The 60,948-nt window shown below is 45.5% G+C and overlaps 6 protein-coding genes across 7 annotated transcripts in view; 4 read left to right on the top strand and 2 right to left on the bottom strand.

The window, feature by feature from the left end:
• Positions 1-1,349: 1,349 nt before the first annotated feature.
• LOC139321891 (testis-specific serine/threonine-protein kinase 1-like) lies at positions 1,350-2,201 on the top strand. The gene has a single exon (XM_070950818.1). The coding sequence runs from the start codon at positions 1,356-1,358 to the stop codon at positions 2,199-2,201; it is 846 nt and encodes a 281-aa protein (XP_070806919.1). The 5' UTR covers positions 1,350-1,355.
• A 7,070-nt stretch (positions 2,202-9,271) lies between these two features.
• LOC139321899 (testis-specific serine/threonine-protein kinase 1-like) lies at positions 9,272-10,288 on the top strand. Its single transcript, XM_070950829.1, has one exon. It carries the CDS (start codon positions 9,272-9,274, stop codon positions 10,286-10,288), a length of 1,017 nt encoding a protein of 338 aa, XP_070806930.1.
• A 5,960-nt stretch (positions 10,289-16,248) lies between these two features.
• TSSK2 (testis specific serine kinase 2) lies at positions 16,249-17,344 on the top strand. The gene has a single exon (XM_070950796.1). The coding sequence runs from the start codon at positions 16,264-16,266 to the stop codon at positions 17,329-17,331; it is 1,068 nt and encodes a 355-aa protein (XP_070806897.1). The 5' UTR covers positions 16,249-16,263; the 3' UTR covers positions 17,332-17,344.
• A 2,588-nt stretch (positions 17,345-19,932) lies between these two features.
• ESS2 (ess-2 splicing factor homolog) lies at positions 19,933-37,537 on the bottom strand. 2 transcript variants are annotated; one of them, XR_011600808.1, is made up of 11 exons: positions 37,352-37,537; positions 35,272-35,440; positions 33,449-33,544; positions 32,779-32,948; positions 31,345-31,465; positions 29,690-29,823; positions 28,294-28,396; positions 26,044-26,153; positions 24,383-24,498; positions 22,282-22,968; positions 19,933-20,239 (listed from the first exon to the last, which is right to left on the bottom strand). XR_011600808.1 is itself a non-coding variant. In XM_070950413.1 (10 exons), exons 1-10 carry the CDS (start codon positions 37,505-37,507, stop codon positions 22,683-22,685), a joined length of 1,461 nt encoding a protein of 486 aa, XP_070806514.1. In that variant the 5' UTR covers positions 37,508-37,537; the 3' UTR covers positions 22,274-22,682. The 2 variants fall into 2 exon arrangements, 1 of the variants encoding a protein (XP_070806514.1); XM_070950413.1 differs by lacking the exon at positions 19,933-20,239 and having other exon boundaries at positions 22,274-22,968.
• A 2,818-nt stretch (positions 37,538-40,355) lies between these two features.
• Positions 40,356-47,256, bottom strand: GSC2 (goosecoid homeobox 2). The gene is made up of 3 exons (XM_070951132.1): positions 46,956-47,256; positions 41,994-42,244; positions 40,356-40,916 (listed from the first exon to the last, which is right to left on the bottom strand). The coding sequence occupies exons 1-3, from the start codon at positions 47,254-47,256 to the stop codon at positions 40,812-40,814; spliced, it is 657 nt and encodes a 218-aa protein (XP_070807233.1). The 3' UTR covers positions 40,356-40,811.
• Positions 47,257-53,593: 6,337 nt separating this feature from the next.
• The window catches only part of LOC139321975 (tRNA (32-2'-O)-methyltransferase regulator THADA-like), a 42,400-nt gene continuing 35,045 nt past the window's right edge, over positions 53,594-60,948 (top strand). The window contains exons 1-5 of the mRNA XM_070950931.1: positions 53,594-53,709; positions 55,957-56,137; positions 57,530-57,616; positions 58,298-58,325; positions 59,917-60,065. Of these exons, the coding sequence (XP_070807032.1) occupies positions 53,594-53,709; positions 55,957-56,137; positions 57,530-57,616; positions 58,298-58,325; positions 59,917-60,065 (561 nt within the window). The remainder of the gene's footprint in view (positions 53,710-55,956; positions 56,138-57,529; positions 57,617-58,297; positions 58,326-59,916; positions 60,066-60,948) is intronic.

Here is a 60,948-nt window from a genome sequence, read left to right as displayed (position 1 = left end):
TTTTCACTGAATTCCTCTTCCTAACGTATTTCTTATTTGATGGAATTGGGTTTGGGGAATGCCTTCTTTTTCTCTAGTAAGAAAACATGATATATATTAACTCCTTTGGAAAAAACCCAAAAACTAACAGAAATGCCACTGTTTTCCCACCTGTTTTTACAATGTATTTCTCTCTCTAGTGTTTTAAAGCAATTCACTAAGTTTCCAGAACTCTGGATTAATAAGTGTGAAACAAATCATGCCACAGCTTGAAATTTTATTCCTCTTTCTCACGAAATATTTTGTTTCGCTATATCCTTGTTAAAACAAATTTCGTTTTCAGTCATTCGCATTTTCAGGTCTCTGTTTCTCTTCCGCTGCAGAGATTCTAACTCATTCTAACAATAAAATCACCTTGAGGGCCGATAGAAGAGAATATGTACAGCTCCGGGTTGAACTACGAGATCCTCGGTGCTCTCTGAGCTTGGCGGTTTTCTTGCAGACGTTTCATGACCCGAGTTGGAAGGGACCTTGGAGGTCTTCTAGTCCAACCCTCTGCTCGAACAGGGGACACACTATATCATCCCGGAGAAATGGCTGTCCAATCTCTTTGGAGAATAGGTTGTCCAACTCTCCTTTGGAGAGCAGCTCACTATAATTATAATCAGTGTCTTATCTCTGGTTAAATGTAGAGTGAGCAGTCAAAAACAGCAAACCCACTTCTGGCACTCAGTTGCAGGAATATTACGGGAACATAGGTTCAATCAATCAGAATAGAGCTGGAAGGGACCTTGGAGGTCTTCTAGTCTGACCCCGTTTAAGCAGGAGACCCTATACCAGCGCCTGTCCAATCTTTTCTTAAAAACCTCCAGTGTTGGAGCACCCACAACTTCTGGTGGCAAGTTGTTCCACTGGTTAATTGTCCTCGCAGTTAGGAAGTTTCTCCAGGTTGCTTCTCTCCTTTGGTTAGTCTCCATCCATTGCTTCTTGTCCTTGCCTTCTGGGGCCTTCTTCTTTGGGGCAGCCTCTCAAATACTGGGAGACGATTATCCTGTCTCCCGCCCAGTCCTTCTTTTCATTAAACTAGACATACCCAATTCCAGCAACCGTTCTACTCGCAAGGCTGTGGGTTCCACTTGTTTCGTGGAGGGCCACGTGCCATCCTTGTGTGTCTCCCTCTCCAAGCCCCTTAATAACATCCTTCCAGTGTTGCTCTTATGATGTCACCTGATGACCTCAGCTCTTTCAAAACACTGCAGGAAGACCTAAGCCCAGCCTAGCCTGGAGCCCCTTCAGATAGCCCTCCTCCCACCTCAAGCAATGTGCCACTAAATGACAGTTCAGATGGGAGGTTGGCACGCCCCACCCTTGGCATCATGGACGATGCTGCTGTGCTTAAGAAAAAAGGTTATATTTTGGGGAATACCTTGGGCGAGAGTTCCTTCGCCAAAGTGAAGTCGGCTTACTCGGAGCGCCTGAAAATCAACGTGGCGGTGAAAATCACCGACAGGAGGAAAGTTCCCAACGAGTTCCTGGAGAAATTTCTCCCTCGGGAGCTGGAGATCTTGTCGACCGTGAACCACTGCTCCATCATCAAAATCTACGAGATTTTCGAGACGGCTGGGAAAGTCTACATTGTCATGGAACTTGGCGTCCAGGGAGATTTATTAGAGTTTATTAAGAGCAACCGGGGACTGCCCGAAGAAGTGGCATGCCGGATGTTCCGCCAGCTGTGTTGTGCGGTCAAATATTGCCACGACTTAGACGTGGTCCACCGCGACCTGAAGTGCGACAATATCCTTCTCGACAAGGACATGAACGTCAAACTGTCGGATTTCGGCTTTTCCAAGCGGTGTTTCCGAGACGCGAACGGTAAAATCTTACCCAGCGAGACGTTTTGCGGCTCAGCGGCTTACGCTGCACCGGAGGTGATCCAGGGGATTCCTTATCACCCCAAAGTTTACGACATGTGGAGCTTAGGGGTGATCCTCTACGTCATGGTCTCCGGATTCATGCCTTACGACGATTCGAACGTCAAACGGATGCTCCGTCTGCAGAAGGAGCACCGGATCCTTTTCCCCGAATTTCTGAGCCTGGAATGCAAAGATCTGATTTTCCACATGCTTCAGCCGGACGTTTCTCACCGACTACGGGTCGAAGAGGTCCTAAATCATCCTTGGGTGCAAGGCAAGCACCTGAAGCCCTTCAAATTGCGAGATTAGCCAGATGGTAAAGTGCAAATGTTATCCGGAATACTTATTGCTTTGCAGAATGCAGTAAACCCGACAAATCTTTTCCTTCAGCGGCCCTGGCAGTGTTCTCCTTATTACATCCTTCTCTCTTTATTTTATGTGCACAGCAGAGGTGGGTTTCAGCAGGTTCTGACCAGTTCTGGAGACCCGGTAGAAGAAATTTTGAGTAGTTTGGAGAACCGGTAAATACCACCTCTGACTGGCCCTGCCTCCATCTATTCTCTGCCTCCCGAGTCCCAGCTGATCGGAAGGAAATGGGGATTTTACAGTATCCTTCCCCTGCCACGTCCACCAAGCCACGCCCACAGAACCGGTAGTAAAAAAAAAATTGAATCCTACCACTGGTGCACAGGTAGTCCTGGACTTACAACTTTTAGTTTAGTGTCCATTCGAAGTTACAACAGACTTGAAACCTAGGCCTGAGGGATGAGGGAATAGAAACACTGGGCCCTATCTAACAAAATGAAATTCAGTGTAGAGAAAAGTAAAGTCTTACACTTAGGCAAGAAAAACCAAAAGTACATATGGAGACTGGGTGAAACCTGGCTTAATAGCAGTGACTGGGAGAGGGATGTTGGAGTCTTAGTGGACAACCAAGCTAAATATGAGCCAGCCGTGTGCGGCGGCAGCCAAAAAAGCCAATGCAACCCTAAACTGCATTAACAGAGGGATACAATCAAGATCAAGGGAGGTACTATTTCCGTGTATTTCCGTGTATTTCGCTGTGCCCTCAAAACCTTGTTGTTCCGCCAGGCGGGGCTATCAATGTAAAGATTTTAATTGGTTTTAAAAACGGGATTTTATATTTGGGGTTTTATAACTGAGCCTTTTATTTAATAATTTTAATTATTTTTAAATTTTGTTTGTCTTGTGCTTTTAATCAGGCTGTACACCGCCCTGAGTCCCTCGGGAGAAGGGCGGTATAGAAATAAAATTATTATTATTATTATTATTATTATTAATAATAATAATAATAATAATAATAATAATAATAATAATAATAATAATATGACTCTATAAAGCCTTAGTAAGACCACACCTGGACTACTGCATCCAGTTTTGGTCACACTATAAAAAAGATGTGGAGACTCTAGAAAGAGTGCAGAGAAGAGCAACCAGGATGATTAGGGGACTGGAGGCTAAAACCTACAATGAACAGTTGCAGGAACTGGGCATGGCTAGTCTAGTGAAGAGAAGGACCAGGGGAGACATGATAGCAGTCTTCCAATATTTGAAAGGCTGCCACAGAGAGGAGGGGGTCAACTGTTTAAAACTGTTTAAACTCTTGCCGCAGGGCTTCAATGGGCCGCCCTGTAGCTGATCAGTGTTAAAAGAAAACAAATGAGTAGACCGGTGCCTGCAAAAATAAATGGGTAGACCGGTGCCTGCAAAAATACATGAGTAGACCGGTGCCAGCAAAAATAAATGGGTAGAGCAGTGCCTGCAAAAATACATGAGTAGACCAGTGTCTGCAAAAATAAATGGGTAGACCGGTACAGCTCTGCAAGAAGTTAAAAGCCTGGTAGACCAGTACCTCTGCTAAATCCTAAATAATTGTCACATGACCATCAAGCCACGCCCACAAAATAAGCCACGCCCACAGAACCGGTAGTAAAACAATTTAGAACCCACCCATGATCGGGACGAGGATTCGGCTTCGTCCTGCTGGGGGAAGCCTAGGTCAGAACAAATATTTCCTCCTTTACTCATCCTACAAGGAACTCCTAGGTCGACACCCGTAGCGTTTCCACTTTCAAAGCAACCTTCAAAAATAAAAAAGAAATCAGGTCTAGTGTGGAGAAAGAAAGACCCAGGTCATTCTCTTGTAGGCCAACCGAGTCAAGACTTGAATGACACATTTAGAAGTTTGAGTCTTCTAATGAATGCGTACCGCACGAGTTACGATTCTCTTTGTTGCGACTGCTTTTTGGAGAACCTCAAAATCCATGACAAATCACTCCGGCGGGGTGCATATCCGCAGCTGGGTTTATGACGGCCCTCCCTTTAATCCAAGGTCCCTTTCCGAATAATTTTGCAAAACTTAATGGAGAAGAAATGTCACCTTTAACGGGAGAGATTTAAGCATCTCCCTGCAGAGGCAGAGCAAATGCTCCTCATTATCTAGGACAGGTGGACATTTCAAAGCTCTCCTCCCAGGAGCTGCCTGAGACACTTCCGAGCTGGAACGGTTCATTTCCTTAAAAAAGAATCCTTCCCTTCGCAGGTTTGTTTATCGAAGCTTTGATGTACCATCAAGGAGATGGGCTGTGCCTCATTGGTATGCAACTGGGTGTATTCTCCTTGAAAGGGATCTCAAGGAAAGATGTGCCTTGGTAGCAGAGTGGACTAATGCACTGTTATTAACATCTGCTGCTTGCAATTACTGCAAGTTCAAATCCCACCAAGGCTCAAGGTTGACTCAGCCTTCCATCCTTTCTAAGGTAGGTAAATTGAGGACCCAGTTGTGGGGGCAATAAGCTGACTTTGTATAAATATACAAAAGTATGAAGGCTATTGCTGAGCACATTGTAAGCCACCCCGAGTCTCTGGAGAAGGGCGGCAAAAAAATTGAATAATAAATAGTTATTTTATTATAAGCCCTGGTAACGCAGCAGACTAAAGCACTGTTATTAACATCAGTTGCCTGCAATTACTGCAAGTTCAAATCCCACCAGGCTCAAGGTTGACTCGGCCTTCCATCCTTTCAAAGGTAGGTAAAATGAGGACCCAGATTGTGGGGGCAATAAGCTGACTTTGTATAAATATACAAAAGTATGAAGGCTATTGCTTAGCGCATTGTAAGCCGCCCTGAGTCTCCGGAGAAGGGCGGCATATAAATTAAAGCAAAAAAAAAAAACTATCAGGGCCGAACTGTTGCTGTACGGATTTTTGCTCCTGTATTCTACAGGAAATCCTTCACCTTACAACCGTCCGTTCGAAAGTTACAACACTTGGGAAACAGAGTCATATGACCAGTAGTGGGTTCCACTTTCTGTCACTACTGGTTCAGAACTGGGAGCGCGCGCATGCACAGAGCATCCCTGATGACGTCCGGGTGGGTGGACAGAGCCTCCTGTTGTGGTCGGCCCACAGCCTGCCGAGCTGGCAGCGGAGTCGGACAGCGATGAGGCTGAGGAAGAACATGGGCCAGTCCTGGAGGCTGGGGAAGGCCCGGATGAGGGCTCTGCGTCGGAGGCAGAGATGGGGCCAGGGCCATTGGGGAGTGATGTGCAGACTTCGGAGCCTCCAGAGGCTGACAGTAGAGAGGCAGAGGAACAGGAGGAGCCTGTTCCTAGTGCATGCATGAGAAGAGCTGCCAGAAGGCAAGATCAGCTAAAGCAAAAAGGACGACTCGGCAGTAAGGCCCAGAGATGATTGGCCCCTCTCATAAAGCTTAAAAGAACAGCTGTCCGACTCCGCTGCCAGCTTCGCAGACTGCTGGCGGACCACAACACCAAGATGTTTTGAAAATGCCAAGGTATTTGGGGGTAATTTGTATATTTCTCACGGGATGCAGGTACAAACAGGATCCGGCTGTTCTGGTCCTTATCACCTGTCATTTCCCCCCATCCCAATTTCCTATCATGTACACACAAAGCTTTATTGCCCCCTCCTTCTTCCCCCTTTCATCCTTCTTCTTTTTTTCTAGCAGGATACCTGTGGGAGCAGATCTGACACAAAGTCAATAAGGGACACCAGATTCCCTTCACAACCACGTGACCAGTAGTGGTATTCAGCCGGTTCGGATCAGTTTGAGCAAACCGGTAGTGGCGACCTGGGGGTGGGTCCCGTTTTGCCACATTTTCTAAGCTGCGTGCATGCGCGCCAGCCACGAATTCGAGCAAAGCGCATGCACGGAAGACCACGCGCCCACGTTCACATTTTCGGCGCGTGGCGAACCGGTGGTAAAATTCTGTGAAAGCCACTTCTGCACGTGACTCACTTAACTGGAGGGATTCGCTTAACAACCATGGCAAAAATATCAACATTGGGTCCAAGATACTTTGTTAAGCGAGACAAATTCTTGGAATACTCGTCCCAATTGTAGTCATAAGTGAAGGAGCCGCTGAACTCCGTTTGTGACGAAAGTGTTGATTCACAGCCCTGATGTGAAAAAACGAAGACCTATTAACCTCGTAAAATATTGGCCAAGCCTTAAGTTTCTACCGTAATTGACCTTAATATTCATACATTTCATTCGTACGGTATATAAATTCTTACTGGGTTTATAAAAGCTGGTTGAGAATACAAAGTCAGAACCATGGACAGTTCTCTCCAGAGCAAATTCTGGGTGATTTTTACGGATTCTTTTTGGATTCAAACTCTCTTCTTCGATTCAGCAAAATTCCCCAGTGTAATTGATCAGTGCCATTTATAAGGTTGTGAACATTTGCACAACCTCCATAAAAAGAACCTAAATGAGCCAAATGATAAAGAAAAAAAAATTACCATATTTTTCCGGAGTTTAAGACACTCCGGACTATAAGACCTCACTTTTTTTGGTGAGGAAAACAAGAAAAAGAAATCTGCCTCTGCCTCCCAGCAATTTTGCCTCATTGAAGCAAACAGCAAATAGCCTGCTTTACTTTCATTTTCGTTTTCAGCATAGCTTGAATAGCACAAAGGGAAAAAAAAACTGTTCCCGGCAATTTACCTCCTTGCAGCAAGCAGCAGAGGCCCGCGCAAAACAGCTGAGAGCAAAACAGCTGAGAGTCAGGAGGCCGATCCAATCAACTTGTGCTAATTAGGCTGTGCTGAAGCTGAAAGGAACTGTTTTTTTCTTGCTGTTTGCTTGCAAGGAGGTAAACTGCTGGGAGGCAGAGGCCAAAGAGTGGGGGCCAGTGGGTGGGCGGGGCTACATTCGGTGTATAAGACGCACCTAAATTTTCACCCCCTTTTAGGGGAGAAAAAGATGTGTCTTATACTCCGAAAAATACGGTAAGCGAGCTCTGAAAGACTGGGTTAACTGAGGAACACCACAGAAACAAAATATAAGGTAAAGGTAAAGATTCCCCTCGCACATATATGCTAGTCATTCCTGACTCTGCTCATCTCCGTTTCAAAGCTGAAGAGCCAGCGCTGTCCGAAGACGTCTCCGCGGTCATGTGGCCGGCATGACTCAATGCCAAAGGCGCACGGAACGCTGTTCCCTTCCCACCAAAGGTGGTCCCTATTTTTCTACTTGCATTTTTTTTAACGTGCTTTCGAACTGCTAGGTTGGCAGAAGCTGGGACAAGTCACGGGAGCTCACCCCGTTACGCAGCGCTAGGGATTCGAACCGCCGAACTGCCGGCCTTTCGATCGACAAGCTCAGCGTCTTAAGCCACTGAGCCACTGCGTCCCCCAAACAAAATATAAGTCATTAAAACTTTTTTTAAAAAGTGAAAATGGGTAGATTTGGGAAATGGTACCGACCACTTCCGAGCTCAGTTACATCGTACCTTTTTTTTTAAAAAAAGCTTTAAAATCCATTCCATGTCAAAATGGCCAAAAGGTGCTTTTTCAAGAGGCCACTGGATTTTCTTTGTTTTTCCTTGAAGACGTTTTCAAAGTCCAGTGGCCTCTTGAAAAAGCCGCTTTGGGACAACTATGATCTGGATGACTGAGAATCTCCATAGACACGCAGTATCGAAATATTTCAATACTTCTGTGTCATGCCCTTGTTTTGTGTTACTATTTGTTATCCTATACATACACACTCTCTCCCTCTCCCTCTCCCTCTCCCTCTCTCTCTCTCCATCCCTCCCTTTCTCTCACCTTAGTAAGACCACACCTAGAGTCCTGCATCCAGTTTTCGTCCCCACACTATAAAAAAGATGTGGAGACTCTAGAAAGAGTGCAGAGAAGAGCAACCAGGATGATGAGGGGACTGGAGCCTAAAACCTACGATGAACGGTTGCAGGAACTGGGCATGGCTAGTCTAGTGAAGAGAAGGACCAGGGGAGACATGAGAGCAGTCTTCCAATATTTGAGGGGCTGCCACAAAGAGGAAGGGGTTAAGCTATTTTCCAAAGCACCTGAAGGCCAGACAAGGAATAATGGATGGAAACTGAACAAGGAGAGATTCAACCTAGAAATAAGGAGAATTTTTCTGACATTGAGAACAATCAACCCATGGAACAGAAGTCGCCTTCAGAAGTTGTGGGAGCTTCATCACTTGAGACTTTCAAGAAGAGATTGGACTGCCATTTGTCAGAAATGATGTAGGGTCTCCTGCTTGGGTGGGGGGGTTGGACTAGATGACCTACAAGGTCCCTTCCAACTCTATTAATCTGAATCTGAAATCCTTACATCACTCCCTCCAGTTCTTTGAATGCGATGCTTTAAATCAAATATAGCTCTCAGCTCAATTCGGGTCCCAGTTTCTATAACTCAGTTGAGGATGTATCTGTGCCATCCCTCCTTACATCTGCCAACGACAACGGGAACAGATGCTTCAGTCTTTTTCAGATCAAACCAATTTCATGCCCTATCTTGATATCAACGTGTACTAAAATTATTTTTTAAAAATACACCAAAAGAAAAGTAAGATTATACTGGATCGGTGGCTAGTTTGGTCCTCCCCAACTCTAGAGTTCTAAAACGAAAGTTCAAGGATGCAGAAGACAGAACAGCAAAAGGAGATCATGTCTGTGGACAATCAGGAGGTTGTGAGTTCGATCCTAGGTAGAGGCAGATGTAGGGTCTCCTGCTTGGGCAGGGGGTTGGACTAGATGACCTGCAAGGTCCCTTCCAACTCTGTTAATCTGTTAATCTGATACATACTCTTGTCTGATCCACTTAAGAAGTTCATCCCTTCTCCATCATGTCACCATGATGTAGGCTCTTCTCGTTTGCTCCCAAGCTGACTAGTTTATCTTCAGTCAGGATCAAACATGGCTTGGCTTTGTGACATCACGGAAGGATGTTAAGAATTCTGCTGCCTCCAACTTAAGGAGAGAAACACCATTCTGAAACATATAGAAATCTGGATGGAAAGGGGGCAGCTGAGGGGAGGTTATGCCCTGTCAACTTGAAGCTCAGGGTTGCCTCCAGAGACAATGGATGACGCCGAGGTCCTTAAAAAGAGAGGCTACATTATGGGTATCAACCTCGGAGAGGGTTCGTACGCAAAAGTGAAATCCGCTTATTCAGAACGGTTGAAGTGTAACGTGGCGGTCAAGATCATCGATAAGAAGAAAGCTCCCCGAGACTTCCTGGAGAGGTTTCTCCCACGAGAGATTGAGATGTTGGCCAGGGTGAAGCATCACGCCATTGTCAAGACCTACGAAATCTTCGAGACCTCCGAAGGGAAAGTCTACATCGTCACCGAACTCGGGGTCCAAGGAGACCTGTTGGAGTTCATCAAGAAGAAAGGAGCCATTCCCGAAGAGATTGCCCGTAAGATGTTCAACCAATTAGCCAGCGCCATTAAATACTGCCACGAGTTGGACATCGTCCACCGGGACTTGAAATGCGAGAACTTGCTCCTGGATAAAGAATACAACATCAAACTGACGGATTTTGGCTTCTCCAAACGCCTGTCTCGGGACGACGACGGGCGGGTCATTCTTAGCAAAACCTTCTGCGGGTCTGCTGCCTACGCGGCTCCCGAAGTGCTCCAGGGCATCCCCTACCAGCCCAAGGTTTACGACATCTGGAGCATGGGCGTCGTGCTGTTCATCATGGTCTGTGGCTCCATGCCTTACGATGAGTCCAACATTAAAAAAATGCTCAAGCTACAGAAAGAGCACAGAGTCCACTTTCCCCGTTCCAAAATCCTATCGGTGGAATGCAAGGACCTCATCTACCATATGCTGCAGCCCGACGTGACTCGACGGCTCTGCATCGACGAGGTTTTGATGCACATCTGGCTGCAGGAACCCAAAGCCGTTTCAGACTCCGTGCTGACCAAATCAGGCGAGTGCTCGCAGCATCAGAACCAGATCCGGTCCCTCTTCGGAAAGGAAAGCGTTTCGCAGCCTTCGGATAACGAACAAGTGAAACAAGAAATACGGCACGAGGATCTCGAGAATCTAGACAATCTCTCTGAGCAGATACAAAGGACTTCCCTCTGAAAGGAAGACGTCCATTCGACATTATCTCTCCCTTCCCCCACAAAAAAAACAAAATTGGTTTCCAAGACTGCCAAACTCAATTTATTTCTTTTAAAGGGCTATGTTCTGGACGGGTTTGAAAAAGAGACGAAGGATTGGATGGGGCAACAGGAATGTTTGAAGCCCTTTCACGTTATTTTGGAAGATCCAGGACCTCTAACATCTCCATATTTCTATATTTCTTATTTGCACAAAATCGGAACGAGTTTCCCCCCTCGGTTAAATCTTCTCCATAGGGAAGATTATAGACAGACCCGTGGATTGGAAGCGGGGGGGACGTGAATTTTCGGAACCGTGGGGTCTCTCTAAAATTCGTAACTGGTGTTTATGCTACCATAAAATCTACTCTATCACATCTCAGAGGCTGAAGAACCGTCTGTTATAGCATCAGCCAATGTCTTGTGCTTTTTTGGGGTGTGGGGGGGGCGGGGCGAGCGGGATTTACAACTTTCATTTAGCAGCTTCTGTCAAAACCAACCCCCCCCCCCCAAAAAAAGCCTCAAGGTATGTAAATGGCCTCTGCGTGATTGTTTTAAAACGTACATATAAAATGGTAAAGCCTCCCTCGAGTCCAGCTTGGCTCCTGGAGGTTTCATTTGTTGCTTTCTTAGCAACCATGCAGAAAAGTGTGATCGGCCGAGTTTTCTTTTTAATTTCTCAGTCTGGTTTCTGAAAACGTTTGGCACCCTACTCGTTTTTTTACTCCATTAGCAGGCCATTATACAATTCCTCCTCCTCCTTCTCTTAGTCCTTCTCCTTCTCCTCTTCCTTCTCCTCCTTCTCCTCTGTCCTTCTGCTCCTCCTCCTCTTCCTTCTCCTCCTCTTTTTAGTCATTCTCCTCCTTCTCCTCTTCTTAGTCCTTCTCCTCCATCTCTTCATCTTTCTCCTCCTTCTCTTCGGAGTCCTTCTCCTTCTCATCTTTCTCCTCCTCCTCTTCTGAGTCCTTCTCCTTCTCATCTTTCTCCTCTCTTCTTAGTCCTTCTCCTTCTCCATCTCCTCTTCCTTCTCCTCCTTCTCTTCTTAGTCCTTCTGCTCCTCCTCCTCTTCCATCTTTCTCCTTCTCTTCTCCTTTCTCTTCTCTTCCTCCTCCTCTACTTTCTCCTCCTTCTCCATCTCCTCCTCCTCTTCCTCCTCTTAGTCCTTCTCCTCCATCTCTTCATCTTTCTCCTCCATCTCTTCTTAGTCCTTCTCCTCCTCCACCTCCTCCTCCTCTTCTTAGTCCTTCTCCCCGTCCGTCCCCCTCTTCCTCATTATCAGTCTGGCTACCTGTGCTTCTTTGCTCATGATCATTATTATATTTTTATCCTGCCTTTTTAATACACAAGTCAAGGTAGCAAATTTATCTAATACTCCTATTATTATGATGTCTTCTCTCAAAATTCAATAGAAATGTGGGAAGGCAGAGAGATACCCAAGCTAATATAAATAGAATAAAGAAAAGCATCCAGGCTGGGGGATTCTGGGAGTTGAAGTCCACAAGTTTTAAAGCGATCGTCCCAAAGGTGCATATTCAAAAGACGACTGGGCTTCCTTTCTTTTTCCTTGAAGACGTTTCATTTCTCATCCAAGAAGCTTGTTCAGTTCTGGCTTGAACAGTGGAGGATGGATGGATTTGTATTCTTTGCAGTCATCTGGTCGTTAGCGCTCCCTCTGAGAGTCCTTCCATCCTCCACCAGCAGTCAGAACTGAAGAAGCTTCTTGGATGAGAAGTGAAATATTTTCAAGTGGAAAAAAAAAAACCAAGACAGTTTGCCTTTTTGAAAAAGCACCTTTGGGACAACCATGTCCTGGACGACTGAGACTCTCCAGAGACTTTTAAAGGAGTCAGTTTGAGAAGCACTGGGTTACCCCTTCCTTCCCAACAGCATGTTACCAATACGAACAGTGGCTCCATTGCCTGGGAAAAGCGCCACAGAAATTCAGGCACTTCATCTGGGGCTGAGCAAAGAGAAGACGAAGTTGGTGTCACTGATGATTTTTGCAAGACTGAAAGGCAATTTGTGAAGACACAACGCCACACAAGATGATGCAAGCTCTGAGAAATTTAAGCGTATGCAATATAAGTGGAGTTTGTTTATTCAAATTTAAGTGCAAAAAATAATTGGACATAAGTCCCCTTTTTCAGTGCCGTTGTAATTTCGGCCACTAAATGAACTGTTACAAGTCAAGGACTACTTGCATAACAGACTCACTGATCAGACGCAGCATGAAAGTTCGCACGCATTGTGAGCTAATCTTTCTCCTTCAGTGTTATTTGGTATTAAAAAGATATTTTTTGTGGTCCTGGAGATAGCCCAGAACCATGAATGCTGATGTCCATTGGAGGCTGACCCATTATCTACTACTCTTTCAAAATCATCTGAATTTGTGGTCATGTACCATGATGCCAGTCCCAACGATGCATATTTAAAAAAATCCTTTTACACTTTTATTTGTCTGGGTTCATGGCTCATGCAATCCTTGAGCCTTGGTACTACAGTGGTTTAAAGCACCCTGTTATTAACACAGCTGCCTGCAATTTACTGCTGGTTCGAATCTCTCCAAGGCTCAAGGTTGACTCAGCCTTCCATCCTTTCTAAGGTAGGTTAAATGAGGACCCAGTTTGTGGGGGCAATAAGATGACTTTGTATAAATATACAAAAGGATGAAGGCTATTGCTTAGCGCATTGTAAGCCGCCCTGAGTCTCCGGAGAAGGGCGGCATATAAATCAAATTAAAAAAAAAAAAAAAATCCGCCCCTCCCACCCCTCAAAAAAACAGGCATGATTTATTTGCAATTTTAATGGAAGCAGAGACCCTTGGAAAAAGTAACTCGATGAGGATAATGTATTTCTTTCATCTTCACCTAAAGGAACTATAGTTGCTTAAAGATCACAAGGGATGAAATGGTGTATAGGATTCCCTGCTTGAGTACGGGGTTGGACTAGAAGACCTCCAAGGTCCCTTCCACCTGTTATTCTGTTTTGTTGTTAACGTTCGTCACAAATTCGAGGGACTTTTAAAATCTGGGGTATTATTTCAGAATAACTTAACAATGAAGATTAGCGCTTATCTTGGACATATTTCATCAATTCTTCTCAGAATTTATAAGCAAGCCAAATTAAATCTTGAGAAGGTAATTCAGAGTTTGAGCAAATAAGGAAAAGGGAAAGGTTCCCCTCGCGCATATGTGCTAGTCGTTCCCGACTCTAGGGGGCGGTGCTCATCTCCGTTTCAAAGCCGAAGAGCCAGCGCTGTCCGAAGACGTCTCCGTGGTCATATGGCCGGCATGACTCAACGCCAAAGGCGCACGGAACGCTGTTCCCTTCCCACCAAAGGTGGTCCCTATTTTTCTACTTGCATTTTTTAATGTGCTTTCGAACTGCTCGGTTGGCAGAAGCTGGGACAAGTCACGGGAGCTCACCCCGTTACGCGGCACTAGGGATTCGAACCGCTGAACTGCCGACCTTCTGATCGACAAGCTTAGCATCTTAGCCACTGAGCTCCCCACCATTATAAACCAATCAATTAAACAGCAAACTTTAAAAAGCCAATTTGCAGGAAATCCAGGTATTTTCACACAGGTCATTGCAGTGTCGTTCTCTTTAGAGTACACCAGAATTTAAAAGCAAGCAAAAAAAAGCATGGAATGAGATCTTCTTTAAAATCTCTGTGAACGTTTAAAGATGGCTTATCTCAATGAGGCCGAGCAACAGTGCTCCTGCCATTGGCTTGGAGATTATATGGGTCCCGGCAACGGAGCCCAAGTATTTCTCTCTTCTTTAACTATAACAGACTATAATAGAATAACTGTTGGAAAGGACCTTGGAGGTCTTCTAATCCTCCTCAGGTAGGAAACCCTCCACCATTTCAGACAAGTGGTTGTCCAATCTCTTTTTAAAAACTTCCAGTGTTGGAGCACCCACAAGTTCTGGAGGCAAATTGTTCCACTGATTAATTGTTCTCACTGTCAGGAAAGTTCTCCTTAGTTCTAGGTTGCTTCTCTTCTTGGTTAGTTTGCATCTCTTGCTTCTTGTCCTGCCTTCAGGTGCTTTGGAGAAGAGCTGGACCCCCTCTTCTTTGTGGCAGCCCCTCAAATATTGGAACACTGCTGTCATGTCACCCCGGGTCCTTTTCATTAGACAGACCCAATTCCTGCAACCGTTCTTCGTATGTTTTAGCCGCCAGTCCACTCAGCATCTTCGTTGCTCTTTCTCTGCACTCTTTCTAGAGTCTCCACATCTTTTTCACATCGTGGAGACCAAAACTGGATGCAGGATTCCAAGGGTGGCCTTACCAAGGCATTAACACTTTCATGTGATCTTGATTCTATCCTTCTCTTAATGCAGCCTAGGATTGTGTTGGGGTGTGTGTGTTTTTTTTTTTGGCAGCTGCAGGACACTTCTCACTCATATTTAAGCAATTGTTCACTAGGACTCCAAGTTGCAGTTACTACTATTGAGCCAGGTACCACCATCCATGCCAAGAAGGCGAACCTTCTTGGCATGGAGTGCCAAAATGGGAGCATGCGTGCGCATGCCAGAAACTGAAAGAGCAGCCGCCTGGCGCACATGTGCATGCCGGGAGGCTTCTCTTCCGGTTTCTGGCACACACATGCATACCGCCCACCCAGTATCCTGGTTTCTGGTGCGCATGCACGCGTGAAGATCAGCTGCCCGGTGCACATGCACGCGCCGGGAAGATGATCTTCTGGTTTTCGGCGCTCCTGCATCAGCTGGCCAGCACGCTGGAACCCAGAACAGCAACAGGCAACAGCTCGTGTGCTGGGAGAGATGGCTGTGTGTGCCACTTCCAGCACATGTGCCATAGGTTCACCATCCCGGACCTATACTATACCTATGCGTTTGGTTTTTCTTACCTCAGTGTAAAACCTTACTTTTCTCTACATTTAATTTCATTTTAGGGCACAATGTTCAAGTCTGCCGAGATCCTTCTGGATATTGAGACTATTTTCTGGAGTATTGGCTATTCCTGCCAGCTTGGTATCATCTGCAAATCTCATGAGGCCTGCTTCCAGGGGTGAAATGCTCCCGGTTCGGATCAGATTGCCCGATCCAGTAGCGATGGTGGCGGGTGGTTCGGAGAACCAGTAGCAAAAATCGCTGTCCACCCCACCATGCCCAGCTGAGCTGCGTGATCATCAGAAGCTTCTTTTTTTTTTTTTTACTTTTAAAAGCATTTTTTCTTCGGCCGAAAAAATGCTTTTAAAAGTAAAAAAAAAAAAAAAAGCCTCTGACGATCGCGCGGCTCAGCTGGGATCGTCAGAGGCTTTTAAGAGCATTTTTTCTTCTTCGAAGAGGTTGTAGGAAAAATGCTTTTAAAAGCCTCTAACGATCCCAGCTGAGTTGCCTGATCGTCAGACGCTTTTTTTCTTTTAAAAGCCAAAAAAAAAAAATGCTTTTAAAAGTAAAAAAAAAAAAAAAAGCCTCTGCCGATCAGGCAACTCAGCTGGGATCATCAGAGGCTTTTAAAAGCATTTTTTTTTTTTTACAACCTCTTCGGCCGAAGAGGTTGTTAGAAAAAATGCTTTTAAAAGTTTTTTTTTTAAAAAAGTTGGCCACGCCCACCCAGTCACATTACCACCACCACCAAGCCACGCCCACAGAACCGGTAGTAACAAATTTTACATTTCACCACTGAAATCCCCTCGTCCCAATGAGGCCGAGCAAGAATGCTCTTGCCATTGGCTTAGAGGTTCCCCCGGTCCAAGCAATGGAGATCCATTCGCCCAGTATTTCTCCCGGCTTTATGAGGTCACATGGAAACAGCATCCTTTAAACAATGCCCAAAGTTCCATTCCAATCAGCCTCCAAGGGCTTCCACAGCAGGAAACGGATCATCCCCCGATGACCACACGCCATGGAACAGACACTCAATGGCTGAACGCATACGTCAACCATGTGACCAAACTTCTCATAACCACGGCCTACAGCATCATGGACGATGCTGCTATCCTTAAAAAGAGAGGCTACATCATGGGCGCGAATTTAGGGGAAGGATCCTATGCCAAAGTGAAATCTGCCTACTCGGAACGGCTGAAGTTCGATGTAGCTATCAAAATCATCGACCGGAAGAAAGCGCCTCCGGATTTCTTGGAGCGGTTCCTCCCGAGAGAAATCGACATCTTGGCCAAAGTCAACCACCACTCCATCATCAAAACCTACGAGATCTTCGAGACCTCCAACGGCAAAGTCTACATCGTGATGGAGCTCGGCATCCAGGGCGACTTGCTGGAATTCATCAAGCTGAAAGGGGAGATGCCCGAAGACATCGCTCGCAAGATGTTCCGTCAACTGTGCACCGCCATTAAATACTGCCACGACAGCGACATCGTGCATCGGGATTTGAAGTGCGAAAACCTTCTACTCGACAAAGATTACCACATTAAACTTTCGGACTTTGGTTTCGCCAAACGGCTGGTACGGGACGAAGACGGCAAAGTGATTTACAGCAAAACTTTCTGCGGGTCCGCTGCTTACGCCGCCCCGGAGGTCTTGCAGGGAATCCCTTACGAGCCCAAAATTTACGACATGTGGAGCCTGGGGGTTATCCTCTACATCATGGTCTGTGGCTCCATGCCTTACGATGACTCGAACATCCGGAAAATGTTACGCTTGCAGAAGGAGCACAGGGTGCATTTCCCCAAGTCCAAAAACCTGACTATCGAATGCAAAGATCTCATTTATCGCATGCTTCAACCCGACGTGTCAAGACGGTTGCGCATCGAAGAGGTTTTAAGTCACATATGGATGCAGCCCGGCAAAATCAGAGCGTTGTCGGCCACGTCCGTCGGGAAGAATGGAGAGAGTTCGCGCAGCACAGCCGAGCAAAAGTCGGAGCACCGAACCGAACGGGAGAAGAATAGCAAAAGCGAATCCAAACAGACTATCTCCACCGTGGCTCCTCGGCTGGAAGCGGTGGAAGAAGTGGAGGAGGTCATCGAAGGAGAGAAGCGCGACGAAGAAGTGGAGAAGATTGCAGAAGAGTTCGAAAGTAACCTTTGACGTTCGACGGACGCCCTCGCCCCAAAGCAGCAAGACCCCTCGCGTAAGAGGTAGCCCAGTTAACCCACTGGAGAGAGCGGTGTGTGGAATAAAGTTAAGAGCTAAGCCGGAAGACGCGATCTGAAACGAAAGGCCACATACTGAACAAGCCTTTCTGAATCAGCAGCTTATTGTAGGCTAAAAGGCCGTTTTATTAAATATTTTTTTAAATGGATTAAAAACACTGGGCTGTAGCTGGCAACTCCGGGGATGAATTTTACCCAGACGTGCAGAAGGCAGGAAGACGTGGTTCAACTCCAGGAATGGGACAACTCTCCATGGCCAGAGGACAATTCAATAATTCAATTTAATGGTGTGGTGTTTTTTTTTTTTAAATTAAAACGTATTTTAATTTTCGTCAATTCACATTTTGTTTTGTCCCTCCTTTGCCCTCCTTGCTTTGATGATTCTATAGCACCGTTTCCTTCGATATTTAGGGTGAACTCTGGTCCCGCGGCGAGTTGGCCTGAGGAGAATCAGCCATGGTATTCGTAGGTGCTCCGTCACTGGAGGTTTTTAAGAAGAAATTGGACAGCCACCTATCTGAAATTGTAGAGGGCCGTGATGGTGAACCTATGGCACGCGTGCCAGAGATTGCACACAGAGCCCTCGCTGTGGGCATGCGTGCTATTGCCAATTGCTCTTCTGATTTCTGGTGCGCCAGCTGGTATTCGTGTGTGCCGAGCGCTGAAAACCCAAAGACCAGCTGACTAGCTGGCCTTTGGATTTCCGGTGGGCATGCTTTGCGTACGCCGGAGCGCTGGAAACCCAAAAACCAGCTGGCTGCTGCGTATGCACACACCGGCCAGTTGGGGTTCAAGTTTCTGCCGCTCTGGTGCATGCACCCACACATGCATGCGCATTCCGGGTTGGCCACTCAGTGCCGAAAAGGTTCGCCATCACTGGTATAGGGTCTCCTGTTTGAGCAGGGGGGTGGACTAGAAGACCTCCAAGGTCCCTCGCTGTTCTATTCTGATTGAAATACACCGCACCCACTATGAAAGCCCCATTCACAAGAGATTCATAAGCTTAATTGGATTTGGTTTAGATCCTGTGACTTCTAACAGCAAGGGCATAGAATTCCTTCCAGTTTCTAGCCAAGGGGAGAGGGGGGGACGACATTGGGGAAAATGGTTCACTTAATGGCCAAAGTTGTTGCTTAATGCGTGCTGCAAAAAAAATGTCAAAAAATCGGATCTGGTCTTGTGGCCCATCAGGGGCCTGTGCAGCTCGTAGTTGATTCGGACAGCGAGGAGGCTGGTGTGGTGCTGTGCCAGCAGACTGTGCAGCTGGCACACAAGTCAGACAATGAGGAGGCTGGAGAAGATGTGGTACCAGAGGCGGGGATTCAGCCAGGGCCTTCAGAACCTCCAGAAGCTTCTTTAAGTGAAGAGGAAGAAGAGGAGGAGCCTCTTCTCGATGCACGGGTGCATAGAGCTGCCAAAAGGAGGAGTGGCTCCTCAGGAGGAGGTCTCCTCGAGAGTAAGGCTTGGGGCTGATTGGCCACTCCCTTAGCCTATTTAAGGAAGGACCAAGACTGAAGCAATTTGCAGGGAACAACTTCGTTCACTCTCCTTCGTGTCCTGATCTTAGTTCTCTTATCAGTTTCCTGCAAATTGCTTCTGGGCTTTCTGCCAACCATAGTAAGGTTACGATTATTTATTCTTTGGATTCTTGTAGGCTGTTAAGAAAGTTAATTAACAGCCTTTATTTGAAAAAAGACTGATTTAATTTAGTAAACTAAGGTTTGTACAGACTTTGTGTGTGCTGCATTCTTTGGTGTCCGTAGCTGGGGCAGAACATCTGGTCACATGAGGCCTTGGCTTACAATCGCAACAAATTACAATCTTAATTCTGGGGCTACCTGGGTAGTCCTCGACCACCAATTGAGCCCAACATTTCTGTTGCCAGGCAACAGATGGTGAGTTTTGCTCCATTTTATGACCTTTCTTGCTGTAGTTGTTAAATTAGTAATACAGACGTTATGTGAATCTGGCTTCTCCATTAACTTTGCTTATCAGAAGGCCGCCAAAGGGGACAACACAACCCAAGTGTCTGAACGTTGATCCCATGACCCTGATGAATGCCGCGACTGTCGTTAAGTGTGAAAAACAAGTCATTTTTTTCAGCGTCGTTCAAACGGTCACTGAACAAACTGTTGTTAAGTCGAGGACTATCTGAACAGGCAGACGTTCAAAAGGGATCTATCCCAATCCCTAGGTGCCGGCATTTGTGTGCCACAAGAGCGGGGGATCTACTAAATTCAAACAGATTTGCTTCCAGGAAAATAACAACAATCCAAAGAACAGATGTGCCATCTTTTGTTCGTACTTTTAACACAGTGTTGTCTTTGTACTGCTTCAACAACAGTCAAACGGGGACACTGTACGACTTCCTTTTTAATTTTTATATTAACGAACTTATCCAAGGGAGCTGATCAAATCCACTTTCCCTCTCTGGCTCGCAATTCTCTTTTGCTGTCTTATGTTTACTGAAACCCATAGAGGCCTCCTAGGAGATCTTTGCCCATCAGAGCGAAATACCACAAAGCAACCACTCAAAAACTAAAATGTGGAATTTATTCAGTGTAGTGTCAGTTGTCCTCATCCCTAGAATATCGGCCCCGTCCAAAAACTGAGTACATTAAAAGTGTTGTGGCCCGCCAGCGGGTCAGCAGAGATGGACAGTGAAGAGATTGGGGAGGAATGTGGGCCAGTCCTGGAGTCTGGGGAAGGCTCGGACGAGCGCTCTGAGTTGGAAGCAGAGAGGGGGCCAAGGCCATCTGGTAGTTCTTTGCTGCCTCCGGAGTCTCCCATCAGTGAGGCAGAAGAACAGCGTGAGCCTGTTCCCAGTGTGCACATGCGCAGAGCTGCCAGGAGACAGGAACAATTAAGGAAACAGGGTCAACTTGAGAGTAAAGCTTGGAGATGATTGGCCCCTCCCATAAGACATAAAAGAGAAGCGAACGGGACATGAGCTTTTGCAGGAAGCAATTAGTTCATCTGGCCGATTCAAGAGTTGAAACTTCTGTTTGTGACTCTGTGCCAAGTTTGGCCTTGCCCTGCAGCTGGAAATTAGCTCTCTGGCAGCGTTCCACGTGAGATAGGTGGGTGTTGATAACCTTCCTCTGAAAGACTGTTTATCAAGTCTTGCAGACTGTAAATGAAAGTAATTTACAGCCGTATGAATTAAAGAGGTTTGCCGGGACTATGTTTGTGCTGTTTAATTTCTAAGAAAGCCTAGGTCAGGACAAAAAGGCAGCTTTATACGTAGGTGTTTATTCTCAGTCCTTCCATCGAAGAAGTTCGATTTCTTAGTTTTTAAAGAGGCAGACATAAAAATTATCCAAGCCGGTAAGGAGGAGAATAAGCAAATAATTCAAAGCCAAAGGAATGGAGTCTTCTTGAATAGCAACGATAGCTGCAAGAGATCCAGCTTGCTGTGTTTTTCACCAACTCGGCTATACGAGTTTTTAGTATGTTTTCCCCCCCCCGCGCTGGAGTCAATCTTATATAATTAAAAGGTAACGGTTCCCCTCGCACATATGTGCTAGTTGTTCCCGACTCTAGGGGGCGGTGCTCATCTCCATTTCAAAGCCGAAGAGCCAGCGCTGTCCGAAGACGTCTCCGTGGTCATGTGGCCGGCATGACTCAACGCCAAAGGCGCATGGAACGCTGTTCCCTTCCCACCAAAGGTGGTCCCTATTTTTCTACTTGCATTTTTTTTTTTACGTGCTTTCGAACTGCTAGGTTGGCAAAAGCTGGGACAAGTCACGGGGGCTCACCCCGTTACGCGGCACGAGGGATTCGAACCGCTGAACTGCCGACCTTTCGATCGACAAGCTCAGCGTCTTAGCCACTGAGCCACCACGTCCCTCTCAGATATATAATTGCTTATATAATTGCTGCCCCCTTTTCAGTAACTCAGTTTGGCTTTGAAATTTTCTTAGCAGACTTTCAGAAATCTTGCCCGGCTTTAAATATCTTTTTTATTTTTCTTTAGGATCCAAATACAGGAGGACATCAATAACGCTTCTCAAAGCAAGATTAAGTTAGACTTGATCAACATTATTCCGACCCATGTTTTAGAGCCCGTTAAGGTTTTGAAACCCGAAATATTCCCCGCTTTTGATGCATAAGCAAGCCTCTCAGGATCTCTATAGGAGAAGAATGAAGGAATAAATTTGCTTTCTATAAAGTAAATTCTTTCTCAACTCCCAGGCCAAGAGAAATATCCCAGGCCTTTGGTCAGTCACTAAGCCGAGAACCTGCTGCCAATTTTAACCAGGTGCGGACACGTTGCCAGCTGCACCAGGCCACCAAGATGCCAGGGTAGCAACATACAACACCCCTAACTGGAAACTAGTTTGTCCTCTCTCTCTCTCTCTCTTTTTTCTTTCTCCCACTCTTTCTTTTTCTCTCCTTCTCTCCCCTCTTCCTCTTTTTTCTCCTCTATTTCTTTCTCTCCCCCTTTCTTTTTCCTCTCCCCCCTTCTCTCCTTTCTCTTCCCCACCTTTCTTTCTCTCATTCTCTCTCCACTCTTCTTTTTCTCTCTTCCCACTCTCCCCTTCTTTCTCTCTTTTCTCCCTTTCTTTTTCTCTCATTCTCTCCCTCCTCCCTCTTTTTCTTTCTCCTTTTTCTCTCCCCCCCTTTCTCTTTCTCTCATTCTCTACCACCTCCCTCTCCCTTTTTCTTCTCTTCCTACTCTTTCTCTCCCCCTTTCTTTCTCTTTCTTTCTCCCTTTTTCTCTTTCTCTCCCCCTCCCTCTTTTTCTTTCTCCCCTCACTTTCTCTTTTTCCCTCTCTCCCTCTCTTTCCCTCTCACTCTCTCCCCCCTTTCTTTCTCTTTCTCTCATTTTCTCCCCTCTTTCTCCCTTTCTCTCTCCCCCCACCCCATCCCCCGAGTCTTTCACCTCGCAACAATGGGTGCCAGAGCCACACCACGATCCAGATTCCTGCCGGGTCTTGAGGTGAAGTCTGTCTTTAATCAATGGAAGAGGAGAGCACCCCGACGCAAACCAGCAAACGGCGTTCAAAAGGGCCGGTGCAGTGCAAGCAGTGCAAGATTACCGTCTTCTTGGCCAATCGATCCAAAAGTTTCAACCAATCTCCAACTCAAAAGGCCTTACTTTCCATCCGCTCCCTTCTCACTGGCTAGCCAGGATTAGGGACAACCCAGGACTTCAAAGGCAGGAACGATCCTGAACCCCGAGCAAACGTCTCCTGGTGCTTTTGATCAACGGTGGGCTTCGGCGGTTTTGGTATATTTTGGCCACTTCTGAGTTTCCCCCTGACCCCCAACAAGAGCACAGGGTCAAAAGAAGTCCGACGCTTTACGTCTTTTGGGCAGCTGCAACAGGTTGTCCGTAATAGAGGTGGGATCCTGAGCCACGGGGGTCTGGGAGAGCGTCCTGGAAGTAGGGGTGACCGTGGGGGTCTGCAAGGCACCAGAAGGGGTCTTGTAGCCAGGGGTTCTCACATGTGCAGGGGACGGGGTGTAACTGGCCCGGAGAGCTTTGTCCGTGAACTTGCTAGCAGTGCGGTTTACTAGGCGTTGCAAGGCGGGAGACATAGCCGGGCTGAGTCCTTTCGGAGTGAGGCTGGAAGGGGGAGGGGGGAGGAAAAAACAAAATTAGATAACCTCTTCAGATAAAAGGTTCTACTAAGCATTGGTCTGCCCGCAGCTAGGATGGTGTGATGGTGCAGTGGTTAGAAATGCAGTAGGGCAGGCGGACTTTACCCCACAGCCTGGAGTTCGATCCTGACCGGCTCCAGGTTGACTTAGCCTTCCATCCTTCCGAGGTGGGTAAAATGAGGATCCAGATTGTTGGGGGAAAGAGACTGACTCTATAAACTGCTTAGAGAGGGCTGGAAAGCACTGTGAAGCGGTATATAAGTCTAAGTGCTATTGCTTTTGCTGTTTTCCTTCCTTCCTTCCTTCCTTCCGTCCTTCCATCCATCCATCCATCCATCCATCCATCCATCCATCCATCCTGTGGTTAGAATGCAGCATTGCAGGCTAATTCTGCATTTCCACTGCCAGGAGTTCAATCCTTACTGGCTCAAGGTTGACTCAACCTTCCATCCTTCCGAGGTCGGTAAAATGAGGACCCAAATTGTTGGGGGCAAGAGGCTGACTCTGTAAGCCACTTACGAGAGGGCTGCAAAGCACTATGAAGCAATATATAAGTCTAAGTACTATTGCTATTGTCCTTCCTTCCTTCCTTCCCTCCCTCCCTCCCTCCCTCTCCTTCCTTCCTTTTCCTTCCTTCCTTCCTTCCCTCCCTCCCTCCCTTCCTTTCTTCCTTCCCTCCCTCCTTTCCTTCCTTCCTTCCTTCCTTCCTTCCCTCCCTTCCTTCCTTTCCTCCCTCCCTCCCTTCCTTTCTTCCTTCCCTCCCTCCCTCCTTTCCTTCCTTCCTTTCTTCCTTCCTTCCTTCCTTCCTCCCTCCCTTCCTTTCTTCCTTCCCTCCCTCCCTCCCTCCTTTCCTTTCCTTCCTTCCTTCCTTCCTTCCCTCCCTCCCTCCCTTCCTTTCTTCCTTCCTTCCCTCCCTCCTTTCCTTCCTTCCTTCCTTCCTTCCTTCCTTCCTTCCTTCCTTCCTTCCCTCCCTCCCTTCCTTTCTTCCTTCCCTCCCTCCCTCCTTTCCTTCCTTCCTTCCTTCCTTCCTTCCTTCCTCCCTCCCTCCCTTTCTTCCTTCCCTCCCTCCCTCCTTTCCTTCCTTCCTTCCTTCCTTCCTTCCTTCCTTCCTTCCTTCCTTCCTTCCTTCCTTCCTTCCTTCCTTCCTTTCCTCCGTCCCTCCCTCTCTGCAATATGTTAGAATGTAGTACTGCAGGCTAACGCACTGCCCGCTCCAGGAATTCGATCCTGACCGGTTTCAAGGTTGACTCAGCTGTCCATCCTTTCAAGGTCAGGTAAATGAAGACCCAGATTGTTGGGGGCAACAGGCTGACTCTGTAAAACCGCTTAGAGAAGGCTGCAAAAGCGCTGTGAGTGCGCTACCTTGACGGATCGCTCACCTGGCAAGGTTCTCTGTCACTCTCCTCAAGGCGTCTTGTTTCTTGGCTCTGTTTTTAGCAGCTGCTTCGTTGGCCATCTTAAGCCCCAGTCTCTCTCGGCGCCCGGGTTCCAGGATCTGTGAAAAAAAAAAAACCAGCTGATTGGGAGTCCGATCCTTCCCGACCGTAGCTTAATCCTCCTTTTCTCGCTGGCTGAGAAAGCCAAAAAAGGATGTCTACAGCAGGATGTCTGGAACCTATTTCCCCAAACTCTTCCGCAAAAAGCGCCATCCAAATCAGGGCAGGTTAAGAGCCAGGTGTCGCTGCGCTGACTCAGCTATTTAAGTTAATGGGGAAGCCAGATTCGTTTGACAACCGTGTTACTAAATGAACCGTTGCTAAGTGATTCACTTAGAGACTGTGGAAAAAGGTAAAACAAAAGGCAAAACTTCCTTAAACAAACATCTCGTTTAGCAACAAAATTTGGGGGGCTCAATTGTGGTCGCAATTTGACGACTACCTGTATAGGGATAAGACTCAAATGGCGTTCTGACCTAAGGTCCCTTAAAAAAAAGAGCTATTGGTAGTACAGTGGTCTAAGGCACCCTGTTATTAAGCTGGTTATTAAGACCAGCTGCCTGCAATTACTGCAGGGTTCGAATCTCGCCAAGGCTCAAGGTTGACTCAGCCTTCCATCCTTTCTAAGGTAGGTGAATTGAGGACCCAGTTTGTGGAGGCAATAAGCTGACTTTGTATAAATATACAAAAAGGATGAAGGCTATTGCTGAGCACATTGTAAGCCGCCCTGAGTCTTCGGAGAAGGGCGGCATATAAATCAAATTTAAAAAAAAAAAAAAAAAAAGCAGGAAGCAGAGTCTCGGTCCCGGCAAAACCGCTTTTATTTACACGGCTGTGAATTCCTTTCATTCACAGTCAGCAAGGCCTGTCCAAACGGTTTTTCAAAGGAATATTTATCAACACAAACCTTATCTCGCTTGGCAAGCTGCCACGTAACTTGTTTCCAACCGCAGTACAAGGCCAAACTTGGCACAGAGTCTCTTAGAGTCACGAACAGAACTTTCCACTCTTGAAACGACCGACCGAACAAATTGTTTCCTGCAAAAGCCCCCTCCCCGTTCGCTCCTCTTTTGTTTCCTATGGGAGGGGCCAATCACCTCCAAGGTGTGGCTTTACTCCCAAGTCGACCCTGCTTTCTTAGTTGTTCTCGTCTTCTGGCAGCTCTGCGCATGTGCACACTGGGAACAGGCCCCAGCTGTTCCTCTGCCTCACTGCTGTCTAGCTCCCTCTCTGCCTCCGACACAGAGCCCTCATCCGAGCTTTCCCCAGCCCCCAGGACTGGCCCATGTTCCTCCCCAACCTCCTCACTGTCTGCCTCTGCTGCCAGCTCTGCTGGCCGCCGGCGGGCCACAACGGGTGTCGCTGTACTGACTCAACTATTTAAGTTAATGGGGAAGCCAGATTCGTTTAACAACCGTGTTACTAAATGAAATGTTGCGGCGATTCACTTAGCGACTGTGGCAAAAAGTAAAACAGAGGCAAAATTCCCTTAAACAAACATCTCGTTTGGCAACAAAATTTGGGGGGGCTCAATTGTGGTCGTAATTTGACGACTACCTGTATAGGGATAAGATTCCAATGGAATGTTTGAGAACTTTAAATACCTTGAAAGCCGGCCCTGGCGTCCGGTCAACGTAGGGTGTGTCAGAGCCTTCCAACCGCAAAGGGGTGCTTTCTATCTCCCCCCAGGTCATAAGAGGGGACTCATTCACACCTAGAAAGACACATTGGCCAATCAGTGTACTTGACGTGGCAGGAAACGATTGGCTAGTCTGCTCGATTCAAATTATTTGGGGTGAGGGATCCCTCTCCTTACAGATCAGCTGGAAGAGACATGATTACGAAAGAGAAGATACTGAATCCTTAAAAAAATAAATAAATAAAAGCAATCCTTTTGAAGGGGCCCTTGGTGCCCCTTGGTTGAGCAAGGTTGGTTGTTTGGTTGCAGATGTTTCATTACCCAGACTAGATATCATCAGTGCAAGAAAGGGATGGGGTGGAAGATGAAGGATGATGATGATGGAGAAGGAGGAGGAGGAGGAGGAGGAGGAGGAGGAGGAGGAGGAGGAGGAGGAGGAGGACCACCATGAAGTCCTTGGTGCTCTCTGAGCTTGGTTGTTTTTTTGCAGACATTTCATGACCCAAATTAGGTAGTATCTGTTAGGAAACGGTCATTGCCTAACTAGTTGGCCAGGAAATATATAAGCCAACATTATGTGTTTATAGTATGAATATGTATAATATAGCTTTAAGAGTATTGCTGAGTCATTCTGTATCCTGATTGGATGAGCTCTGTAGCAACTGTATTTAAGGAGAGCTTGATTGTGGTCAGTGTGGACATTACACCATATTATTATTACCTGCTGCTATGTTGTAGATATCTCTGATCTCTTTACATGGTCAATTTGATCATGGTTTATTTATTACTGCTTTTATGAACTGTTTTAATATCGTTCCTGAATGATTCATATATTGTTCTATGAACCGGTAAGAAGTTTTGTATCTCTGGATTGATTATGCATGGCTAAGACTTGGATTGGTAAAAGGACTTTGATTTTGCCTTGCTCTATAAGTAAAATACTTTACCAGTTTATATTCAGTTTATTCACAATTACTCTCAGCACCGTTTCCGTGCGCAAAACTCTACGCTCTGCTTCATAACCAGTCCTGGTTATCTCACAACTATATCCTTAACAGTATCATCAATAGCAAACCCCACTCCCTTGTAGCACTGATGATGTTATGGGTCATGAAACGCCTGCAAGAAAACCACCAAGCTCAGATGGCATCAAGGAACTCTCTTGTCAACCCTGAGCTACAAATATTCTCCTTTATTGGGACAATCCTTTTGTTCTTACATAGATATGGAAGAAGGTGGGAAAAAAATAATAATAGAAAGAACCAGAGCTTAAATACAAGTTCTGTCAAAGGACATCCTGTAGTGTGTGTGTATGTGTATATGTATATATGTATATGTATGTATTAAATTTATATTTACAAAAAATAATTTGTCGTGAAAGCGACTGCCTAAGGGCTCCTGGATTGGGGCTGAAAGGCGAAAGAAGCAGTATGCTCCTTCCCATATTTGGGTAGACCAGGTTGCTTCGATAGAAAACCCATATGTATATGTGTGTGTGTGTGTGTGTGTGGTATGTGTGTATGTGTGTGTGTGTGTATGTATGTATGTATGTATGCGTCAGCACTTCAAGCTGCATTTACTCTAGTGCTGACATAAGAAGGAGAAGCGGAGGCGTCTGGAAAGGGACGTTTGACTTTTCACCTACTTATTTTCCCTGGAGATAATATCCTCTAGGAGATGGGATGGGAGGGGGGAAATTCCTTTGAGCTGGAGTAGATTAGGGGTAGAGTGACTTGGAAGATGGCCAATGACTGCAGAGGAGTGGGGAACGGAAAGGGAGGGTTTTGGGTCTGGAAGTCAGTGTTGGCTTCGATGGAGTCGGGTTTAGAATGTCGTGCTTAATAAATAGGAGTTTTTCTTCAAAGACTTTGTTTGAAATGCAATTTATTTGAGACGACCTCGAAACTTGACAGTATGTATGTATTTAGCATACCATGAATCAAAAGCTAATGATTTACAGAGTCCTTGACTTAACAACCATTCGTTTAGTGACTGGTTACAAAGGCACGGGGGGGGGCCTTTTTAAGTTGTAATATGAGGACTGACTTACGCCAGTCCTCATATTACAACGGCCACTGCATGTGATCAAAATGCAGGTGCTTGGCAACTGGCACAGTTGCAGGATTGTAGGGTTACGGGATCACCATTTGCAACCGTGTAGGTGGGTGGATGGGGAAAAAAAATAACACAACAAAGAAGGATTTTTCTTTCTTACCCGGAGCGGGGGAGGGCGTGGCCACAAATCCGTATCCGTTTACTTTCGGAGATTCCTGGGGAATAAGCTCCTTCCCGTCGGGCCCCACTTTCCCTTGTTTGTACTGGGATTAACAAGAGAGGAAATAACGCTTAGCGTTAATTACAGAGTGCTTTAAAGGCGCAGCCTGCCTCCCTGCAAAAGTGGGAGGGAAACAGCTGAAAAGGCTCAGACTGTTAAAAAAACAAAACACATTTCAGTAAATGGAATTAAAGCAGAGGAACCAACTTTTTTCCCCCAGGTAAACTAGAATGTTCAGAAATTCCTTCCTTCCTTCCTTCCTTCCTTCCTTCCTTCCTTCCTTCCTTCCTTCCTCTTTCTTTCTTTCTTTCTTTTCTTTCTTTTCTTTCTTTTCTTTTTCTTTCCTTCTTTTTCTTTCCTTTTCTTCCTTCTTCTCCTTCCTCAGCTTACTGTTTCCTTCCCTTCCCTTCCCTTCCCTTCCCTTCCCTTCCCTTCCCTTCCCTTCCCTTCCCTTCCCTTCCCTTCCCTTCCCTTCCCTTCCTTCCTTCCTTCCTTCCTTCCTTCCTTCCTTCTTTCCCATTCTGCCATTATTTCATCAAGGAAGCACAACAAAGAATGTTCTTTCTGCGCCAACTCAGAAAGCTCAAACTGCCCAAGGAGCTGCTGATACAGTTCTACAGAGGAATTATTGAGTCTGTTATTTGCACTTCTATAACTGTCTGGTTTGGTTCTGCAACCCAACCAGACAGACACAGACTTCAGAGGATAATTAGAACGGCAGAAAAAAACAATGGCTACCAACCTGCCTTCCATGGAGGACCTGTATACTGCATGAGTCAAAAAGAGGGGTGTGAAAATATCTACAGACCCCTCCAATCCTGGATATAAATTGTTTCAACTCCTACCCTCAAAACGACGCTATAGAGCACTGCACACCAGAACAACTAGACACAAGGACAGCTTTTTCCCGAACTCCATCACTCTGCTAAACAAATAATTCCCTCAACACTGTCAAACTATTCACTAAGTCTGCATTACTATTACTATTAATCTTCTCATCGTTCCTACCACCCATCGCCTCCCACTTATGACTGTATGACTGTAACTTTGTTGCTGGTATCCTTATGATTTATATTGATATTGTTTCCTGATTGCTAATTTGTACCCTATGACTATCATTAAGTGTTGTACCTTATGATTCTTGACCAATGTACCTTTTCTTTTTATGTACACTGAGAGCATATGCACCAAGACAAATTCCTTGTGTGTCCAATCACACTTGGCCAATAAAGAATTCTATTCTATTCTATTTCTCATTTGTTTCCTTTGCCAGATCAAAAGAGCAGAAATAGCCCACTTATACATAAAACGGACATGGGAAACCTGATGCCCTCACCTGAGCGTTGAGGGCTGCTGCCTGCTGAAGCTGGCTCTTGCTCACTGCTTGGCTAAAGGGATCCTTCAAGAAACGGGTGTTCCTGTGAGCGACCTCACGTGGCTTTTTAAACACCTCTTCCTCATCGGGAACTCCTGAAAAAGACACAGCACTTTTATGACTCACCATCCTGCAAATTGGGGGAACGCGACATGAATGCCTGGCCCTTTTTCTCCAGCGAAAGGGCAGAAGTGAGCAAAGAGCGAGACAACCTCAAGCCACCAGAACAGAGACCTGAATCGCCCACCGAGCCAAAAAAGATCGAAAGAAGCTTGCTTTCTCTTGTCCTGTCCTTTATCGCTTCTCTTCCGCGACAAGACGGAAACAAGGCAAGTTAAGGCAGATTCGAAAGAACGGAGATTTCTTTTCCTGGCAGTTTCAAAAATATGAAAATGTCCAGAGTGTTTACAGAGTGACTACTATTTTTGAGACAACCCAGGAGCAAAATACAGGACACAGAGGTTTTGTCATTATAAACAGTGGTTTATATACAAGACTTCTATATACAGACATACACGTGGTAGGCACATACCAGGTAAGCAATCAATCTTCAACTCTACACAGAGAACTACAATGCAGATAAACACGACGAGAGAGAGAGAGAGAGAGAGAGAGAGAGAGAGAGAGAGAGAGAGAGAGAGAGAGAGAGAGAGAGAGAGGGGCCCTCTAATGGCCTCCCTTATATAGACATCTTCTTAAAGGGGCAATAACCCTGCTGACTCATCCTCAGTCTTAAAGGGGCAATAACCCTGCTGACTCATCCTCAGTTCATCATCCTGGTCCACAGCCTTACAACGGCTGGTCAGCTTTAAATCATCACTGCCCTGACAGAAAATATTGAGGATCGAAACAAACGGAGAGAGACAAGAGAGGATGTCCTCTGTTTGGCCACTGCTTCTAAGAAAAATCAAAAGTAGGGACCGGTGTGTTTATTATTTGTATTCTGCCTTTGCTATTTTTATAAATGGCTCAAGGCGGCAAAGATATCCAACGCACCTACCTCCTCCTATTTTCCCCACAACCACCAACCTCTGAGGTGGGTTGGGCTGAGAGAGAGGGACTGGCTCAAACTCACTCAGCCGAATTTCATAGTTAAGACGGAACTAGAACTCACTGTCTCCTGGTGATTGACCCAAAGTCACCCGACTAGCTTTCATAGCTTAGGCAGGACTAGAATTCACCTTCTCCTGGTGATTGACTCAAAGTCACACAGTTGGCTTTCATAGCTAAGGCCAGGACTAGAACTCACTGTCTCCTGGTGATTGATCCAAAGTCACCCAGCTAGCTTTCATAGCTTAGGCACGACTAGAACTCGTCGTCTCCTGGTGATTGACCCAAAGTCACCCAGCCGGCTTTCATGGCTAAGGTGGGTCTATAACTCACCATCTCCTGGTGATTGGCCCAAAGTCACCCAGCCAGCTTTCACACCTAGGACACGACATGAACTATCTCCTGCTTTCTAGTCTGGTGCCTTAACTACCAGACCAAACCTGGCTGACTTAACAAGTAACAAAGAGTAACCAGTGTAGGTTTGGTGGTGAGAAAAACACCATTATTACCCAGCTCTCCTTTTTACAACAAACAGACCTTGTCAGGAGGAGCACAAGCAGCCTCACCTGGTGGATAATACATCAGCGAGTTCTTTGCCTTGTATTCCCATGTCTCTACTCCAGCTTTCCCACTCCCCAGGGCCTGCTGCTCTTCCATTGACGGGAGAGCTAGTTGCTCCTGATGCCGCTGAAACAACAGAGAAAAACACCATCAGCTGCAAGCACGAACAGAAGGGAGGATGCGCGCCCGATGATCTTGCAATATATCTAGGAGTAAATTAATATTTTAGCGTTTTGAGCATTTCCAGCTTCTCCTCCGTGGAACTCAACGGCGTCTCCTGTGTGCAATTAGGTCAGACAGGGAAAGCCTCAGGGCCTCCTTCCCCTAGTGTGGGTTTACTTCACAAAGGTAATTGCACATGGCTTTCGAGGGGCCGAGGGCCGTGATGTTTTAATCATGCGAAGCCAAAGGGATGATGCAATGTATGCATGTGGCTTTCTCAGGCGCACAGGTTGGGCTGAGAATTGTCTTGGGAGAAAATAGAATTTTCAGGGGGGTTTAATTGTTATTTATTAGTTGAAAAGCATTCGGTTGGGTAAGCAGGGTGACAGGTAGCTGCACAAAAAGGCCGTCAGAAACCATGGGTTGCTTGTTGTGCAGAATAAGACGGTATTATTTTTCTATAACTTAAAACTGTCCACTTTTGAAAAGGAATGGTGTGGCACTACTGTCATCTTTCCAAAGTGAGGAATAGAAGAAAAGCCAGTTTAGAGAGCCAGCTGGTGGTGGAGGCACCAAGCTAGAAACTAGGAAACAGTGAGTTCTAGTGTCACCTTAGGCATGAAAGTTGCTAAGTGACTTTGGGCCAATCACCAGGAGACAGCAAGTTCTAGCCCCTCCTGAGTCATGAAAGCTAGCTGGGTGACTTTGGGCCAATCACCCAGAGACTGTGAATTCTAGTCCCACCTTAGGCATGAAAGCCAGATGGGTGACTTTGGGCCAATCAGTAGGAGTCAGTAAGTTCTAGTTCCACCTTAGGCATGAAAGCCGGCTGGGTAACCTTGGGCCAATCACCAGGAGATAGCAAGTTCTAATCCCTCCTGAGTCATGACAGCTAGCTGGGTGACTTTGGGCCAATCACCCAGAGACTGTGAGTTCTAGTCCCACTTTAGGCATGAAAGTCGGATGGGTGATTTTGGATTAATCACCAGAATACTGTGAGTTCTAATCCCACTTTAGGCATGAAAGCCAGCTGGGTGGTTTTGGGCCAATCAGCAGGAAACAGTGAGTTCTAGTCCCACCTTAGGCATGAAAGCCGGCTGGGTGACTTTGGGCCAATCCCTTTCTCTCTGGGTCTTTAATAAAAGCAGAACAAAAAAAATCTTATACACACACACAAACACACACATATTTTAAAAGCCTCTTTCCTTTGACCAAGGGAGGAGCAATCCTTTAAACCCATGGCTCCAAACCACCATATATAGAAAGCTGCTCCTTACCTGGGCGAATTCCTCTTCGGCTTCGTAAAGCCAATAATGCTTCGCTTTCTCCTTCTCTTTGGCCACTTCCATGATCTGCTCGAAGGAAGCATTATCCTCACTGGTGTGTTTGGCCAAGAAGTTGTCCAAACAGGGCAGGGAGTCTTTGTTTTCTTCCTCCTCCGTTTCTCCTGAAAAATAAAAGAAAATGCAATTTGGAAAGATAAGAAAAAGGTTGGTGATTATCCTGAAGGAATTCTTCCGAAGGACTTGTTTTGCAACTAATTGGGACTCAGTTGGGAATGAACGTAATTCTCAGCTGTTACAATAAAATAGGGTTTTTTTGGACTAATTGTGTATTGTAATGACTCAGTAAGCCTAGTTCACAACAAGAGTGCAGGACCGCAGGCTACTTCTGCTGACTGCTGATTGCCAGCAGTTTAGCAGTTCAAGTCCCACTGGCTCAAGGTTGACTCAGCCTTCCATCCTTCCAAAGTCAGTAAAATAAGGACTCAGATTGTTGGGGGCGATAGGCTGACTCTGTAAACTGCTTAGAGAGGGCTGTAAAAGCACTGTGAAGCGATATAAGTCTAAGTGCTATTGATATTGCGACTCACTGGAACATCCCTCTCAAAGTCAAACCCAAAGGGCCGTACACGAAGCAATCAAAGGTACTAATCAAATTGCTTACCTTCATCTAGAGATTTCCCGGTGAACTTGGGCTTACTCAGCACAGAAGGATCACCGGGGTGAACTTCGGGGGTTTCAAAGGTTGCCGGGGTGACATCTGTCTCAAGGAACACAAAACACAGGTTTATAAAGTATAGAAAATTATTGCTCTGAAACTTCTAGTCCACATTGAAAAAATCCAAAAACACTCAAATTTGGCTAGCCTAACTGATGCTTTGGGGCTGAGGGCAGGGGAATTACCAGGCCAAGTTTTGTTTCTTGGTGAAAGAAAATCAAGGTAACACTCCAATAAATTGGTAATTAATTATACATCGACCGGTGTCTTCAAATGACAAAGAAAAACTACGAGCAAATTTGATTTGTAATAGGACACACGATGGATCATCATTATTCAGGATTGGCTGTTTTACGTTTGTTGGATTTATATACTGCCCTTTTTTCAGGGGACTCAAGAAATGCATCGGACTTAAAACCTGGGTCTCTCCGATCTTAAGCCAGTACACTGACCGCTATATGGCAACGGTTATCTTCTCTACTCTGATACATTGGACCAAGCAATTCTGAAATAGAAAACAGGACTATGAAATGCTGGCCTATTATTTTTAGATAGACTAGATCAGTGCTTCTCAACCTTGGTGACATCCATTTTTGGAAAATTTTGACCCGGTATTTGTCGTTTTCTTGGTACTTGACACACAAGCTAAAACTAGCCAGTGTCGGCTGCCTCGTGACTCAATACCTTTCCGGCCCAAACAAAGGGTCACGTGATAAGTCACATGGTTTGTTTGGTACACATTAGTTTTAGTACTTGTCTACATTCCCTCTTTCTGATCATGGCCGTTATGGCTTGTGACAGCTCCTTAATGGCTGTCTTCCTTCGCCAACGGGTCGAAGACTAATGCCGGCACTTCAGGGAACTTGCTCATTCCCTATCCATGCCAGCCAGTGTTTTCTTTCTTCACTGTCTCCACAAGACAGCTATGATCCCTGGGGATCCCCAAAATCGGCTAGGATATCGGTGTTCTCCTGGAGCCCCAGAATCCACACTGTATCGCCCGATGCCGGCCACGCCCTCTCCTCTTTTAGTACTTGTCATGCCTCCCAGAACCCATTAACGATGAGTACTAAGGTACCACTGTAGAGAGAGAGAGAAGGGGTTAACCAGTGGTAAGATGGACACTGAAGGCAAATATACGTGTCCCACCTCTGGTCCCAGTGATCAACCTAGATTAGATACTAGGGCTGTGATGGTGAACCTATAGCACGCGTGCCAGAGGTGGCACGCAGTGCCCTCTCCGTGGGCACGTGAGCCGTTGCCCCAGTTCAGCTCTGCCGCACATGCGAACATGCCTCCTGCCAGCCAGCTGGTCTTCAGGTCTCTGCCACGCATGCGTGAGGAGGGGCGTGGGGGGGTGCATGCATGTGTGGGGGCACATGCGGGGGACATGCACGCATGTGCGGGGGGTGGGACACATGCAGGGGGCCCACACATGCATGCAGGGGGCCACGCATGAATGCATGGGGTGCATGTTTGGGGGCCGTGTGTGCATTGCATTTTGGGGGTTCGGGCATGCATGCACTTTGGGCACTCGGCTCGGAAAAGGTTAGCCATCACTGTCCTAGGGGGTCTAATCTGGATCGGTCGGTCATTGGGACAAGAGGTGAACAGTCCCAGTTAAAAGGGCAACGAATGCACCCTTGGGAGAACTGAAGGCCAGGTGAGGGGCAGATCCTCGTGGAGAAAGCATATACTGGCCAGGAACCAAAAATGACTCGATGGCACCATGAATCGACTCCATCAACCCATCAGGCATTCATATTTACAAGGTGCAGGAGTATCTCTGGCAGCTTTGCCCAGCGAGGAGCCAAACTTGATGGCTATCTGTCTCATCTTCTCCAAATCGCCGCTCTCTTCGGCCTCCAGGTATTCCTTCTGGGCACGCAGCTTCTCGACATCAGGAAAAAAATCCCTCTGGATGATTTTTTCCAGGCTCTGCAAAGCATTCAGAAGAACAAAAAATACATTTCCCAATAAATATTTAAAACAAGAGGCATTTGGATTACACAATTCTGAAGTCTTATCTTTTGATAGGGTGGGTCGAGCGATTGGAACCCAAAAACCCTTTTAAAAAAAGAGTTTTAACAAGCAATGTAAACTACAAATATATATATATATATATATATATATATATATATATATATATATATATATATATATATATATATATATTTGTTTATGTAAGTTTATGTAAGTAATATATATATATATATATATATATACTTTTTAGTCTTTTGGATTTTGCACTACTTTATTCTTGGAGACATGTGTTAATCACAAGAGCCTTGGTGGCGCAGTGGACTAAACTACTGTTAAAAGTAGCACTTAGCTGCCAGCTGCCTGCAATTACTGCGAGTTCGAATCTCACCAGGCTCAAGGTTGACTCAGCCTTCCATCCTTCCGAGGTAGGTAAAATGAGGACCCGGTTTGTGGGGACAATAAGCTGACTTTGTATAAAAAAAGAACACCGCTTAGGGGGGGCCCCGAAAGCCCTACTAAGCAGGTATATACAAAAGTATGAAGGCTATTGCTTAACGCATTGTAAGGCACCCTGAGTCTCCGGAGAAGGGCGGCATATAAATCAAACCAATAAATAAATAATAAATAAATCACTCTTAACTGCCATAAAAACAATCAGAAAAACATGGATCGAGACAAAAATAAAAATAAAAAAGATAAAAATAAAAATAAATAAATAAATAAATAAATAAATAAATAAATAAATAAATAAATAAATAAATAAATAATAAATAAATGATCCAGAGCCCTTAAAAGCAGAGGCTTGGACTAGATGACCTCCAAGGTCCCTTCCAACTCCGTTATTCTGTTAAAGATTTATGCTGCTTCAAAATACAATAAAAAAAAAAAAAATGGGAATACAGGCAGTCCTCGACTTACAAACCATTCATTTAGTGACCATTCAAAGTTACACCACCACCGGAAAAAGTGACTTATGACCATTTTACTCTCCAGCCAGGAATACCATTTAATTCTACTAGTTTTACTTGTATTAGAATCAGGGTGGATTTGATTTAAATCGAGTTGATTTAAATCACAATTTAAATCGTGATTTAAATCACAATTTAAATCATGATTTAAATCACTAGTAAAAAGGCTCGATTTAAATCAACTCGATTTAAATCCTAATTTTTAAAGAGCAACTGTCATCTCTGCTACTCCTTTGACCCGCGGTTGACTCACCGATAGTCCCAGTGTTGCAGAATATACAGCCTCCTGCTACATAACTAAGCTCCATTTCATGCTGAATCAACTAAATGATTTATGTATCTTAAATAGAAAACTACCTTACGATAGATTTTTACCCCAAGTTTTTTATTAAAATAAATTCGATAAAAATTAAAAAAAAAAAATCCGATTTAAATAAAAAAAATCCGATTTAAATTTAAAAAATCTGATTTTTTTTAATTTTTTTAAAAAAAATCATTGATTTTTATCCACCCTGATTAGAATATAGGACCGGCAGGTGCCGCGCTGTCCATGCATTGATTTGATATGTTTGGGGGGAAAAAAATTATATAAAATAAATAAAAATTAATCGGAAGAAGAAGAAAAAAAAAAAACAGTAAAGCCAGGGCGATATTAGCAAACTATAAATTGGAGTAAGGGATGAAAGGGATGGAATGGAATTTATTTGAGGGGGGGGATATTTTATTTTGTTTTCCTCCTCCTCCCCCTCCCCCCTCTGCACGACGACCCTGCGAGGTAGGCCAGGAGGGGAGAGAAAAAAGAGCCCTGGACCCCCAACCAGGCGGGAAATTGCCCGAGGGCTGAGGGGCGACGGCCAGCCGGGTCCCTCGAAGGCCTCCTCGGCCTCGTCCCCCTCACCTGAATGTAGGAATCCTCATCCAGGACCCTCTTGGGGCACTTGGGGGCTTCCTGAGGCGCCTCCTTCCGCAGAGCTACGGCCGAAGCCTCGGCCTGGACGGGCACCAGCGCCTGGGCCGAAGCGCCGCACCCCGCCGGGCTCCCCGGTGGCTCCATGACGCCCCACGAATCGTCTCCCGTGGCAACGCAAGCCAGGCCTGGGCCGCCAAGGGCTCTCACTTCCGGAAATACGGCCACTTCCGGAGGCACACCGGAAGCGCTTCCCCATACGTACGTCGTCCCGGCGTGCGCACCGAGGCCACGCCCTCCCCCCTCGAAGGGGTGGCAATCTGAGCGTGTGGGTCCACCTCCTCGTGACGTCAGCACACCCGTGATGTAGAGGTAAGGCGAAGGGGCAGCGCGCTATCGATTCGGGTTCTGTTCGCAGCTGCAGCGGGGTTGGGAACGTGTGTGAGTGGCTTGGGAGCGACCGAGTCTACTCTGCAGGGTCGTCGTTTAGCTGATCTTAGACTCAGACCCTCTAATTTCACCCCTTTCCCTCTCTCCTCCAAAAAAAGCCAAGTGGATATCTGAAAGGCGGGGATTTGCGCCTCTGCCACCACTACACCTCTCTTATTATTGATTGATTGGTTGGTTGATTGATTTCTATTTCTTTCTTTTTTTAATATTATTTTTTATTATACATTTTCCTTTTGTTATACATCACGTTTCCATTTCTGCAACGACGGCGTACTGTCCTTATCAAATCTCTTTTGAGTACACATAATATTATACACTCTAATTAGAACAGAATAGAGTAGAGTAGAGTAGAGTAGAATAGAATAGAATAGAATAGAATAGAATATAGAATAGAATAGAATAGAATAGAATAGAATAGAATAGAATAGAATAGAATAGAATAGAATAGAATAGAATAGAAGAATGGAATGGAATGGAATGGAATGGAATGGAATGGAATGGAATGGAATGAAGAGAAAAGTGAAGAGAAGAAGAGAAGAGAAGAGAAGAGAAGAGAAGAGAAGAGAAGAGAAGAGAAGAGAAGAGAAGAGAAGAGAAGAGAAGAGAAGAGAAGAGAACAGAACAGAACAGAACAGAACAGAACATGGAATGGAATAGGAATAGGAATAGAATAGAATAGAATAGAATAGAATAGAATAGAATAGAATAGAATAGAATAGAATAGAATAGAATAGAATAGAATAGAATAGAATAGAATAGAATAGAATAGAATTTTAATTATAGCCATTATTCTCATAATATATACAATATAATATTCACTTCTGATCGCGCTATACAATTTATCGGGCTTTAACAGTAGCAGAGTTGGAAGGGACCTTGGAGGTCATCTAGTCCAACCCCCTGCTCACGCAGGAGAGCTGTACTTAGGATTCGAACCGCCAAACTGCCGACCTTTATTTATTTATGTATTGGTTCGATTTATATGCCGCCCTTCTCCGGAGACTCAGGGCGGCTTACAATGCATTAAGCAATAGCCTTCATACTTTTGTATATACCTGCTTAGTAGGGCTTTTGGGCCCCCCTAAGCGGTGTTCTTTTTTATACAAAGTCAGCTTATTGCCTCCACAATACGGGTCCTCATTTTACCTATCTCGGAAGGATGGAAGGCTGAGTCAACCTTTCTGATTGACAAGCTCAGTGTCTTAGCCACTGAGCCACCTAGTCAGGGGAATGTAATCCAATAATAATATTGCTTATCGTGTTATGCTTATATATAACTATATATACTTTACCTCTATTTTATTAATCATCCTCAATTATAAATTTACTAAGTTCTGCCTCTATTTTCTAACCATTTATAAAATAGGTCCCATGTTAAATAATACTCTGTTTCCTCTTTATCCTTAATTTTCATCGTTAACCTGTCCATTTCGGCACAGTCTAATATTTTCTTTATTACATTTTCATCTACAGGCATACTTCCGTTTTGCGTATACATAATTCTCACTGCTGTTATTACATGCAAGACAAGAATGGGACAAGAAGAAGGGGCAAGCAAAGAACACGCTGGCTTGGTAACATCAAATCCGATGCAACGTTGAACATCCAACAATTGAAAAGAAGCTGTGATTGACAGGAGAACACGGAGAGGACTGGTCTAAAAAGCCTCCAAGAATCACACACCACTAAATGGTTTAAAACAAGCAACAAATGTGCACGGAAGGAAATAAAAAACACGACGTTCATTTTTCTTTATTTTTTTATTTGTCTGCCTGTGTAGCGACGGAGTGTTTCGTTTTTAAAAGATCTGGGCTGAAAGCAGATAAAACTGTAGCTACATCGACTGGCCAGAAGCGTTCGCTAGAAACATCGACTTTGCAAAAAAAAATTTATGTTGAAATCCTACTCTGGGCTTTTGGGTTGGCTAGCAAAGCAACTACAAGTCCTCAACATACAACCATCCGTTTATCGACTGCTGGAAGTTACAATGGCACTGAAAAAAAATAACGGAAGGACAGAGATGGAAAGGGATCCTGGAGCTCTTCTAGTCCAACCCCGTGCTCAAACAGGAGTTCCTATCGCATTTCAGGCAAATGGCTCTTTAGTTTCTTATGACTTATGACTGGTCCTTGAACTTACGACCATCACGGGATCACTGCATACGGCATATATTTGTGACTTTCCCAGCCTGCTCCGAACAAGCAAAGCCAATGGGGGAGGGTGGATTCGCTTAACAACTTCATGATTCACTTAACAACCACGGCATGAAAAAGGTTGTAAAATCAGGTGTGACTCACTTAACGGCTGCAATGGAAAGTCTGATCCCAGTTGTCGTCGTAAGTAGAGGACAAGTATGTCAGACCAGCAGGGAAGTGTCTCGTAATTTAATCGTAATTTATGCTAATCGCTCGGCGTAATGGCTAACTGCTTACTAGAGAAGAAATAAATGCAGGTCACTGACTCGACTTACGACCACAACTGAGCCCAGAATTTACGTTGCTAAGTGAGACATTCGTTAAGCGAATTTGCCCCTTTATATGAGCTTTCTGGCCATCGTCGCTAAATGAATCACTGCAGTCGATAAGTTAGTTGTTAACCTAGTTGTTAAGTGAATCCCCATTGACTTTGCTTGTCAGGAGGTCGCAAAAGGGGATGACGTGACCCCTGGGACACTGCAAACCGTCATAAATATGAATCAATTGCCAAGCGTCTGAATTTTGATCCTGTGTCCGCGGAGATGCTGCAAACAGTCGTAAGTGTGATAAACAGACATAAGTCATTTTTTTCAGTGCCGTTGCAACATCGAATGGCCACTCAGCAAACGGTTGTAAATCAAGGACTGAGCTATCATGGCATGGAATCCAATCAGGTGTAACGACTAAACACAGCCTGACGTGTGCTGATGGATCAATCAATCGTGGTTAACCAAAACAGAGGATATGCGAACTCCGCTAACCTATAGCTTTTTGCTGTATGGATAATCTGGGTTCAACCGGTTCCGTCAACAGTTCTCTTCGGAGGAAACCTTGGCTCCAGGAAGGATGAGTGACGAAGCCGTCGCTCTTTTCTGATGTCTCCATTTGGCTCGGCGGTTTTTAAACCATACCTGTGTGTTGACAACAAAGAGAAGGACGTTACGTCACCCGCCATGAAACACATTTAATATGTTTTTATATGAAATCATATTTAAAAAAAAAAAAAAAAAAAGGAAAAGGATAAACTTAAGCACAAGGTGACTTAAAGGGACTCAGCGGCGAAGAGGCTGAGCTTGTCGATCGAAAGGTCGGCAGTTCAGCGGTTCGAATCCCTAATGCCGCATAACGGGGTGAGCTCCCGTGACTTGTCCCAGCTTCTGCCAACCTAGCAGTTCGAAAGCAGGTAAAAAATGCCAGTAAAAAAATAGGGACCACCTTTGGTGGGAAGGGAACAGCGTTCTGTGCACCTTTTGGCATTGAGTCATGCCGGCCACATAACCACGGAGACGTCTTCGGACAGCGCTGGCTCTTCGGCTTTGAAACGGAGATGAACACCGCCCCCTAGAGTCGGGAACGACTAGCACGTATGTGCGAGGGGAACCTTTACCTTTTTAAGCGCAAAGTGGAACCACATAACGGTTGCAAAATATGGAAACAATACAGGTAGTCCTCAATTTAGAAAACAGTTCGTTTAGTGACCGTTCAAAGTTACAACGTCACCGGAAAAAAGGGATTTTTAGGGCCACTTTTCACACAACCATTGCAGCCTCCCCACGGTCAAATTTCGGGCACTTGGCAACTGACTCGTATTTATGACGGTTGCAGGATCATGTGATCCCCCTTTTTGGCCTTCTGTCAACCAAAGTCAATGGGGAAGCCGGATTCACTTAACAACGGATTCAAGAATTTCACAACTAATTTAAGAATTGTGGTGATTCACCACAACAACTGGGACCAGAAAGGTTGTAAAATGGGACAAAACTCTCTTCACACATGTCTCGCTTAGCCACAGAAATTTGGGGCTCCGTTGTGGTCATAAGTCGAGGACTACCTGTCCTACTTACGACCATTTGCTTAATGTCTGGAGTGGGATTTGGGGGGGTTCTCCGAACTGCACAGAATCTTAGCTAGATGTTCTCCTCAACTCCTGTGAACCCCCAGCAGCCCCACCCCTGCCCGTTGTCCCCGATCCCCACCCCAAAAATTACCTCAACTCTCTCTTCCTTCAGGTGGATCTGGCTGGCTAAGTGTTCCCTGGTGATCACGTCTGGATATTGATTCTTATGGAAAAGGGTCTCCAAGGCCTGGAGCTGGTCCTCCGTGAAGATGGTCCGATGTCGCCGTGTCCGTCGCTGGATCTGCTGGAAGCTTTGAAGCTCGCTCGGGCTGCCGCGGTGATTCCTGCAAGGCCTGGCCAGGGGGTAGAAGAGCCTCATGGGCCACGCGTACCTGGTGTCCCCTAGAAGGAAGGACAATCTGTTGGGTTGGTCTCCAGAGATGCTTTGAACCAGTCCGTTGGTCTCAAGGTGTGGGAAGATAGGGCCATCTGCTTATCTGTGGAGGGTGGTCTTGGAGTGGTGCGGTGGCCTAGCAGTGGAGGTCTCGCCTCACAATCAGGAGGCTGTGAGTTTGATCCTAGGTAGAGGCAGAAATTTCTCTCTCTGGGCACAATGAGAATATATCTGCCGAACAAAACTCCGCATTGGCGACAGGAAAGTATCCGGCCATGAAAACACTCTGCTAGCTCCATTCCGTTGCCCAGACTCCACCCACAAGGATTATGGGTTCGTTTAGATAATGATGATGGTGATGGTGATGATGATATGGAGGGTGGTCTCCTCCCCAGCTCAAGAGAGATGCTTTTCTCTGCTTATCTTGGAGGGTGGTCTTGGAGTGGTGTGGTGGCCTAGCGGTGGAACTCTCGCCTCACAATCAGGAGGCTGTGAGTTCAATCCTAGGTAGAGGCAGATATTTCTCTTTCTGGGCACAATGAGAATATATCTGCCGAACAAAACTCCGCATTGGCGACAGGAAAGGCATCCGGCCAGTAAACATTCAGCACCATTCAGTTGCCCAGACTCCACCCGCAAAGATTATGGGGTCGTTAAGATGATGATGATGATGATGATGATGACGATGATGATATGGAAGGTGGTCTTCAACCCAGCTCAAGGGAGATGCTTTCTCTGCTTATCTAGGGAGAGTGGTCTTGGCATCAGCTCAAGAAGGAAAGATGATTTTACAGGTAGTCCTCGACTTACGGCCACAATTGACCCTAACATTTCTGTTGCTGACCGAGACGTTTGTTCAATGAATCGTGTCCTATTCTACGACCTTTCTTGCCACAGTTTGTGAAGTAAATCACTGCGGTCATTAAGTTAGTAGCAGAGTTCTTAAGTGAATCTGGCATCCCCGTTGACTTTGCTTCTCAGAAGGACGCAAAAAGGGATGGTAAGACCCCGGGGACACTGCGACCATCATAAGTACGAGTCAGTTGCCAAGCGTCCCAATTTTGATCATCTGACCATGGAGATGCTGCGACGGTCATAACCGTCAAGGCTCAAGGTTGACTCAGCCTTCCATCCTTTTCGAGGTAGGTAAAATGAGCACCTGGATTGTGGACTAGCTGTACTAAGTCTGAAATATGACAATTTTCCAGGAAGGCTACAGATGGGTGCCAAGAGATGAAACATGGACGCAACCCAACAACTCTCTCGTTTCCCCTCCCCACAACATACACACACACACTTTGGAAGGATAACAGCAAAGCCTGTTGATCTCACACACCCTCACAAACTCACAAATACGCACATCAAAAAAAACCCAATGAAATCTCTGGATCCTCGGATAAATGTTGGAAGTGCAATTCGGCCAGCGGTACTTTCTTTCACCAGTGGTGGACCTGCCCTCAGATCAGGAAATTTTGGGAAAAGATTCAAAAAATGGTTGAACGAGATAACAGGTGCAAGTTTCCCCCTAACTCCAGATTCTTACTTATTCGGAATCAAGCTAAAAGAATGTTATTATATTAAGGAGAGGTGAAGAAATATATAACAAGCAGACCAGTTATGACGGAAACGTGGGAAAAGATTTGGGTCAGAAATGTTAAATTTACGCAAACACAAAATTTGAGAGAGAATTTTTATAAAATGTTTTATAGATGGCACTTAGATCCTAAAAAATTATCATGTATGTACTCGAATTTGCAAGCTAAATGTTGGAGATGTGAATGTAATGATGCAACCTATTATCATATATGGTAAGAAAATCAAGGCATTTTGGATAAAAATTTGGTGGGTGATGCAGAACATTTTGAAAAGAAGGTTGAAATTTACTCCTCAATTGTTCCTATTGGGTATAACTACAGACTGTACAGTTTCAGAGACTAAATTGATTTTGAACTTAATATCAGTAGCTAGGTTGTTGGTAGCTCAGTATTGGAAGAAAGACTCTCTGCCTACTATTGAAGAGTGGATATTGAAAGTAACAAACCTAGCAGAAATGGCGAAAATTTCAGCGTATTTGAAGGACCACACGCAAGAAAGATACGTATCGGAATGGAGAAGATGGATTGATTATATTCAAAATAAATATCAGACAAGAAAATATCAAATAGCTTATGAATGAATGTTAGCATTAGAAGTATTAGGTTATCTATAGTGGAGTTAAGGTTTCAGGGGGGGAGTTAGTACTTTGAGGATAAGTAGATTAATCTAGTTTATGATTGGTTAAATGAAATACCTTGTATTTTGCTCTGGGAAGTCGGGGGGGGGGAGGGTGGGATGAGGGGGAGGAAGGGTGGGGGGAACATGGGGAAGAAAATTTTTGTATTTTTTTTTTGTAAAACTTTTCAATAAAAAAAAGAAATATATAACAAGCAGAATGTCACTTTGAAACAATGCTTAAGAAGGAAACAAAATTTCTTTTATTTATATGTTGTATAAATGTTTGTTGTGTGTATGTTATGTTATGTTTTTTTTAATATTTATACTCTAATAAAAATTTAGTTAAAAAAAATAAAATAAAAGACGTGGGCAAACAAATGACTGGCATTTATTCATCCATATTACAACAGCTGCGAGAATGGCACTTGCCCAGCATTGGAAAAATGCAAATACACCATCAGATCAACTTATAATAAATAAGGTATTGAATTGTGCCGAATTGGACAAATTAATGTATATCCTAAGAGACCAAAAAGAATCCATATACTACAGCAACTGGGAATGCTGGTATATATGGCTAAAGAAGAGGACAAATATAGAATAAATAACATAGTATTAAATACATACTTAATTATAATGAGATAGCGTTTGGTATTTAAAATAGTCAACGCTAATTGAACAAAAAGTATTTACCGGGATGTAACTATGAATAAGTATTTGGGGGTTCGATACGACCCCCCCGGTTAGTCTTTCTTTGTGGTTGTCTTTATGTGTTGTGTTGTATACCCATATATAACTTATATTTGTTTGAAGATTACACTATGTGTTTTTTTTAATCTGTAAATAATTCATAAAGATCTATTTAAAAAAAAAAAATCAAGGAAATTCGCTTGAATGAACTAAGGAAACAGTAAAACACACAAACACACTTTGGAAGAATAACATCAAAGCCTGGTGATCTCACAATCACACACACATCCAAAAAGAAAAAACCCAAAGGAAATTCGCTTGGATGAACTAAAGAAACAGACATTTTTGGAACGGACAAAAACTTTTAGGAAATTTCAAGGCTGATTTTTTTGACCTTGGAGTCCTGATTCGCCGATAAAGTTCGGCTGGAGGGAGCTGTACCCCAATGGCAGCCCCCTACCCTCACATCCCCCCCTTGATCTCATTCACACTCACACACTCACACATTAAAAAAAAACCCAAGGAAATTCGCTTGAATGAACACTATAAAAAGATGTTGAGACTCTAGAAAGAGTGCAGAGAAGAGCAACCAGGATGATTAGGGAATTGGAGGCTAAAACATATGAAGAATGGTTGCAGGAACTGGGCATGGCTACTCTACTGAAGAGAAGGACCAGGGAGACAGGATAGCAGTCTTCCAATATTTGAGGGGCTGCCACAGAGAGGAAGGGGGTCAAGCTATTTTCCAAAGCACCTGAAGGAATAATGGATGGAATCTGACCAAGGAGAGATTCAACCTGGAAATAAGGAGAAATTTTCTGACAGTGAGAGCAATCGACCCATGGAACAGAAGTTGCCTTCAGAAGTTGTGGGAGCTTCATCACTGGAGGCTTTCAAGAAGAGACTAGACTGCCATCTGTCAGAAATGGTGTGTAGGGTCTCCTGCTTGGGCGTGGGGTTGGACTAGATGACCTACAAGGTCCCTTCCAATTCTGTCAATCTGAGTCTATCTAAAATGATCAAAAGTCTGGAGACTAAAACATGAAGGAAGGTTGCAGGAACTGGGCATGGCTAAAGAGAAGGACCAGGGGAGACATGATAGCAGTCTTCCAATATTTGAGGGGCTGCCACAGAGAGGAGGAGGGGGTCAAGCTATTTTCCAAAGCACCTGAAGGCCAGACAAGGAATGATGGATGGAAACTGAACAAGGAGAGATTCAATCTGGAAACAAGGAGAAATTTTCTAACTGTGAGAGCAATCAACCCATGGAACAAGAGTTGCCTTCAGAAGTTGTGGGAGCTTCATCACTGGAGGCTTTCAAGAAGAGACTGGACTGCCATCTGTCAGAAATGGTGTAGGGTCTCCTGCTTGGGAGGGGGTTGGACTAGATGACCTACAAGGTCCCTCCCAACTCTGCTAATCTGTTAAACTAAAGAAACAAAAATCTTTGGACAAAAACTTGAAGACTGATTTTTGACCTCGGAGTCCTGAGTTCTCCAATAAAGTTGGGCTAGAGGGAGCTGCCCCCCCCAATGGCAGCCCCCTATCCTCACAGCTTCCCCCCCCCCTTGATCTCATTCACACATACACACACATACATCCAAAAAGCCCCAAAGAAATTCACTTCAAGGAACAAAAACAGACATCTTTGGAACGGACAAAAAACTTTTAGGAAACTCCAAGACTGATTTTTGACCTCGGAGTCCTGAGTTCTCCAATAAAGTTCGGCTGGAGGGAGCTGCCCCACCCCAATGGCAGCCCCCTACCCCCACCCTCCAAGACTTTTGCACCCCACCTTCCAACCAAAATCCTCACCCAGCCAATTTGCACCGTCTTGCCAGGTGCGGACTTGCTCCCTGGGACAGCAGCAACAGCCGCACGAGGACGACCCAACTCTTTCTCCTTCCTCCGTCTCTTCTTCCTCGGTAGCCAGGTTCCCCCAAAAGCACAAGGTTTTGGGGTCCTCCTGCTCCCAAATACCTCGGAAACAGAAAGGGAAGAGGACGGGGGCTCTGGTCTCCGCCGAGCCCGAAAGGATGCTCTCGATGGTGAAGGAGTAGGGTTTCTTCTGGCGACACTTCTCCAGCTCAGGTGCTGAAGGAACTTCGGTTGACATCTTTCTCCGTGGTATCACAGCTACATCTGAGGGACCGAAGGAGATACAGCTGCTGCTTTATCATCAGTTGGGAAATTTGCCCCCCAAAAAATGGGAAAGGGGAGACATAAATGTTCCTCAGAAGGGGAACATGCCTTCTGACAACTCTTTGAAGAGTTCCAACTGTGCCTTCCTCACCGCTTGTCTCTCCTGTAATCTAGTTAGTTGCTTTATAACAGCGTAGTAAATATATACAGAGACACACACACATCCTCGCTCACAGTCCTTTAATCCTTCTTGGATAGAAACCACCTCTCTCTTTCACACACACACACACACACACACACACACACACCCCTCTGAAAAGCTGGAATAAAATAAATTCAAGCTAATCTTGACAGCTTTGTGAAGGGTTAGGGTGGATCTAAGATTTAGCTAATCCCGCAGGAATGACCGGGTGGAAATCTGATTTCTCAATCTTAACGGCAGGATGAAGTTGGTTTATGATGTCCATTGTATGGCAAAGCTTGTCTTTTCTTTCTTTCTTTTTAGAGGGAAGGAGAGAAAGAAGCTATTTCTCAGGCCCCAGAAATGGCCCGGGGAGGATTAGTGCCTTGAAAAAAAAAAAAAGAAAAGAAAAGAAAAAGAAGAGAAAGAGGAAAAGCAAATTATCCTTTTTTTTCTTTTGACCATAGGAAAGGCTTCTTGTCAAAAGATACAACTGTCATATTGCACAATATAAGAAGTCCGGGGATGGGAACTGGGGCTGGGGGAAATGGGATAGATGCAGGGGTGAAATCCAGCAAGTTCTGACAGATTCTGGAGAAATTTTGAGCAGTTCAGAGAACTGGCAAATACCATCTTTGGCTGGCCCCAGAGTGGGGTAGGAATGGAGATTTTGCAACATCCTTCCCTCAGGAGTGGGGAGGAAATGGGGATTTTGCAGTATCCTTCCCCCAGGAGTGGGGAGGGAATGGGGATTTTGCAGTATCCTTCTCCTGGAGTGGGGAGGGAATGGGGATTTTGCAGTATCCTTCCCCCAGAAGTGGGGAGGGAATGGAGATTTTGCAGTATCCTTCCCACAGAAGTGGGGAGGGAATGGAGATTTTGCAGTATCCTTCCCCTGCCACGCCCACCAAGTCACACCATGCCCACCAAGCCACGCCCGCAGAACCGGTAGTAAAAAAATTTAGATTTCACCACTGGATAAATGAATTTAGCATTGCAAGAGGAAGCCAACAATATTAGCAGCGGCCAAGAACTCTTGCAAAATAGAAGTTGTTTCTCTCTCTCCCTCTCTCTCTCTCTCTCTCTCTCTCTCTTGAAAGTCAATGTATTGATGACTTGGAACTCAGGCAAAAGTTGGATATTTCTGATGGGGAGTCAATTCCAATTTATTTTCTCTGTTTTGTAGAATAAACAGGAAGCCCCATTAATGGGACATTAGGCCGATTAGGAATTTCCAGATTATGCTACTAGGAGTGTAGGTCTGGAGTAGAAGGAAGAACATGAGGGAGAGGGGGAGAGAAAGGGATCTAGAGTTGAGATTGAGAGAGGTAGAAGGAGGGGAGGATAGAAAAAGAAAGGATGAATGGATGAAGACAGATAAGAGATCACATGCAAGAGAGATATGATGATGAATATGTGTGTGCATATATATAATAATATATATATAATATAATATATAATAAAGGCCCGAAGATGACAAGGTAGAGAGCCTGTCAAAACGTTGCCTAACCTTAAAGTGTTGGTTAGGATTTCAGCCAGAGTTTTTGAAAGACCTTAAAAAGGTTTTTGTTTGGGAATTTAGAGGATTCTGAGCTGGGATCTTAGCCAGGATTTTAAACATTTTAACTAACAAACTTATAATGACGCGGGAAAACACCCGAGATTTTAACTTTTTACATACACACACCCGCGAAAACTTAAGAAGACATATATATATATATATGTTTTTCCTCTAGCCAGGTTTTTCCTACGTAACCAAGGTTTTTCTGCAGCCCTAGCTCAGTAGAATCACATCCACTCGATTCTGGGCTTTTTTCTTTCTGACAGCCAGCAAGTTCTTGCTGCCAGGTGAGAGACTTAAGAGTCGGGTCGTAAGTGCGAGGACTTGGTCATAAGTGCGAGGACCTTCCAGAAATGACTCTGACCAGCTAGCCACACCCACCTAGTCACATGACCTCCAAGCCACACCCACAAAATAAGCCACGCCCACAGAACCGGTAGTAAAAAAATTTAGAACCCACCCGATATATACCCGTGAAAACTTACATAGACAAAGACAGACAGACAGACAGACAGACAGACAGACAGACAGACAGACAGATAGATAGATAGCCAGATCTTCCTACGTAAACCAAGATTTTTATGCAGCCCTAGTTCACAATCCACTAGTTTCTAGGCTTTTTTTCTGGCAGCCAGCAAACACTCTGCTGCCCATTGGGAGACTAAGGAGACTAAGATAGATCTATTTCGGACTTATAAGTCCTCATCAGTTAGCCACACCCTCATCCGAAATAGATCCATGGGCCTTCCGGAAGATCCAAAAGTCGGAAAATGGGCCCATTTCCAGCCTCTGGAGGGCTCCGGAACCCAGGGGAGGCCATTTTCACCCTTCCGGAGACTCGAGGAAAGCCTCCAGAGCTTGGGGAGGGCAGAATTCCCCTCCCCCACTGCCATGGTGTAAGAGGCCGAGTAGGCCATGCCCACCCAGCAACCAGGCACAGAACCGGTTGCTAAAATTTTTGAATCCCACCCCTGCCTCCAGGGCCCCTTACAACTGTATTATTCTGAAGCTTGAGGGGCCAATTTCCTTCCCCGGGGATGGACTAGATAGCTTCCTAGACCCCAATGCCATCTCTGCCCTCCTGCGAGGGTGCCAAAATTTGCTTCAAGGGAGGGGAATTTGAGCAGCATTTCTCCAAGTTCAGGCTGATCAATTCTCTCCCCCCCCCCTCGCCCCCGCCTCCATGTCACCATGACGGCGACTGAGACCTTATTCAACAAATCTTCATGTGCGTCTGCCACCTATCTCGCCATCCGGGCTTGGTGCATTTAGCCTCTTAGTCTCCCGGCTGATTGCTTTCTTTGATTTTCCCTACAGCTTTCACTTTGGGGAAAAATAGACCAGTAATGCTTCTTTTATCAAAGAATTATGGGGTTTAAAACCCAGATTTTCAGCAAGAGGCGTTTTGATAAGAGCCGGTAATCAAATCTAAATCAGCTAGGGCTGCTTTGTATCCAGGTTACCCGGAGGTGGTGGGATGGAGGGGATGTATTGATGTGGTGTTTATGGAGATAGAGATCTCCCTGAGCCATTCCATTTTTTTAAAAAAAAAAAAAAAAGAAGAAAGAAGAAAATAAAAAACAAGGAGAATGGAAGCGAGGGGGAGAATGTATAGACATGCGACAGACAATGGCGAGATAGGGCGGGCGAGAATTGAAAAAGGGCCTTTATCGGTTTGGTAAGAGACGCTAAAACCATTATGAGGATTAACCACAGAGAGAGAGAAAAGCAGGGAGTTAATCTGCTTTAGCTATTCATTTGTGAAAAGTGAATTTATAGGTTCGATTCCCACCTTCCTCCTCCATATAAGTACAAGAGTAATGCCATCTTTCCCCACCACTCTTGTTTTCTTTGCTAATCCGACACAAATATCCATCCTGCCTGCAAAGCAGAAACCGCCAATCTTTTTGGGCAGCGGGGACCGGTTCCGTAGAGAGAGGTTTTTCCGTGACCGGAGGGCAGGGGGGGAACTGAAAAAATTCAGCAACCGGTTCGTTGCCCATGGCGTGGCCATGGGGGCATGGCCTACTCGGCCTCCTGCACCATGGGGGGGGGGCATTTTCACCCTCCCCAGGCTCCAGAGGCTTTCCTTGAGCCTCCAGGAGGGTGAAAACAGCCTCCCCCAAGCACAGGAGGCCCTCCAGAGACAGGAAATGGGCCCGTATCCGGACTTCCGGTACTTCCGGTAGGCCCATTTTTCACCCTCCCCAGGCTCCAGTGGCTTTCCTCGAGCTTCCAGGAGGGCAAAAACGGCCTCCCCCGAGCACCAGAGGCCCTCCAGTGGGCAGAAATGGGTCAGTTTTCAGACTTCCGGTACTTCCGTTAGGCCTGTTTTTTGCCCTCCCAGAGCCTCCGCGCACGCCCTGCACTTACCTGGCATCCAAAACGGGCCACGTGGAGACTCCTGGGAGGGGAGGGGTGGGGTGGGCGGGGTCAGCCAGTCCTTGGAAAAACCAGTTCGGCGAACCAAATAAAAATTACATCCGGTTCGCCTGAACTGATCTGAATCGGCTGAATCCTATCCCAGGGGCTTGGTTTGTTTGCATGCATCGGTTTCTGGCATACCATGGACCGGTGTCTGTCCATGGACTGGGGGTTGGAGACCCCTGCTGTAAAGGATGGGCATGAGGATCCAATGCAGCGGTATAGACCTGGTTCACTCCTTTAAAAGCCGTAGTTCTCCACTTCAAGAACTTGAAGATGGATGAACTTCAACTCCCAGAATTCCCCAGCCAGCCAAACGCAGGGAGGAAAAAAACCTAAGTACGCTGATGACACCCAGCTGTACATCTCCACCCCGGCCACCCCAACGATGCCCTTGAAGTAATGTCCCGGTGTCTGGAGGCTGTGCGGATCTGGATGGGGAGAAACCGGCTCAGGCTCAACCCTTCCAAGACTGAGTGGCTGTGGTTTCCGGCATCCCGATATAGTCAGATGACTCCATCTCTGACTATTGGGGGCGAGTCTTTGGCCCCTCAGAGAGGGCTCGCAATCTGGGAGTCCTTCTGGATATGCAGCCGTCCTTGGAGGAACATCTGACGGCTGTGCCAGGGGGACTTTTTGTCAGGTTCACCTGATACGCCAGTTGTGGCCCTTTCTTGATTGGGATTCCCTGTGCACAGTCACTCATGCCTTCGTCACCTTTCGCCTGGACTACTGCAATGCTCTCTACATGGGGCTCCCCTTGAGGGGCACCCGGAGGCTCCAACTGGTCCAGAATGCGGCCGCGCGGGTAGTTACAGGAGCTGCATACAACACCTCTCCTGCGTGAGCTGCACTGGCTCCCAGTGGTCTTCCGGGTGCGCTTCAAGGTGTTGGTTATCACCTTTAAAGCGCTCCATGGCATAGGACCTAGATATCTTCGAGACCGCCTGCTGCTACCGACGGCCTCCCATCGACCTGTGCGCTCCCACAGAGAGGGTCTCCTCGGGGTGCCATCAGCCAAACAATGTAGGCTGGTGACCCCCAGGGGGAGGGCCTTCTCTGTGGGGGCACCTACCCTATGGAACCAGCTGCCCCCTGAGATAAGGAGAATCCAAGACCTTGGTGCCTTCCGCCGTGCCCTTAAAACTTTCTTTTTTCAGCAAGCCGGGCTGGCTTAACACTTTTAAATGTTTTTAACTGGTTTGTCATTGTTTTTTAATTACGGGGCCAAATTTATATATATCTTTTTAATAGTATTTTAATGTTTGTAGTTTATGTTTTTATTCGGCTGTACACCGCCCTGAGTCCTCAGAGAGAAGGGCGGTATATAAATTTGATATAAAATACATAAATAAAAATAAATAAATCACATGCCAAAAGCGGGGGGAGCCTGGGGGGAGGGGTGTCCCGCACGCATGCGCGGGGGGCATTGAATTATGGGAATGGGCACGCGCATGCACGACATCCCCCCCCCAACGCTCCCCACGCTTTTGGCACGCGATGGCAAAAAGATTAGCCATCACTGGGATAGGTGGGTTGGACTAGAACAGGGGTCAGCAACTTGCAGCTCTGGAGCCGCATGTGGCTCTTTCACCCCTCCCTGTCACTCAAAATATGCGTCACAACTGCCAATGTGCAACACCTGCCAGCACGTGATTTATTTTCAACCCCCGGTAGGCCAACCATGGATAAATCCAAGAAAATAAAAGTTTCAGAAGAAGACAGAACGTTTAATTCGACTACGTATGCTAGTTTTGTGGCCGCTCAAGAAATAGTCAGGCACGGGAAGGGTTTTGTGGCTCCCGGTGTTTTCTTTTCTGTGGGAAACGGGTCCAAATGGCTCTTTGAGTGTTTAAGGTTGCAGACCCCTGGACTAGAAGACCTCCAAGGTCCTTTTAAACTCTGCTATTCTGTTCACACTATTCGGATAGAAGTCGTGGCAAGCACTGTCTCCACTAGCTGGAGCTGTCGTGCATGGAAAAATTCAGCTTTTTCCGGTGTGTGCATGTTGTCTTGTCATTTAGATTCCTGACGCACTCGATGGTAAAGCCATGTTGTGTTCCTGCAGAAAGTTACACATCTCCTTGGGGTGAAGATCCAGGAGTGAGGGGCCTCCTCCTCTTCCAAAGGTTGAACAAGGTCGCAATGCAGGAGCTTGAACGATGCACAGCTTTTTACCAAACCCTGGAAGGGACAGATCAGCTGCGGGAAACCAGCAATCACATTCTCCTTTTGCTACAGAGCCTCCAGCAGTTTGCAAAGTAAGTTGAGTAGTCCATGAATGAGGTTTTATTTATTTTATTTTATTTATTTTGTCAAACATGGATAAGATAACAGATATAAGTATATAATATATATATACATACATACATACATACATACATACATACATACATACATACATACATATATATATATATATATATATATATATATATACATATACATATACATATACATATATATGTATGTATGTATGTATGTATATATATATATATATGATATATATAAGATATATATCTTATATAATATATATATATATATATATAAAATATCTTATATATATAGATATAAGAAGCCTTAGTAGTACAGTGGTCTAAAACACCCTTTATTAAGACCAGCTGCCTGCAATTACTGTAAGTTCGAATCTCACCAGGCTCAAGGTTGACTCAGCCTTCCATCCTTTCTAAGGTAGGTAAATTTGAGGACCCAGTTTGTGGGGGCAATAAGCTGACTTTGTATAAAATATACAAAAGGATGAAGGCTATTGCTTAGCGCATTGTAAGCCGCCCTGAGTCTCTGGAGAAGGGCAGCATATAAATCAAATTAAAAAAAAAAAAGTATAAGCATGAATTGAATACATAAAATAGATACAAATAGAGGAAACATTAGGACAGGGACGGAAGGCACGCTGGTGTGTTTATGCACGCCCCTTACAGACCTCTTAGGAATGGGGGTGAGGTCAACAGTAGACAGTCTAAGGTTAAAGTTTTGGGGGTTTGAGGATGAAACCACAGGTAGAGTCAGGTAGTGCATTCCAGGCATTGACCACTCTGTTGCTGAAGTTGTATTTTCTGCAATCGAGTTTGGAGCGGTTTACCTTGAGTGTGTCCAATCACACTTGGCCAATAAGGAATAAGCGTAGTCCTCGACTTACGACAGTTCATTTAGTGACCGTTCGAAGTTACCATGGCATGAGTCCCAAAGCTTGGAAGAGTAAATCTCTGGTCCCGGTGACCGACCCAAATTCGATTTTGCAATATTCCTATTCCTATATATCAGTCTTCCTGTGATTTGTCTTTCAAATATCCCAGAATCCCTAACCAGAATGAACAAATGCTCCCACGTTTTGAGAGTTGGCATTTCAGTATATTTGAGCAATGTCCCAAAAGGTGTTTTTTTTCAAGAGACAATTGGACTTTCTGGTTTTTCTTTGAAGAGGTTTCGCTTCTCATCCAAGAAGCTTCTTCGCTTCTCATCCATATAGAATAGAATAGAATAGAATAGAATAGAATAGAATAGAATAGAATAGAATAGAATAGAATAGAATAGAATAGAATAGAATAGAATAGAATAACAGAGTTAGAAGGGACCTTGGAGGTCTTCTAGTCTAACCCCCTGCTTAGGCAGGAAACCCTACACCACTTCAGACAAATGGTTATCCAACATCTTCTTAAAAACGTCCAGTGTTGGAGCATTGGCAACTTCTGGAGGCAAGTTGTTCCACCGATTAAATGTTCTCACTGTCAGGAAGTTTCTCCTTAGTTCTAAGTTGCTTCTCTCCTTGATGAGTTTCCACCCGTTGCTTCTTGTCCTGCCTTCAGGTGCTTTGGAGAGAATAGCTTGACTCCCTCTTCTTTGGGGCAGCCCCTGAGATATCGGAAGGCTGCTATCATGTCTCCCCTGGTCCTTCTTTTCATTAAACTAGACATACCCAGTTCCTGCAACCGTTCTTCAAATGTTTTATCCTCCAGTCCCCTAATCGTCTTGGTTGCTCTTCTCTGCACTTACAATGTGTTAAGCAATAGCCTTCATACTTTTGTATATACCTGCTTAGTAGGGCTTTCGCCCCCCCCAAGCGGTGTTCTTTTTTATACAAACTCAGCTTATTGCCCCCACAATCCGGGTCCTCATTTTACCTACCTCGAAAGGATGGAAGGCTGAGTCAACCTTGAGCCTGGTGAGATTCGAACTTGCAGGCAACTGGTGCTAGTTAACAGCACTTTAGTCTGCTGCGCCACCAAGCTTCTTAAATGAGAAGTCTTCAGAGAAGGGGGAAAAAAAAAACCCGAAAGTCCTGTGGCCTCTTTCAAAAAAAGCATCTTTGGGACAACCATGACCTGGATGACTTGAGAATCTCCATAGATATTTGAGGAATGGATTGGGAATCTCTGCAGGTCTTCATTTGAAGTAAGATAGAAAAACATGTTTTGGAGCAATTGTTGAAGTAGACTTGATCCTTTGTGACGTTAGATTCTAATGGTGGGCTTGTCGTCTGCATATCTTAGAGGCTCCGTGAAGCGATGCAAAGAGAAACACCTGGAGGAGGCTTCTCAACTCTTGGCAAGACTGAGCAGAAGAGGACTGGGGGAATTGGATCGGGAGGCCATGTTACCGTTGGTGCGTTGCGTGCTCAGGTGTCAAATGGAGACCACAACCAGCTCCAGCCTGTTCTGCCGACTTGAAAAGGTGCCCATATACTCACCGAGGCCATGAAGGACAGCTCACAAACACACTGATTAAAAAAGTGGAGTGCAGTGGGATGGGATGGGATGGCATGGGATGGAATGGAATGGAATGGAATGGAATGGAATGGAATGGAATAGAATAGAATAGAATAGAATAGAATAGAATAGAATAGAATAGAATAGAATAGAATAGAATGGAGGAGGAGGAGGAAAGAAGGAGAATGGAAGGGAAGGGAAGGGAAGAGGAGAGGAGAGGAGAGGAGAGGAGAGGAGAGGAGAGGAGAGGAGAGGAGAGGAGAGGAGAGGAGAGGAGAGGAGAAGAGAATGGAGGAGGAGGAGGAGGAGGAGGAGGAGGAGGAGGAGGAGGAGGAGGAGGAGGAAAGAAGGAGAATAGAATAGAATAGAATAGAATAGAATAGAATAGAATAGAATAGAATAGAATAGAATAGAATAGAATAGAATGGAGGAGGAGGAGGAAAGAAGGAGAATGGAAGGGAAGGGAAGGGAAGGGGAGAGGAGAGGAGAGGAGAGGAGAGGAGAGGAGAGGAGAGGAGAGGAGAGAGGAGAAGAGAAGAGAATGGAGGAGGAGGAGGAGGAGGAGGAGGAGGAGGAGGAGGAGGAAAGAAGGAGAATGGAATGGAATGGAATGGAATAGAATAGAATAGAATAGAATAGAATAGAATAGAATAGAATAGAATAGAATAGAATAGAATAGAGGAGGAGGAGAAGGAAAGAAGGAGAATGGAATGGAGTGGAGTGGAGTGGAGTGGAGTGGAATGGAATGGAATGGAATGGAATGGAATAGAATAGAATAGAATAGAATAGAATAGAATAGAATAGAATAGAATAGAATAGAATAGAATAGAATAGAATAGGAGTTGGAAGGGACCTTGGAGGTCTTCTGAAGTTGTTAATAAAATGATAATAGGTGTATGCAGGGATGGGCGTGGCCATGGTGGGCGTGGCCTAGTCAGTCTCCTGCACCACAGCAGGGGACGGGGGGCATTTTTGCCCTCCCCGGGCTCCGGAGGCTTTCTTTGAACCTCCGGGAGGGCTAAAATGGCCTCCCCAGGCTCCGGAGGCCCTCTGGAGGCCAGAAATGGGCCTCCGGTAGGGCCTCCGATAGGCCCATTTTTCACCCTCCCCGAGCCTCCCTGCACTTACCTGCATCCAAAACAGGCCACGTGGGGACTCCTGGGAGGGGCAGGGCGGGGTGGAAGGGCCAGCCAGGAGTGGGATTTGGGGGTTTTCCGAACTGCACAGAATCTTAGCTAGAGGTTCTCCCGAACCCCTGCAAACCCCCAGCAGCCCAGTCCTGGGTGTATGGATGTGTGTGTGTCTGTGTATTCTAAGGTTGTGGCCCTTAGATTTTTTTTTTTTCCCTTCCCCGTAGATAGTTGGGAAGCTATCAGAGCAAAACATAACCTTGGTCTCTGAAGAGTTGAGGAGGCTGATGGATGGGCTGATTGAAGATGAAAAGGTAAACATGGATGATGGATTTTGGGTTCCAATGCTTTGTCAGTTTCCCTTTGGATTTTTTAGTTGGGCGATGGAGTTTTCTTGGTTTCTCATCTTCTGTTTGTAGGGTCCTTGGGGCTCTCTTAGACATTTCATAACCCAACTCGGTAACATCATCTGGGCTGGAAGGGAGGAGGAGGAGGAGGAGGAGGAGGAGGAGGAGGAGGAGGAGGAGGAGGAGAAAGACTATGGGATCCTTGGAGCTCTCTGAGTTTGGTGGTTTTCTTGCAGATGTTTCATGACCCTGCTAAGTAACATCATCAGTGCTGGAAGGGAGTGGGATTTGTGGAGAGGAGGAGGAGGAGGAGGAGGAGGAGGAGGAGGAAGAGGAGGAGGAAGAGGAAGAGGAAGACAACTGTGGGGTCCCTGGTGCTCTCTGAGCTTGCTTGTTTTCTTGCAGACATTTTATTACCCAACTAGTAACATCATCAGTGCTAGAAAGGAGTGGGACATTGAGCAAAGGTAGAAAACAAGACTATGGTGTTCCCTTTTTTAAGAAAAAGAAATAGCAAGGGAATCTTCTCCTTACCCAGATCTTGCAAGAAGCTCAGAGCTGAGGTTGTGAGCAGAGATCAACTTGTGGTGAGAAGTACTTTGGTATGGAACCCCCTGAAAATCTAATCCCATTTTCTCTTCCTTTCAGCCGGCGTCTTCTGAAGTTCTCCAGACAGGTCAGTCTTCCAACACTTCCCTCTTTCCCAGTTACGAAATTTACGCCTGGCGTTCCCAAGCCGAATTAGAGCCGGTGTTTTTCTCCAAAGGAATTCAACTACTGGAAAGAGCCTGTAGTACAGTGGACTAAAGCACTGTTATTAACAGATTAACATCTGCTGCTTGCAATTACTGCAAGTTCAAATCTCACCAGGCTCAAGGTTGACTCAGCCTTCCATACTTTCAAAGGGAGGTGAAATGAGGACCCAGATTGTGGGGGCAATAAGCTGACTTTGTATAAATATACAAAAGGATGAAGGCTATTGCTTAACGCATTGTAAGCCACCCTGAGTCTCCGGAGAAGGGCGGCATATAAATTAAAAGCAAAAATAAAGCAAAAAACCTACAGATTGCAACCATTCGTTTAGACTCGCAGGGGTCTGCAACCTTAAACAGTCAAAAGAGCCATTTGGACCTGTTTCCCACAGAAAAGAAAACACCGGGAGCCACAGAACCTGGATGGGCGTGGCCAACTCGATGTCACTCACTGATCCCCTAGCTACGCCTACCCAGCCGGTCATTAGGGCAGAAAACCGGTTGTTAAAAAGCACCAGGAACCACAAAACCCTTTTGACATCTCTCTCTCTCTCCCTTCCTCCCTCCCTCCTCTCTCCCTCTCTCCCCCCACCCCCCTCTGTATTTCTCTGTCTCTGCCCGGGCCATTTCTCCATCCCCCACCGCCGCCCTTACCTTCTCAGGCCAGGCGAGGAGTGACTGGGAGGGGAGGGCAAGGGGTCAGGCCAGCTAGTGGTGGGATCATCCGACAGGGAGCCACAGTAATGTAGGTAGGTAAGCGGGTCCAGCTGGATGATCACTGAAGGGCCCTCTTTATTTGTAAGAAAGGAAATGTGCTTGTTTGAGGGAAGCCAATTATCTCCAGTTGAAAGGAGAGAATTCCTTTGAAGTAGAAACATTCAGAGGGGCCCCTCAGTTGTCAGAGATACAAGCATTTGGTGATATACAGTATGAAGGTTAAAGAGATCAAGGATGACCACATGTAATATCAACAAGAGATAATTTGAATCTATGCTTCAGTAATCTACAAAAAGAATTATGACTGTTGGCAAAGAATAAAATGAAACGGTAATTGGGAAGTGTCAATTAAAAATGACAAATGTATATGATCACATAAACTGCTGAGTTAACAGAATCCTTTGTCTAGAAGGGTATAAAAACCATTGTACCTAATTTCTGTCTTTGTTCAATGCTTCATGTACAGAGCTTTGAACCTATTGCGCAATATACATTGTCTCTGATTAACCCTGAAAGTTGTGTTGGTCTTATTAAATCCACAACAACAGCAGAGGGCCTAAAGAGCCGCATGCGGCTCTAGAGCTGCAGGTTGCTGACACCCGGTTTAGAGACTGATTAAAAGTTACAAAGACTCCTGTTTTAATAGACCCTAGGGCAACCTGATGAGCATCCTTCATGCGTCAAAGTCTCCCACCTCCCTGGAGAGGCGTGTACTAATGCCAGCTCCTGCCCCGGAGAAGGCGTGAATTCTTCTACAAAGTGTTAATCCATGTTGTTCTTTGTTCCATTCCTGAATAGTAAGCCTCTTCATTGAAGAAAGTTCATTAGGACACCAGTACTGGAAAAAGAATTTGATGAAGCTCTTGAAAACCATTGCTGCTACTTTTGAGGTCCTTCTGCGAGATTCAAACTCCAGTCAGGTGGAGTGGCATTACGTCACAATAAAAGTAAGAAAAGGCAAGGTGTTATCACCTAGTTTGAAGGTTTCTTATTTTATTTTATTTTTTTTGAAAAAAAGTAGGGCCAGTGGTTGCCGTTTGACCCCACCTAAAGTTAAAAGTTTGATGGGTAAGGTAGACATTTAAATTTAGAATGCAGAACATAAAATAACAGAGTTGGAAGAGATCTTGGAGGTTTTCTTCTCCAACCAGCTGCTCAATCAGGAGATCCTATACCAGTTAGAAGAATTAACCAGTGGAACGACTTGCCTCCAGAAGTTGTGAATGCTCCAACACTGGAAGTTAAGTCTTTAAGAAGATGTTGGATAACCATTTGTCTGAAGTGGTGTAGGGTTTCCTGCCTAAGCAGGGGGTTAACAGAATTAACAGATTAGCAGAGTTGTGTTGTGGCCCGCCAGAGGCCTGCGTGAATTGTTGCTGATCCCGACGACGAGGAGACTGGTGTGGTGTCACGCCAGCAGCCTGTGCAGCCAGCACTTGAGTCGGACAGCGAGGAGGCTGAAGAAGATGCGGTGCCAGAGGCAGGGATTCAACCAGGGCCTTCAGAACCTCCAGAGGCTCCTTTAAGTGAAGAGAATGAAGTGGAGGAGCCTCTTCTCAATGCACGGGCACGCAGAGCTGCCAAAAGGCAGGAGTGGTTACTCAGGAGGAGGTCTCCTCGAGAGTAAGGCTTGGGGCTACTTGGCCACTCCCTTAGCCTATTTAAGTTTGCACACAGCTTTGTAAAAAGCTGCAGGAAACAACGTTTGTTCGTTCGCTGATCATTGAGTTTGGATTTTCTCTGCAAACTTTGCTTCTGGGCTTTCTGCCAACTCTAGTAAGACTCTATCTTATCTGTGGAATTTCTGGCAGGTTGTTAAGAACGTTTTAT

This window comes from Pituophis catenifer, unplaced genomic scaffold, assembly GCF_029215685.1.
Source record: "Pituophis catenifer annectens isolate HBS135680 unplaced genomic scaffold, rPitCat1.0.hap2 SCAF_10, whole genome shotgun sequence".
Lineage (NCBI taxonomy): Eukaryota > Metazoa > Chordata > Lepidosauria > Squamata > Colubridae > Pituophis > Pituophis catenifer.
This window is presented reverse-complemented; position numbering and strand designations above follow the sequence as displayed.

Coding starts and splice junctions, on each gene's coding strand:
- ESS2 (XM_070950413.1), bottom strand. CDS start 37,507: ATGGAGCCACCGGGGAGCCCGGCGGGGTGCGGCGCTTCGGCCCAGGCG. Junction 32,949..33,448: donor CGGGAAATCTCTAGATGAAG/GTAAGCAATTTG, acceptor TTTATTTTTCAG/GAGAAACGGAGGAGGAAGAA. Junction 22,969..24,382: donor GTGACAGAGAACCTTGCCAG/GTGAGCGATCCG, acceptor TCCCCCTTCCAG/CCTCACTCCGAAAGGACTCA.
- TSSK2 (XM_070950796.1), top strand. CDS start 16,264: ATGGACGATGCTGCTATCCTTAAAAAGAGAGGCTACATCATGGGCGCG.
- LOC139321891 (XM_070950818.1), top strand. CDS start 1,356: ATGGACGATGCTGCTGTGCTTAAGAAAAAAGGTTATATTTTGGGGAAT.
- GSC2 (XM_070951132.1), bottom strand. CDS start 47,256: ATGTCAACCGAAGTTCCTTCAGCACCTGAGCTGGAGAAGTGTCGCCAG. Junction 42,245..46,955: donor AGACGGTGCAAATTGGCTGG/GTGAGGATTTTG, acceptor CCTTCCTTCTAG/GGGACACCAGGTACGCGTGG. Junction 40,917..41,993: donor TGAAGGAAGAGAGAGTTGAG/GTAATTTTTGGG, acceptor GTCAACACACAG/GTATGGTTTAAAAACCGCCG.
- LOC139321899 (XM_070950829.1), top strand. CDS start 9,272: ATGGATGACGCCGAGGTCCTTAAAAAGAGAGGCTACATTATGGGTATC.